The sequence below is a fragment of the Peromyscus eremicus genome, chromosome 23 (genome assembly GCF_949786415.1).
Source record: "Peromyscus eremicus chromosome 23, PerEre_H2_v1, whole genome shotgun sequence".
NCBI lineage: Eukaryota > Metazoa > Chordata > Mammalia > Rodentia > Cricetidae > Peromyscus > Peromyscus eremicus.
Genome location: NC_081438.1, coordinates 42,488,120 through 42,546,865, shown reverse-complemented (window position 1 = coordinate 42,546,865; position 58,746 = coordinate 42,488,120). Strand labels below are relative to the sequence as shown.

Sequence of the window (58,746 nt, the reverse complement as noted above, 5' to 3'; positions counted from 1 at the left end):
TTCACAACATCTGGCGCCCAACGTGGGGCACGAACCCACGACCCTGAGATTAAGAGGTCTCATGCTCTACCGACTGAGCTAGCCGGGCTCGAGGACAAGGAGAATAAAGCTGGGAATGTGGAAGGCTGAGGAGAGACACTGCCAGCCGCCACAATGACAAGCCGCATGTGAAGATCCCAGTAAGCCACGAGCCACATGGCAAGGTATAGATTTATAGAAATGGATTAATTTAAGCTGTAAGAACAGTTAACAAGAAGCCTGCCACGGCCATACAGTTTGGTAACCAATATAAGTCTCTGTGTTTACTTGGTTGGGTCTGAGCGGCTGTGGGACTGGCAGGTGAGAGAGATTTGTCCTGACTGTGGGCCAGGCAGGAAAACTCTAGCTACAGAAACCAGTGCCAAAGAAACACATTTTGTCCCTAGAATCAAAGTCAGTGAAAGAAATATGCCCTGACCTTAGAATTAGAGCCAAAAAGCTAAAAAGCTAAAAAGCTAAAAAAAAAAAAAAAAAAAAAAAAAAAAAAGCCAGAGAAATAAAACACAATTTGGCCTCTGAAATCAGGGCCATCTTTGCCCCTGACCAATGAAACTAACCAATCCCTGAGCAGAAAAAATTAACCAATCCCTGAGCAGAAAAATTAACCAATCCCTGAGCAGTCCTATATAAACCACCCTGATGTTCTTTCCCACCTGGTAGAGGTAGCCAGTCTCCTGGACTCCTCCTTCCCAAATAATCTCTCTTTCAAAAGAGTCTTGGTAAAGATCATCATTTGCCAATACAGAGAAGAAGAACCTTGCTGAGACTTCCCTGGGGGCTGGGCGAAGGTGAAGCAGAACAAAAGAACAGAAGAACCTTGCTGAGATGTCCTTTAGGAGACCTGAGCAAGGCAGAGCAGAAAAAGTAACCACTTATCCCCAGAGCGGGAGGAGATTGCTACATTTCTGCAGGAGTTTCCCCTTTAGCAGAGTGAAGCAAAAGAAGCAACATCTTGGGCCAGAGAAGAAGCAGAGCTCTGCTAGAAGCCCCCTTAAAAGGAGGTGGAGGAAAGCTCAGCTGTTAGCGGCTCTCCAGGAGAGTACAGGATTGTTATATCCTGTGGGGAGATCATCCCCCCACCACATCCCAGCTCCAGGGATAGCCTGACTTCCCAAACCAATCAGGATATCTTTCCCTCCAGAGCTGAGCTGTCCAACTGAAGCTCCAGGTACAGCCTGACTTCCTGAGCAGTCAGGATGCCCTTCCCCCAGAGTTGTACACTGGCTTACATTTTTGGTGCCGAAACCCGGAATAGACTTCCTTGGAGCCTATAGTCCTCCCCTTGTGGTCTGAGCCACACTGGGACCCTGTCCCTTATCTCCACTCCATCTGCAATGGACTCAACTTCTGGCTCACTGATGGCTCAGAATTCCATCCAACAGCAGCAATTAGGTAAGTTCCCCCTTTGGTCGGTGTAAACATTTCCCTGGGTTTGAGGAAGTGACCACTGATTGTCTGGCACCCCTCTAGTACTCTCAGAAGTGGAGGTACCCCCAGCCATGGTCTTTAAGGCTACGGATGGCCCTCTTCACCTGACCACACTCCCCCACCCTTAGAGCTGCAATCAGGCAGTTTCCTTAGGCCCAAATAAGTTAAAGCATCCCTTCCTGTGTTCTCCCCCTGTCTTCCCCACAAAAAGGAGTCACAAAAATCTCCTTTTTCCAGCCCTTTCCTCTGGATGAGACCCTCCCCCTAGAGCTCAGTTTTCTCTTTCCTTCTTTCCTCCATGGAAGCCCTGGCACCAGGTAACTGAGTCTCTCCACTGGCTTAGCCAGGCTAAGCTTGCTACACTTGACCCCTGTTGAGTTGGGTGATGACTCTCTGAACGGCTTGGTCCTTGTTTGGTCCTCCCTGAATCCAGGGGATGCCTGTGACTATAGGCTGCAGTGGCCTTTTACCTCACCTCTCATCCATGGGAACTCTTCACTCCATACCCTCCCATTCCCCCTTGGGATGCCTCTTAGAAAATCTCAAACCTTTACATCTGGCACCCAACTTGAAAGGCCCTAAACTTGTTCACCTTTGCAATAAAGTTTGGCCTCAATATCCCTTAGATAACGAATCTAAATGGCCACATAATGGCACACTATATCCCAATATTATTAGGGACCTTTACAACTACTGTGAATGATTGGGGAAATGGAAAGAGACCTCTATGTTAAAGAGGTCTCTTTTTTTTCTGCTTAACTTCACTCCAAGCCTTCTCTTTGAGCCTCCTATTCCCCCACCCAGCTCCTGCTAGCTATGAAGTCAGAACAGGATGAATCTATTTTTCTTTGATCTAGTTAATGAGCCTTCCCCTTATAGACCAAAGCCCACATCTTCCTCTCTTCTGGCCCCTTCAGTTGCCCCTTTTAGGCTTCTATTGTTCTACACAGCAGCAGCCAGCCTCACATTTCACCATCATCTTCACCATCAATGGCAGCAGATTTGGTGACACAATTGGGGAATTCTTAAAAGAGGGAATTAGTTTTAAGACAGAGAGAGAGAGAGAGAGAGAGAGAGGAGAGGAGGAGAGAGAGAGAGAGAGGGAGACAAGTTCTCCCCACATTAAAAAAATGGGAAACCACTATTATGATTGGGGTAGTTTAGGTCTCTGTATGATTATGCAATGCATGGTTTTAAAATGGAACAATTAAATGAAAGGATAATTCTAACTGGGATTGACATAATGTTAATTATCATTTTGATAAACTTTATTTGTTGGTTGATAATTCTTGGTTTATCTCTAATAAAGTTGGTTGATATGAGTGCCAAGATACAGCCTTAGAAAAACTTATTAAAACAGATCATAGAGATATTCAGATCCAGACAGAGGAAACTTAAAGGAGACCTAACTGCAGCATTACATTATAAAAATAGGGGAAGAACATCCAAGGTTTTCAAACAACCAACTCTAATTTATCTAGTCACCTTACAGGAGCAATTGCCAAATGACAGATATCCCTAAGGCTGTGTAAGAGCTGATTGGATTCCTGTGGAAATGTTAGATTTGAGGAGATTTAAGGAAGCAATAGTCTCATATGAAGCAGATGTAAAATTCATGGTCAACTAGTAACAGAATTGTCCTACAAGACTGGATAGACTTGGTTACAGTAGTATTGGAACCTGGTCCTCAATTACAATGGAATATATGGTGGAAAGATGAGGCTAGGACCATTGAACAACAAAGTAGGGCTAAGGGTATTGAAATCTCCCAAGACCAACTTCTTAGAGAGGGTGATTATGCTGATGTACAAATACAGTCTATATATGATGAGCACACCCTGGCTCTATGGTTATTTGGGACAGAATTGAAGAAGTCAGAAAGAGAACTGAGTTATTTACTAAAGTTATATAGGGCCCAAAAGAAACCTTTACTGATTTTTTTTTTACGAAGATTGACTTCATCTGTAAGTAAAATGATACCAAATTCAGAAGCTAGACAAATAATTGAATCTTTGGTTTTTGAAAATGCTAATTCACAATGCAAAAGGATAATTATGCCTTTAAAGGCAAGATCAGTATCCACAGAGGAATGGATCAGAGATACAATCAATAGTGAATCTCATAACCATGATGATAGTAGAGGTGATTTTCAGAGGCTTGAAGAAAAATCAAACTGTCAAGTGTTTTAATTTTGGCAAACAAGGTCACGTAAGAAGGGATTATAAACAGGGCATTCCTAGAAATCATGTTTTTTTTTTCTAGGAATAATCCATACAGAAGGCCCCTCACTTCTGGAGTATGGAGAAAGTGTGGCAAAGGTCAATGAATGCAGTTCAACAAGGGACGGACAGGGTAACCCTTTGCCATTGAGAAATGCCTTGGGAGGCCTCTCCAGGCCCCCATGTCAAATTTGGTTCAGTAGTTCCCTATCACCATGGGGAAAACTCCTTTCCACAGCAATTAAAAGACCTGATGCCTATTGTAAAAAAAAAAAAAAAACCATATTGCTCTGGATGATAGAACAGCTTTAGAGGATAAAACAAAAATTTCAGGAGAAACCATAAAGCAAATATTATAAAGATTAGATTTGAACAAGAAAGACCTCTTGATTAGAAGAGGTGATAGTTCATTAACTAGCATGACCACTAAATCTAAACTAACCTATAAAAAACAAATGCTTTTTATTTGATCAGATATAACTTCCCAAAAGGGAAAATCCCCAAAGTTAGGGTTGGGGAGAGTTTTGTTTTTGTCTTTCCAGGAAAACAAAAACAACCATCTTGAAGAATGTAAAGACCTTTGGACAAATAAGCATTCAAAGAAAAAAGGAGAAATACCTGGAAAAAAATAGCAAGAAAAGTAATAATCTGACTTAATGCAATCTCTGAAGTCTCTAAAAAGATGATGGAATCCCACAATGATGATTCCACCTAGACTATGGTAACACCACTAAGCTGATAAACACCACCTAAAGATTGGCTTTGGACTAAAAACTGCTCAGGACAATTTCAAGGTGGCTGGCTAAGATGAACTAGCCTCACAGACTACTCTAGCCAGTACTTGAGACAAGCCTTGCACTTTCCCATTACATAGAGACTAGACAACAAATGATACAGCTAGCTCTCCCAAGACTTGACAATTATCTCAATTTTTTAGGGTCCCCTAAAGATGCCATTGTCCTCAGACAGCAGGAAGTAGTTTTAAGAACATGATGCCCACATTTCCAAGAGGTGGGGCGGGTGGATTTTGGTCATTCAGTGGGTTATGGATATCTGTCATTATTTAGGGTGGTCAGTTACAAATTGTTGCTGATAATGGTCAGGAAAAAGCTGAACAAAAGATATTAGATTCAGAGATCTTCTTCTAAAAAGAAAAAGGGGGGATATAGAAATAGGATAAAAGGTAGGTTATTGAATCTGTTTTTAGACCAAAAAAACAACTGCTAGTTTTAAATATTTTACATTGGCTTGGATTTTTGTATATTGATACAAATTTGAGATTATTTTTGTTATGCTGTATATAAGTGATAGAAATGATAGGATAAAAAGGTAGATTATTGAATCTACTTTTAAACCAAAAAAAGCAACTACTAGTTTAAATATTTTAAATTGGCTTGGATTTTTGTATATTGATACAAATTTAAGGTTATTTTGGTTAGAACACACTGTACATTTGTTTCTATTCTTGTTCAAAGTATTGTACCTATACAGCTCATTTAACAATGTAATGTAAATTTCTAGTCTTTGAAAATTATTATTACAAACTATTTAGGATAATAAAGAAATGCAGGTTAGTAGTTAGTCACTTGTAGTAATTTAGGTATGTTTTCAACATACCTAAACAGATTATTTTAAACAGACATGTGGTCTTCAAATACTTCAGAGATCTACAGAACATGGCATTTAAGATGTTTTAATAGCATAATTTTCTTTTTTATGACAATGAGACATATCTGCTCCTGGCAGCACCAATTTACTTCAAAGAAGATGATGTGAATCAAAGAAACTCCATATTGAGTATACTTTCTTCGTGGCAAAAGTTAGCCATTGGGCAAAAAACTGCCATTGTCTTGACTGCTGACAATATGCAGTGGACAGTATGGACAAGCAGGACAGAAAAGAAAGTGACTGCAGAACTTTGCCTTGACAGGGTGTGACAGTTCTTCAAAATTCCTGCCTCACAGAAAAGTCTGTCAGATATTCTAGGTCTATAAGCCAAATATGGATGCCCCAACATTGCAGAGGAACCTTGGGTTACTGTCTAGGCAGCCAACTGTTTCTGTCATTTCTTATTTTTGGAAGTTGTTTGCTCTACACTTCCTGTTTATTCAGGTAATATTATATCTTTCTCAGATCTCTGATGAAGTTGAAGACTAGATAGTTAATAGTTTTCCTTGTTGCCAGACTCAGAAAAGAAACTCACTAAAGAGATGTACAGTGTATAAGGTTGAGAGACATCAAAAGATAGTTTTGGGTTGGTAATGCAAGTTAGGATAGAAAGTGAATTAGGTACAACACTTTGAACTCACCACAATAGAGTAGATAATGGAGTATTTTCTCTGAATTTGTCAAATGCTAATTGACTAAGCATTGTTAATGTAATTATTGCCTGTATATGTTTATATGAAGTTATTGTACTTATTGTTTATAGTTTTTCTATGTTAGTTAAAAATCTTCAGTTTTTGTTTAGACAAAAAGGGAGAAATGTGTGATATTTTGTTTGTGTTCTGACTAATAAAGCTTGCCTGGAGATCAGAGAGTAGAGCTAGCCACTAGTTAACCATAGAGGCCAAGCAGTGGTAGCACACACCTTTAATCCCAGCACTTAGAAGGAGAAATCAGGAAGATCAAGAGTTCAAGGCCACCCTGGGCTACACAAGATTAAACCACTCTAAAAGAGAAACAGAGCCAGGCAGTGGTGGTGCATGCCTTTAATTCCAGCAGTAGGGAGGTGGAGACAAGAATATAAGGTGGATGGAGACAAGATCTGGGCCCCATTCAGTGTAAGGATTCATGGAGGTAAGAAGTTTCTGGTGGCTGCTGCTCTGCTTGTCTGATCTTTCAGCTTTCATCCTAATATCTGACTCCAGGTTTTTATTGTTAAGACTAATTAGGATTGTGCTTCACAAGTAACTAACATCAGAAGAAGTGTGGTGGGGAAGATGTCTCACTTAGTAAAGTGCTTGCTGCATGAGTTTGAGTATCTGAGTCCACACAATCAGCACCCGTATAAAATCTGGGCATGAAAGTGCAATCTAAAATCCAAATGCTAAGACTGAGAGAGATGGGCAGTTCTGGAGCTAGCCAATCCATCTGGATTGTAGAGCACCAGGTTTAGTGGTGAAAAATCCTGTTCCAAAATCATAAGGAAGAAAATTACTGAGCTACATACCCATACTCTGGCCTCCATAGGAACATGCATATACATACACCTGCAGACATGTGTGTATACACACAATAAAGATATATTTCTATATATTAATATATAATAAGTATATTGTATATTTCTATATATTCTAAATATACATTATATAAATATATATGTCTATAGATAGAGTTACATATATATACACATATATGGAGAAAGGCAGGGAGGAAGAGTGAGATGTTGGGGGGTTCAGCAGATCAAAGAGCCTGCAGCTAAGCCTGACAACCTATGTTTGATCTCTGGGATCTCAAAGAAAGAGCCAACTCCTGAAAGCTGTCCTCTGACCTACACATATCTTCTGTGGCACATGTGTGAGCATGCATGCACACACATAGTAAAATACAATTAAAACAAAGTGAAATGAAATGAAGTACAATCAGGTGAAGTGGGTTAAATGCAGAGGGGTTATTTAAGCTTCTCTTTGCTTGGATAAATAGCACCATTGAGAAAGTGAGTTGATTCTCTGTTTTGTGAGACAGGACTCATTATGGGGCAACCATCATAAAAAAGAAAAGAAAGAAACAAAGAAAAGAAAGGAAAAACCCTTGTGTTATATCTTTAAACACATCTGCTTTTCTTTCATGTTATGGAGCATTGCAAGACCCTCACCAGATGTTCTCATTGGACTTCTAGCCTCTGTTGTGGAATACTGTTCTCTGCCCATAACATAGCCTTTGCACCCTTGAAATCAGAGCAGCTGTGATTATCTGCACAAGACTGAGCCCATTAATGTTCCATCATGGAGGGGGAGAGGCTTATGAGGCCTGCTCCATCCTAAGGATTTATATAGACAATGGTTTCTGGGAGAAAAGGCTCATAAGGTCCTGCCCCTATCTGAGGATTGATAGATAGTTGCTAGGGAAGAGGTTTATGAAATCCCACCCTATCTATAGAGGAATTTATAGAGAGTTAATGGTTGTGAAGGAGAAGGGAATCATGGGTCTCCACTCACCCTAAGGTTTATAGGTAGTTAACAATTGCTGGGAGAGAGACATTTTCTGGTATAGACACTTGTAAGTTGTCCATCTTCTGTAAGAAACCTAATTTAACTCATTGGTTTGCTGAGCTACACATGAGTAGAATCATTCCTTTTGGTTTCCTATTTGGGATGAATAGATATTTGTTAATTTCCCCCAGGAAAAATTCACACAATAGTCTCTAAAACCACAAATAACTTTCTAAACAAAATGACTAAATAAACATCTTTCCTTTATACATTACCCAGTTTCAAATGTTTTATTATTGCAGTAGAAAATGGACTATGAAAAGTCTTCAAAAAGTATGGCTCCTGGAGAAGGGGAGGAGAGAGGAAGGAGAAGGAAAGAGGAAGAGAGAAAGAGAGAGAGAAAGCAAAAAAGGTAAATTCAGTGTCCTTCAAAATAAAAGAAAAGCATACATCTGAAGTTTCCTCATCAGTTAAAAGAATCCACTAAAGTAACTCAATATTGCTGTGTTGACAGAAGAGGGTGACACTAAACCAGGTATTTGGTAGAACACCCTATGTAGGTTTTGTTGTTTTTAAGAACACCAACAAAATGACAGTGCTGGGTAGCTCATCAGTAGAGTGCTTGCCTAATATGCAAAAGTTTGTGAGTTCAAATGCCCAGCACTTGATAATAATAACAACAAAAAGATAAATGCATCAGAAGTCATTTTTTAAATTTAGCAAATGAAAATCCATATCAAACAAATAAGGAAAAACATCCCTTCCCATATACTCTACCATAAATGGAATCAATGGTTAAGAAATAGAAACAGCCTAGATGCCCATAAGCTGATGAATGGATAAGGGTACATCTACAATGGAATGTTATTCATCTATTAAGAAAAATGAAATTTGGAGGTAAATGGATGTAGGTAGAAACAATCATTTTGAATAAGGTAACACAGACACAGAAAGACAAATGTTAAATGTTTTCTCTCATTTGTGAATGCTAGCTTTGATTTGGAATATTCATAGAAGCCATAAATTTATTAAGGGGCCATGGAAGGGTTTTCAAAGAAGGGTGGATAAAAAACATTGGTGTGAAGGATTAAAGGGGGATAATGGAATGGGAAGTGTTAAATTGGGTTGGGATGGGAGGGCAGGATAATGGAAGAAATATGAGTAGGAATAAACAAAACTAAAGACCTTTTGAAAGTGTCACTTCGAAACATATTACTGTAGGAGTTTCAAAAAGAATTAAAATGGAGTCATCCTATAATGGGGTGACACCACAAACTAATAAACAAAATCCCTATGTCAGGGATGGATTTTTTCTTTGGGGCTTGTTGGCCAGTGATGTTCTATAGACCCCCAAATGTTATAGGTTACTGCCAATGCTCTTGGTTACCCTCCAGAACTTGATAGTATGACCCTATTGGCAAAGGTGCCAAATACTTGAGATCATGGAGAAACCAAGTTGGCATTCAGCCAGAAGCTTCATCCTTACTGGTTAGGTTTCATAGTGGCAGAGGTACTTTGCATGCTACTACAGGATAAAAGTAATCATAATTCTTATCCAACTGAGAACTGTCTGAACTACAATAATGACTGGCATGGCAAGACATGTCCACTGATACAACAGTGGGACAAATGTTATGGGAGTAACCAACCACTTTCTGATTAGATTTAATGCTCACACCACAAGTTGAAACCCATACCTGGCACTGTTCTCAGGGTCAAGAACTTGTGACTAGACAGGTCATAGCACCTAGAAGAGAGCCTACTATACTATTACTCTGCTAAACGGGCATAGTACTAAACTGACTCCTAATGACTTGCTGCTATATTCATAGATTAGTGCATCTCTCAACCCTCATCAGAGAAGCCTCTTTCATTAGGTGACTAACTCTTTCATTAGGTGACTAACTCTTTCATTATGGTGACTAACACAGACCTACTTACAAGTAGTCAAGGTGCAGAGAATAGGAGATTGTGGGATAAGCTCTAACTGGCACATCTATATCACATTTCTTCTTCCAAGGCTTAGGGATCATTGTAGAAGAGGGACCTGAATGATTATAAGAGCCAGAGGCAGGAGACAGTGTTTTCTTGACATAGCATGGCAGCTAGCTGCACAGATGAACTCAAAGTTGTAGGGTAAAAGAGCAGCCAAAGAAACCCACCCTGATTCTGAACCCAAAGCCAGCCAAAGAAACCCACCCTGACCCTGAACCCAGAGCCAGTGAAAGGAACACACACTGGCCCTGAAAACAGAATCAAAGAAATATACCTTGACCCTGAAATCAGAGCCAAAGAAACACACTTTGTCCCTGAAACCAGAGCCAAATATGCCCCGATCAACAGAACATGAAACCAACCAATCTCTGAGCACAAAATCTAACCAATCTGAACTTGTCCAAGCTCAAGGGGATCAAAATTTGACCAATTCCCTCCCTGAAAATCTTCTCACTGGAAAAACTCCACCCCTAAGAAGCCCTGTATAAGCCCTGTGGCTGTTCAGTTGGTGGCTGTCCTCCTCTACCCTGGCAGAGGCAGCCACTCTCCTGGACTCCTCCTTCCCAAATAAATCTCTTTCTTGAAAGAATTTTGGGTGAAGATCTTCTTTTACCAGCATGGAGCAGAATCCCATGGGAAACTCCCTTGGGAGTAGAGCAGAAGTAACAACTTTTCATCAGAGCTGGAGCAGATTGATACATTTCTGCAGGGGTTTCCTCCTTAGCAGAGTGAAGTAGAAGTAACATCTTGGACCAGAGTTAAGAAGAAATGAATACCTCTCCCAGGAAACTCCCTCAGGAGCCAAGCAGAGCTCAGCTGCAATGGATCTCTCTCAGAAAAGAGCAGGATTGCCACATCCTGTGGGGAGACCATCCCCCACTGGACCCCAGCTTCAGGTATAGCCTGACATCCAGACAAGTCAAAATACCTTTCTCCTCACAGCTGTAGGTATCCAGGATACCTTCCCTTAACAGCTTCAAGTATAGCCTGACTTCTGACAGTCAGGGTACCCTTCCCTCCAGAGCCATAGGTATCCAGAATAGCTTCTCTTCACAGCTTCAGATATAGCTTGACCTCCCAACAAGTCAGGATTCCTTTTCTTCCAGAACTGTAACACTTGCAAAAGTAGCTGTGGCAGCATGCAAAAGACCTTCAAAATCTCAAGCCAGACAAATTTCCAGCATAGAGAGGGAAATTGAACACAAAGTCCTACCCCTAGCTAACAGGTATTGATAATTGATATCTCTGGGAGAGGGAAAGTCAGTTTTCTTTAAGGGTGTAGTCACAGATAGGTCAACTATGCTCCAATGTGATACCACACATCCCAAGAGTACATTTGAAGCACAAATTGTGTTAAAGAGGACACAAAGTTTGGTAGGTAGGGAAGGGAGTTGGATATGGGAGGAGTTGGGGGAGAAATGAATATTATCAAAAAACACTGTGCAAAGTTCTCAATTGTAAGTTCAATTTCATACAGTCAAAATTCCAAAAAGAAAAAAAAATCACATAATAGAGAAATTAATAAGTACCAAAGTCAACAACAACAAAAATATAGAGTAGCTACAGAGATGGCTGAATGAATCAAGTGCCTGCTGTGCAAGCACAAGAATCTGAGTTGAGATCCTCAGCTATTGTGGGATATTTGGTCACACTGTCTGAAGATGTTTCTCTCTCCTTCCTTGCCTGCTGCCTAAGGCACCTTTTGATTGGTTTAATAACAAGCTGAAAGGTTAATAGCTAGGCAGGAGAAGATAGGTGGGACTCCCAGGAAAAGACAGGAAAGAATTCTGGGAGGAATCAGAGGTTCAGAAGATTCACCAGCAAGGCATGGAGGAGAGGTAATATGGAGGAGAGGTAATGAGCCACATGACAGAACATAGATTAATATAATGGGTTCATTTAAGTTTTAAGAGCTAGTTGGGAACAAGCCTAATCTAAGGCCAAGCTTTTATAATTAATAGAAAGTCTCTGTGTTATTATTTGGGACCTGGTGGTCCAAAGAAAGACCTGTAACATTTGGCATCCAACATAGAGACACATATAACCAAGTACAGGGTCTATGCGCAGCTGGTGTGCTACTCTGCAGGAGACTATGTAGAAATGCCTGCTGCAGCTCAGACCAACAACTTCCCAGAGCTGGGGCAGGTATATGTGGCTCCTGGCCAGTGCCCACAGACTTGGCTCTCATGGACTGAGGTGGGCCAGGGCAGCCACCAGCATCATGTGCTAAGTAGAGCCATAGAAGGAGCCTGCAGATGCACAGAAGAGCTTTGCAACATTTTCTCAGAGCCACAGTATGCAGAAAGCCAGATCCAGATTGAGAAAACCTCTGAAGAGGTACAGTATGCTTGCAAATGTGCTTAGGTGCTGAAAAAAATGGGTATAGACAGTCACGATAGATAGATAGATAGATAGATAGATAGATAGATAGATAGATAGATAGATAAATAGTTTGAAAATAATGAAGTCTTTAAAGAGAGAGTAAAGGAATATAAGAAAAATAAATCATGTAAGGATGGGAAATACTATAACACAAGATACCTGGAACCTATATAATGCTTTATTAACTTTAAATTTTTTAAATGCTAATGAACAAAAAATGACAGCTACTGAAAGACATTGGAGTGTGGAAAAAAACTGCTGAATTAAACCATCCTATATATTTTAAGGATGTCTTAATTTCAGAATGGAAGTCAGGAAATGTGTTGCATTGGGGGAGAGGTTATGCTTTTGTTTCACAGGAAATGAAAAGCTATGGATCCCTTCAAAATTACTAAAGATCAGATTTGACCAAGGGAGACCTGAAAATCTTGGCTGTAGACATGAAGGAAGAAACCAAAAAAGCTAGAAGGCAGGTGATGTATATGCTGATCCCTCTACATGGGAACAGTTCTGGGACTGGATGAGACATGATAAATCTTGTTGGTTACAGAGTCCTCATGACCATTTGGTTATGCAGTCCAAATGGGCTTATAAAATTGACATGTCTTTTACCTGCTCATAGATTAGAGAATCATATTTAGCTTACTTGTGCACTCTGCACATTTTATCCTTGTGTTAATGCAGATATGTGTGTTACCTTTAAAAGTTTGTGTGTTGGGAGCTGGAGAGATGGCTCAAGAGGTTAAGAGCCCTGGTTGCTCTTCCAGAGGTCCTGAGTTCAATTCCCAGCAACCACATGGTGGCTCTATAAAGAGATCTGGTGCCCTCTTCTGGTATTCAGGCATATATGCAGACAGAACTCTGTATATATAATGAATAAATAAATAAAATCTTAAAAAAAAAGTTTGTGTGTTTTCAGAAAAAAAAAAGGACCAGACAGCAATGAAGACAAGTAGTCCAGGTGATTCAGCCTCTCAGAATGCCCCTGTTGCAGTTTCCTAAAAACTCTGCTCAGAACAACTTCAAAGCAGCCAGCTAAGATGGCCCAGCCTCACAGACTACTCCAACTAGGACTTCAGATAAGCCCTGAACTTTCCCATCACATAGAGACTGGAAAACAAATGATACAGCTAGCTCTCCAAGGACTTGACCATTATCCCAATTTTCTCAGGGACACCTAAAGATGCCATCAAACCCAGATAGCAGGAAGTAATTTCAAGAATATAATATCCACACTCTCAAGAGTTAGGGTGGGTGGTTTTTGGTCATTTGGTGGGTTATGAATGTTTGTCATTGTTTAAGGGTGTTGGTTTCAAGTTGTTATTGGTTATGAGAGGAAACTAAACAAAGAAGTTTAGATTAAGAGATTTCTTTCTTTCTTTTCTTTCCTCTATCCTTCTTTCTAGCCTATCTAGTGAAAAGGGGGGGTATAGGAATAAAAGTATAAAAGATTAGATTATTGACTCCAATTTTAAACTAAAAAGCAAATACTAGCCTCAAATATTTTACATTGTTATGGATTTTTGTATATTGATACAAATTTAAGGCTATTTTGTTATAAAATACTGTATATATGTTTCTATTCTTATTAAGATATTATACCTATACAGTTCATTTAAAATGTAATGTAAAGTTCTAATTCTTGAGAGCTATTATTAAAAACTGTTTAGGACAATTAAGAAATGCAGGTTAGTAGTTAGTCATCTATAACAATCAAACTTGTAGTCATGTTATGTATGTTTTCAAGGTTAAACAGAGATGTATTTTAGATAGATAGGTGGTCTTCAAACACATCAGAGATCTACAGAATGCAGCATTTAAAATGTTTTAATAACATAAGGTTTTTCATGACAGCGAGATACATCGCTTCTGGCAGCACCAATATACTTCAGAGAAGATAATGGAGCATCAAAGACCTTCCATATGGAGTTTGCTTTTAAAGCTAGCCACTGGGCAAGAAATTGCCCTTGCCTTAATTGCTGATGTCTCAATTGGATAATCAGGACATAAAGGAAGTTGGCTGCTGAATTTCATCAAGACAAGGTAGGCCAGTCCTTCAAAATTCCTACTTCACAGAAAAGTCTGACAGATATTCTAGGCCTGTAGTTGGATGCTCCAACATTTCAGAGGAATCATTGGTGATTGTCCAAGCAGCCAGCTGTTTCTGTCATTTCATAGTTTTGGAAGTTGCTTGCTCTATGCTTCCTGATCACTCAGGTAATATTTTATACTTCTCAGGTCTCTGATGGAGTTGAAGACTAGATAGTTATAGTTTTACAGTTTTCCTTGTTACCAATTTCAGGAAAGAAACTGACAAAAGAGATGTAAAGTTTATAAGGCTGAGAGACATAACAGCATAAGTTGTTTATCTAAGAACATGTTTTAAAGTCTAAAAGGATATTTTTAGGTTGATAATAAAAGTTATGATAGAAAGTGGTTTAGGTATAAAACTTTGAACTCAGCAAGATAGGATAGATAATAGAGTACCTCCAAATTTGCCAAATGGACTGGATATTGTGAATTAATTTTATCTGATAATTGTTCTTATTGTATATAGTTTTACTGTGTTAGAGTTAAATATTTTTATTTAGACAAAATGGGAGAAATATTGTGGGATATTTGATCACACTGTGTGAGGGTGAGTCTCTGTCCTTCCTTGCCTGCCTAAGGCACCTTCTGACTGGTTTAATAAAAGGCTGAATGGACAATAGCCAGGAAGGAGTGGATGGGCAGGACTTCTGGGCAGAGATAGGAACTCTGGAAGGAATTGGAGGTGCAGAAGATTCACCAGCAAGATGCAGAGGAAGTCAGTTGGACAGTATGGAGGAGAGGTAATGAAGCACATGACAGAATGTAGATTAATGTAAATATGTTAATTAAATTTTTAAGAGCTAGCTGGTAACAAGCCTAGTCATTATTTGGGGGCTGACAGTCCAAAGAAAGTCCGACTACACTTAGCACCTATGTAAAAATCCAGGCACAGCTGCATACAATGCAGTGCTTATAATCCCAGTGCTGGGAAAGCAGAGACAGGAGGATCCCAAAGGCTTGCTAGCAAGACAGACTAGCTGAGTCAGGGAACTTCTGGTTCAGTGAGAGACCCTATCTCAAAAATGTGGAGGACTTTGGAGAAAGACACAGGACATAGACCCCTGGCCTCCACACATATGTATACACAGAGACATACACACATGCATGCAAATAGAAAATAACTAGGGAAAAATGAGGAGAAATGAAGAGAACATTGAGTCAGCTCAGCAAAGACATAATTGTGAGTTATGGTTACTTCCCTAGTGTTTTTTGAGAGCTGATATGTTTTGTAGTCTTCACTTTTTACTTGTATTTCTCTATTGGTGAATGATTTAGGCTCCTTTCCATGTGCTTATTGGACATTTGAAGATAGGTAGGTAGGTAACTAGGTAAAAGAGAGAGACAGAGATGGATAGGCAGATGATAATTAATTTGTCATGTTGGTGTATAAACCCCTGGCTGGAGGGGGAGGATTGCTATTGCTTGGGTTTATAACTGAATACCCTAGAGAACTTGAGGACAGAGAACAGAGAGGTATAAGGAGGATTTTGACTAGAGAACTGGAGGATGAGATGGAAGAAGAGGAAAAGCCAGATGGGGAAGTACTAGATGGGTAAGAACGAGATGAGAAGAACCTAGATGAGGCAGAATTAAGATGAGAGAATTAAGATAGAACTTAGAGGGGACAGCAGATAAAGGTAGAGAGAAATCAGGCAAGAAAGGAGGTAGGCACAAAAACAGAACTGAAGCTGTGTAGATAGAATTTTATGCCAGAGGAATAAAGTAGACAGACAAAGAGCTCAGTATACTTCTTTTCCTGAAAATAATTCTTGCCATTTGTAGTTTCTCTTCTGGGCCCCTGGGAAGAATATTATTAAGGCTGGTCCTATATTAATATTCGAGATGGAAGATCATCAAAAGAAGTCAGAAAAGAAATTCAAACAGGGCAGGAACCTGGAGACAGGAGCTGATGCAGAGGCCATGGAAGAACTCTGTCTACTGGTTTGATCCTCATGACTTGCTCAGCCTGCTTTCTTATATCACCCAGGACCACCGGCCGGGGGTTACACCACTCACAATGTGCTGGGCCCTCCCACATCAATCACCAAGCAAGAAAATATACTACTAGCTTGCCCACAGGCAATCTTATGGGAAATTTTCTCAGTTGAAGTTTCTCAAAGGACTCTAGGTTGTATCAAACAGACATAAAACTAGCTAGCAAAGAGTCCCCTCACCAGTGTCTGGCTGAAGATTCTCACCAGCTGAGAATCAAGAGTTCCAGCACAATTAACATTTGCTGTGAAGGTTGTCAACATAGAGACAATGTCTATTTCATATATAGATAGATGTTTTATGTTATAATAGGAATGACTCAGGCCTTGGGTGTGAGCTTGGGTAAGGCCTCCTTCCTTCTCCAGACATTTTCTGAGAATCTCAAGCAAGACTATTAAATTGGCTTGCAATAAAGATCCAGTTTTGTATTATTATTATTATTATTGTTATTATTATTATTATTGAAGAACCAAAGCACCCCCATTTCAAGCAAGCCCCTCACCCCAGCTTGAAACAGGCCTGAGTTTCAAAATTCTCAGAGCTGCTGACATAGGTCCCAGCACAAAGTCAGGATGTTTGAAGAGCCATCTGGAAGCAACTGATTAACCATAGAATGCCCCAATGCTGGAGATAGTCAAAAGTACAAAGTCAGGATGTTTGAAGGACTACATGGTAGCAATTGATTAACCACAGAATGCCCCAATGCCGGAGGTAGTCTATAAAATTTGACAAACAACCAGTGAAAACTACAAAGTAAGATAACACAGAAATTCTGGAAAGCCCCTAAAACTTCAGCCAATCAGAAATGTACCTGTATTAGCACCCCTAAATGATGTAACCTTGGGGTTTTTGCCTTTAAAACCTGAGATTGCAGAGGGCCGGGCACCTCCTCCAGCCTCTACTGTGTTGGATGGCTTAATGAGGTCCCTGCCATGGCTTGAACTGCTTCAATAAACCTGGCTTTTGCATTTTGGTGAGTTTGTGTCTCTGGTTGTAGCAATAGTGCCCACACTACCACCACCCATTTACCATGTCTGAGTGAGGGGCTGTGGATTGAAAAACAGAGACAAAAGACAGCGGGTCATTTGCCTCAGCAGAATGTCAAATACTGTTTATTGAAAGAGGGAGGAAACCTTAAATACAGGCTTACAGCACAATAGGAGAACCCCAGAGGGCAGAAGTTCGATACTGATGTTTACAATCTTGCATTTAAGCTGTTAATGCCCAATACACAAACAAGGAACTTCCCTTAAGCATTCAGAAGGGTAGAAACTGGCAGGGAATTAACATAGGGAGGACATCAAGGTCAAGGTCAGCAAGCAAGGCAGCAGCTACCCAAAATGGGGGGCCAGGGCCCTACAGGTCCCCCCTTTTTACTAAAAAATGAGCTTCTGACTTAGGTTGCATGGGACATCAGCAGGTCACCTTACCTGTCATGGAGACACCTGCCCAGGCAACACAGGTGCTCTGTCTTAGGTTGGTGAGCGCCCCCCAGGCCTTACCCGTCTCTGAATACTCATTATCATATAGGCTCAACCACATGAGCTGTAGAGTTAACTGCTGCCAAAGATCTCAAAGTGGCACTGGGCTTGCAATCTGTGCGTTTGACACAGAAAAGACCAACAGAAGTCCTAACCCACCAGAGCCAGTAGGCTAAAGGCAACTGAGCCATTCCCTTCCTTAATGAGCCTTACTGCAAATTGGAGTCCTCATAAGATGGTATCCCAAAAGCAAGTGGAACTTGAATTTTATAAATTTTACAACTTTCAAAGCCAATTGAAATGTATATAACTACTGGATTAAATTTATCATACCCAATAGAATGAAAGAGTAATTAACTGTGGTAGCTACTTTTGCTGCCAGGGTCTCCATAGTGCTAGCTATAGTAACCAATTATGAAATAGCAATCCCAGAAACAGTAGTACCACTATAACAGCAACAAGGCAGCAGCGATGTTAAGTTCTCTTCTGGAGAGTGTGAGCATCCACTGGCATGGACACAACTCCAGGAACATGAACCACCAAGGCCCATATTTCTTGATCCCAGCATGACTTAAGCTGGCAGCTCTGCAGAAGAACAACTAAGAGCCATAAAGAAAAAAACAGATAGCACACAAGGAACAGAACTAATGGTCTCAATAATGGCTACATTCAGGCTCACAAATTTTAAGGTATGTTCAAAAGGGGTTAGATGAATTTCAGGAGGCCGATAAATATTGCACAGAGCAATTCCTGAAAAGTAGGTACTACACCAGCTTGAAGAGGGTTGTAAAATGTGAAAAGACTTATTGGCATGCTACTGTTAACAAATGGAGATGAGTGACCTTCAGAGTTATCCTTAATCTCCAAGGTGTCTGGGTGACACCTTCTCAAACATACTTGAAAGAGCAGTTACCATACATTACCTTCTGGAGAATCCAACCACATGGCTACAGTTCCTAAGCTTACGCTAATGCTTGCCAAGGCTGGCCATATTGGGCTCTCAATCCCCATTGGCATCAGAAGGGGAGAGTTCTTTATGAAGGCCCAATAGGTCTCTGTCATGTTGGGATTCAGCAGCAGCCACAGGGCACACACAGCACTCAGGAACCCAAAAAGGAACTTCATTGTCCTGCGGAAAGACACAAACAGGTCCCTGGGCGTACACCAACACCGGATCAGGTCTCCTCCAAGTGCCAGTGGAAAGATCCTTCCATTGCACCAGAGGATGATTTGCAACAGGGGCCCTCCAGTGATTATCTGCAGCAGATACTCCAGCAGAATCCACAGATAAAAAATTTAAAATATATTTTAAAATAGGGAAAGAATAGAATGTGGAGAGGAGAGATGAGCCCCTAGCTCCCCCTTTTTACTTTAGCAATATATGCTTTTCAGGTACAATGGCAGCATTTTACTATAGCCTGTCCTTGAGGATTATAAGGAATACCAGTCTTATTAATGATAGAAAAATCTTGGCAGAATTTTGAAAATCCCATACTGCTGTAGGCGGGACCATTATCAGTCTTTATGCATTTTGGCACTCCCATGTAAGCAAAAGCATGAAGACAATGATTCTTTACATCTTTAACCTTTTCCCCTGAATGGGCAGAGGCAAAAATTAGAGAGGAATATGTATCTATAGATATATGGACATATTGTAATTTTCCAAAGGAAGGCACGTATGTGATGTCCATCTGCCACACATGATTAGGTAAAAGTCCTTGGGGATTAACTCCCAAATGAGGAACAGGTAAAAATTCAGCACAAATATGAAATGGTTTAACTATCTGGATAACTTGTTCCCGGGTTATGCCCATAAGATGACTAAGAGATCCAGTATTAAGATGATAACGTTGATGCAACTGAGTAGCCTTTTCAAAGGCAGAACAAACTAATGTGTCAGCCATATGAGTAATGGCATCAGCCCTCTGATTACCTTCGCTTAGCGGTCCAGGCAATTGAGTATGAGCTCTAATATGGCCCACATAAAGTTTATGTGAGCAGGACCATATAAGTCCTTACACTTGTAATAAATATTCATGAATGGGAGAAATGGATGGTATGTAGGCTGCTGTCTCCAAAGGCATAATGGCATGTGCCACATATTGACTATCAGTATAAATATTTACACTCTCATCAGAAAACATCTGTAAAGCAAGCAACAGTGCCTGTACCTCTGCCATCTGGGCAGAACTACCCTGGAGTTTCATTCTCTTCACTATGTTACCAGAAACTACCACAGAAAACCACGTGAAGTGCCATCAGTAAATACCACATGGGCCTGAGGAATAGGAGTCATCTGTACTATCTTGGGAAATATAACAGGATGCAATTTAAAAAATTGACACACATCATTGGAGGGGTAGTGAGTATCCAACTGACCCTGCATGGAGCATGTCAATATGGCCCAATCATTGTCATTAGCTTGCAACCATGCTATTGGAGACTGGGTGTATGGGGTCACCACAATATCTGGCTCCTTACCAAAAGTTTGAACACTGATCTTGATTCCCTTAAATATAATCTGAGCAACAGCCTGTGGATAAGGAGTAATGGTTTTCGCTGGAGAAGCTGGGGAATGTACCCATAGAATAGGACCTGTTTGCCAAAACACTCCAGTAGGTGAATGAGTAAAACAAAATATCAAATACAATAAGGGAGAAGAAAGATCTATTTACTGCACGTGAGCCTATTCCAGGGCCTCTTGCACACATTGTAGGGCTGTGCGCCCTTCAGCTGTTAATTCACAGGGAGATAAAGGTTCAGGGTTGCCCTTTAAGACATCATACAAAGGACAAAGTTGACCTGTTGGAATCTTTAAAGTGGGCCGAAGCCATTGAATATCTCCCAGAAAGGTTTGGAAATCATTAAGCATGCGTAGCTGATCCATACACAGAGTAATCTTTTGTGGAGGTATGCCTGTGCGTAACAATTCATGACCTAAATAATGATAGGGGAAAGATACCTGTACCTTTTCTGGGGCTATTTGTAAATTAGCCAGGCTAAGAACCTCTTGTAATTTAGAAAAGGCATCAAAAACAAGTTTTTTATCTTTAGCAGCTAATAAAATATTATCCATATAAGTCAATCATAATTAAATGCCAATGTTTAGGAATTGCCACAGGGGCAGGCAAACCAGGCTGTGTTGTTCCCATGAGAAGCATGGTTTTATTTACAGCTCTAAGATCTTGTAATAGCCTCCATTTTCCTGACTTCTTGTAGAGGCCAGTTGGGATCTCAGGATTCTTGTGAAATTATAGATATATCCAGCACCAGAATCCAATATCTTTTAATCTCAATCCCATATAATTTTATTTTTAATTTAGGCTGTTTATCATTGATAACTGTCAAAACACCTTTTCTCCTGTACTTTCGAAGCCTCCAGTTCTACATATAGGTGCCATTTTGCATTTAAAATATGAAAGCAATAATAATTGAGCAATTCTATCACCTGCTTCTATTTCTATGGCCCTTTTTTTAACTTAATTTTTTAAGATTTATTTATTATGTATACAGTGTTCTGTCTGCATGTATTCCTGCAGGCCAGAAGAGGGCACCAGATCTCATCTTACAGATGGTGGTGAGCCATCATGTGGTTGCTAGGAACTGAACTCAGGACCTTTGGAAGAGCAAGCAGTGTTCTTAACCTGTGAGCCATCTCTCCAGCCCCCTCTATGGTCCTTTTTATATATGCCAATTATAAAAGCATTAAATACAATCTCTATAGGATTTGAAGAGGTAACTTTAGTTAATACTCTTCTAGAGTATTTTTATAAAATCTTAAAAAGAGGATCCTTTTTTTAATAGGATGAGTGAATTTATACAGACTGAGCAGGTTATATTTAGGACTATATTACATTACTCATGTAAAAAAGCTGGTCATAATGGTGCATAACTATAGCAGAAGGGACAGAGATAGATCTTGGGGCTCACTGGCCTGCCAGTCTAGCCAAAACAGTAAGGTCCAGGTTTTGTGAGAGATCCTGCCTCAAAAAAATAAATAAATAAAAATAAGGCGGAAGTGATTGAAGAATACACCTGACATTGTTCTGCACACTCACATGCACACACTCATACAACATACATGCAGAAAGAGAGAGCTGAGCACCAGTATCCATCTTTCTCTGCTTCATGGGTGCAGAATCGTTGTAACCATTTGCCGCAAGATCCTGCAATCATGAATTCCATGCCATGATGGATTGTGCCTTTGAATTCTGAGCCAAAATAAACCCTTCCTTCCTTATGTTGCTTCTGTAGATGAATAACTACTGTGATGTCAAACAATGTTGCAGAAAATCTAGAGGCCCAGAGAGAAACAATCACAGAGGCAAAACTGTCGCTAAGTTCCCAATAAGACAATGAATAACAGAGTTGCGGGAGCAAAGATTCCACCAAAATCCCATAAATACAGAGCCATCAGCAGTGTGCAGTATGTACTGGGAACTCTGAAGACAGCAGACCCCAGGCATCAAACTTGCAGCATAAATAACCCAGCCCACTTGTTGGGTGGGATTGGCAGGGACTGCATGTGCACAGCTGATTCAGTATGCCTTGGAGTCAGTCCATGGAGTGACAGGTGATGCTGGAGCCTTAACCTTGGCTGTCTGCTCTGTTGACTTGTAGATTTTTCTGGTGTCTATTGTTCTTTCTGTTAGAGTCAACACAAGACTGCTGCTTGAACCAGGAGCATCTGTAGTAGCAGCTGTCAAAGAAATAGCAGGTCTTCTGCTGAGAACATGCCTTTGAATGTCTAAGCTAACAGGTGCTTGGATTTCAGGAGAATTCAGGCTCCATTATCTCTCCTCCAAGGAAGTTACAGAATTCAGGTTGCCAGGCTCTGAGACATCAGAGGACTATCAGTGGCTCCTGTGGCAGCATATCCTTCCCATCCCCACACATAGGATGCATGCACCTCAATTAGACATGCCCCCTCCTCACTTCCCTCACATCTTAGAGTTGCACATTCCAACCCTGTAATTCCCTACCCTGACTTCCTGTCTACCCCCTCCAATGGGAAATCAGAGACAGCTTGACTACTTTGTCCCTTGTGGTGGTTTGAATAGGAATGGCCCCCAACTTCATCCTCTCTTGTTTTTTGGGGTCTTTTTCTAAAATTTTAAAACACACTAACTCCAATTAGTGCTGCCCATGTGCACAAGGATATAAGGTCATCCACAGGATCATGGACAACCTACCAGGGACCACAATTCTGATATAAAAAAAAAAAAACTGACTCTCTTTCCTGGCAGCCATCCACCACCAATAACTCCTCAAGTAGAGACGTGGTCTCAGGGCCCTGCACCTCATGCTGGAATGCTGACTGGCCTAATCTTGTGCAGGCAACCACAGCTGCTGTGAGTTCCTGGATATAACACCCTGTTACGAAGACACTGCCTCACAGCACTCCCCCAACCCCTACCCAAACTTTTGACTCTGAACATCTGTTTGCACACTCTACAACAATGATATAAAGTCCCATTTAGAGATGGATTTAGTGAACAATTTTACTATGAGGTCTCAATTGCCATTGCCACTCTGAGGACAAAAGGCAGATTACAGAAGCCAAGCCTGGAGGCACAAACCTGTAATCTCCGCTGCATGGAGTTTGAGGCAGGAGGATAGCAAGTGCAAAGCCAGCCTGGGTAGCTTGATGAAACTCTGTTTGAAAATAAGAAGTAAAATAGATTGATGGGAGGTGGAGGTCAGTGACAGAGTGCTTGCCTAGTGGTACTCATGAGGCCTGGGGTTCCATCACCAGTACAGGAAGGAAGGAAGGAAGGAAGGAAGGAAGGAAAGGGGAATGAAAAGAGAGGAAAGAAGGAGAAAGAGAGAGAGAGAGAGAGAGAGAGAGAGAGAGAGAGAGAGAGAGAGAGAGAGAGAGAACTCAGTAACAACTCAGATGGAGCTGGGTTTTCCCCAGGCTTATCATTTTGCAATTTTCCTAAATAAGCAGCAGAGAGAGGCAGTGAGTCGTTCTTGCCCTCAAATCCAACTAAGATGACTTATACTAAAGGGCTGTTTCAAGGCCAGAGCTCACAGGCTCCAGCAGCCACTTTGTGTTGAATTCCTGCCAGCACTCAGCAGGCCTGGCCTGGAGAATGTGAGACTCTGAGAGCTTGAAGAGAGGATGCAGTGAGGGCCAGCTGGGTTATCAGCCTTCCCAGGCTGGGCCTAAGGCCCTGAGCATCCAACAGGAGGAAACAGGGACACTTAAGCTACTCCATCAGCCCAGCATAGGGACTACCTACTTTAAGTAGTCTCCTCATACCAGAGACACTGCCAGTACAGCCCAGACACAGAAAATTGCTAAGCAGACACCCGGTTCCACCAAGTGTCTCTGGGACACTAACGTTAGTTTTATGCAGCGCTGTTTACCCTGTGAGAAAAAGTCACAAGGCACAACAAAACTTACTACAAGAGTTTGTTAGGAGAAGGGAGGGACAGGAAAGAATGTGCTTAGGCCTATCTGGAAGACATGTGCAGAAGAAGGGGGAGGGTACGTGGGATCTGCCTTTCATGGACTTCCCCGTGTGTGCATATATGGGCTTACATAGCTACACCATGCATGTTCATAGATTACGTGATCACATGTACACAAATTATGTGACCACACAGCACACAGATTACATAGGACGTATGGCCCTGGAAATGACTAAGCATCTCGCCAGCACATGCGCAGTCATGGGGATGTGGCTAGGAATCCTATCATCCCGGACCCTTTATTCTTGTAAAAAAAAAAAATGGTGGATGAGCAGGGGTGAGGACATCGTGTCTCCTGAAACTGCTTCCAGCTGACTTGGTGAGCATCAGTTAACTCTTGCGGGGGAGTAGCGAAGGGGGCTTCTGAGGTAGCCGCTCAGAAAATAAATTTACCTGGGGGGGGGGGGTCCCAGGGTGAGGGAGGGTGTCCCAAGACCAGGAAAGTTTGGGTTATACTTACCTGAAGTGGATCCGACCTGTCCAGGTAGATTCAAGCTGGTTCTGGAGCTCAGAAGAATTTTTAAATGTATTAAGAAGCAGCCACAGGGAATTTAAAATCTTGAGCTGATGATTATATAACATGATATTATAATGTTTAGTACTCTGCTATCAAAATTTCATTGGTTAATGTTAGTGAGAGCGAGAGGATGAGATTTGGAACATGCTTTTAATTTTTATCTGACATAAGCCTGATCTCAGACAAAACTCAAGGCACCTGTTTTCTTTATTAGTTTAGCATCCAGAAGACACAGGTGATCAATTGCTGAGGGCATTTAACAGTAATGGATTGTTATATTAAAGTCTGTTTTTTTGCAGAGTCCAAACCCTTTTGGATTTGGGGGTGTGAATACCTCTGGACTGTTACTTACGATCTGGGTATATTTGATGGTCCTTGGCCTCTGGCTCTATGGAGGTTCTGTAACAATTAACTGAGTAGTTAATTAGGAGAGGGAGCAAGAAAGTAAGAGCTTGTGGGGTGAGACCTCATTCTTCTGGAATTGGTGACAAGGTAGTGGATTCTGGTGTCCTCTGGAACTTGAGAGAGCAGAGCCCTGTCTGTGTCACTGTGTATGAAGAGAAATTTTTCTATGGGACTCACTCTGGCATTCTTTTCTCTCCTTTGCCTCAAGCCCTAGCGAGGGCAATTATGATGGTTAATTCTGTCAACCTGACACAATCTAGAATCCCCAGAGTCTCACTAAGGAGTTGTCTAAGTCAGGTTGGCACGTGGGCCACTCTCCGTGAGGCTGTTTTAGTTATGATAATTGAAGTGGGGAGCCCCACCCACCTGGGCACCCTGTTTCCCGGGGTGTGCATCTTAGACTGTGCAGGTGGAGAGGGAGTGAGCATAAGAGACACATAGTCTCTGCTTTTCTCTCTGCTCTGGACTGCGACTGTGACCAGCTACTTCAAGTTCCTGCCCTGCCCTCGTCACAATGGACTGTGACCTGGGGTTGTTGAGCCAAGAAAACATTTCTCCCTTAAGTTGCTTTGGCCACTGTGCTTTAGCACAGCAGGAAAAATGAAGCTAGGACCAAAGCACTTGATATGAGGAGCTTTGTTTTTATTTTATTTTACTTTGCAGATATAAAATTCGATGTATCTGGGCTTCGCCAGATTTCCCGTCTTCTGCTGTGTACTGCTGCACAGCCGAGCCAGCCATCTCTCCCTGAAGTCACGCAGCTGACCAATCTGTCACCTTCTCTCCCCAGAGTTTATCTTCTTTATAAGTGTGCATGTGTGTATCTAGAGGGATAAGGTGTGGGGGTGTGCATGTGTGTAGTATGTGAGTGTGTGCACGCATATGTGTGCAAGCTCTGGAGTGCTGTGGGATGGTCTGTATGTCAAGTGTGTTGCTGATTGGTCAGTAAATAAATCATTGATTGGCCATTGGCTAGGCAGGAAGTATAGGTGGGACAAGGAGAAGAATTCTGGGAAATGGAAGGCTGAGATAGAGACATTGCCAGCCACCACCATGACAAGCCGCATGGGAAGATCCCGGTAAGCCACGAGCCATATGGCAAGGTATAGATTAATGGAAATGGATTAATTTAAGATATAAGAACAGTTAGCAAGAAGCCTGCCACGGCCATACAGTTTGTAAGCAATATAAGCCTCTGTGTTTATTTGGTTGGGTCTGAATGGCTGTGGGACTGGCGGGTGAGAGAGATTTGTCCTGACTGTGGGCCAGGCAGGAAAACTCTAGCTACACTGGAGTGTGCATGTGTTCTCAGTGGCCCCTTAGTATATTTTCTCTATATCTGAGTGTTTCCATTGCTTCAGAACATTCATGCGTGATAGGAGATCACTGTGTTGGTAAAGACCTAAGTTGATTCCATAAACCATGTAAGAAAGCTGGGTATGGTGGCATGTGGTGAACCCTAGCCACTGAGAGGCCCTTTCTCAAAAACTAGCACTCACATATACCACTCACTATACACACACAATAACACACACACACACACACACACACACACACACACACACACACACGTGTGCACGCTAATAATAATAGTGATAATGATGATGATAATGATGATCATTGTAAGCAAGATGGAAGCACCCGAGGAATGGCAGCTCAGGTTGACTCCTTCATCCACACACATTTGTTCATCCCCACCAGCCCCTCACACCCAAAAAAAAAAATTTCTTTTTATTGTGGCATAGTCTTTCCTCTGACAAAAAGCTGCCCTTATTTATTCATCCAGTGCTGAGCACTTGAGCTTTTCCAGGTTGGGACAATTGTGCACCAAGCTGCTAAGAATCATTTTGTTTCCTCCTTAAGCCTCTGTGACTATTTTTGGACCACAGTGTGACCCGTAGAAGACACTGTGTAGGGCCCATTTCCAGCTCTGCTAATTAACAGTTGTGTAAACTTGGGCCAGGTACGTGACTGTTCTGTGCTTCAAACAGACCTTATTGTAAAATACAGTCACAGAAAATGCCCTGACAAAAAGCAGCTTGGAAAAATCATTGATTTATTTTAGCTCACATTTCCAGGTTTCAGCCCATCATTGTGGGGAGTTACAATAGCAAGAGCTTAATACAGCGGGTCACATCCGCAGTCAAGAGCACAGAGAAATGAGTTTGTGCTTCCTTGCACTCAGCTGCATTTTCCACACTTACACAGTGCTTGACGCCCTGTCTAGGGAATGGTGTCTCATAATGGGCTGGGTCTTCCCACATCAGTTAACTTAACCCAGTGTAGACAACCCCTCATGGAGACTCTCTTTCTAGGGGGGGTCTATGTTGTGTTAAGTTCACAGTTAAAGCTAACCAACACAAAAACCCTCTCCCAAGTCATCAGAAATGGACCAGAAGTGATGACATCTTCAAATCAAGACAACAAATCACTAGATCAGAGAGGACCGTGTTTCTGGGAACAGCAGAGCGGCTGCATGCCCTTCCATTCCAGGAATGGTAGCTTCATGGAATGGTGTGTCAGAGGCTCTGTCACCTCCCTCCACCATCTTGCTGTCTCACAGTTCCTTGTTTCACTTCCTGACTCAGAATAGATTCAAGGAGCGAACAACAGTAGACGGTAAATAGCTGCCATTGTCCCCACCAGCCTCCAGCACAGTAGGACAGCAGTGCAACATGAATGACTCCGAGGAAGGGAGAGGACAGCAGCTGGGCCCCCTGGGTAAGACTGGATCTGGATTCTGGTGACTTGGAGAGGGGTTTCGGTAGGGCCACCTTGAGTCTCCGTTTGCCAAGGCTGTGACTCTCTGTCCACTCAGATGAGGAACACCTGATAACCAGCGGCACCAGATACTCCATCAAAGGCTTCAGATTCCAACCACCCTATGTCCTCAAGAGAGCTGCAGGTAAAGGAGTCGGGGAAAGACAGGTTTCCTCAGCTCTCTGTGCCCTGCGGAGTGGGAGAGTGAGCGTCTGGATCTCAAAGACTGAGGGAGGAGGAGGATGGAAACTGGACCTCTGGGTACTGTGGAGGTAGAGGCTAAGGACTGGGCTCCTGGGTTCTGTAGGGTGGAGGCTGAGGACTGAACTCAAGTCTTAGGGAGGGGAACGCTGTGGGTGCTGTGGAGTTGGAGGCTGAAAACTGGACTTCTCAGTCTAATGGAGGTGGAAGCTGACAGCTGGATCCTGGATCCTGAGGATGTGGAGCCTGAGGGCTGGACTCCTGGGTCCTGTAGAAGTACAGACTAGAACTAGACTCCTCAGTTCCACTAAGCAGAGATTGTGTGTTTAGATTCTTGGTATTCTGCAAGTGGGAGCTGAGTTTTTAGAGTCCTGGGTCCTTGGGTGGCCGTCTGGGAGACTGAATTCCTGGGTCCAAGGAGGGGCTCTGAAATGTTCAAGGCTGGAAACCTGGGCTCGTAAATCCTGGGGTGGTTGAGTCTGGAGGGATTGAACGATATTCTGAAGAAATTTGTCCTCCTGGGTTCTAGAAAGATAGAAGATGAGGCTCTGGACCCCCAGCTCCTGGGAGTGACGATGGCTGAAAACCTAGAGTGGTTGAGTCTGGGGCCTGAACTCCTGGTCCTGAGGAAGGACATGCTGGGCATTCCTTTGGGATTCTAGAGAGAAAAAAGAAAAATGAGGATTGAACTATTCAATTATGGGATGCTTGAGTTAGAAAATGGTCTTGTACCCTAGGGAAGTGAAAGTTGGAACACAGACACAGTGGACCCCAGGGGAATGGAAGCTATGGATCCGGGAAGAGGATGCTGGTGTCTATGGGTCATAGTGTGTCAGGGACACTTGTCGTCATGAAACTTCTACCTTCTCTCCTGCAGGGCATCTGTGCCATGGTCATGGCCCCTTCGTGCTGCAACTGTTCTGCCTCACACTTTTTGCTGTTGTCCTTCTGGCTGTCCTTATCAAAGGTCAGGCAGATCTGAGGGCTGGGGGCTACCTGTTAAGATCTTTCAGTTGGGCTGAAGGCCCATGAGGGAGGTAGGCTAAAGGCTAGGAACTTCCAGGAATTTCTCAGAGGCCTTCTCATCTCTGTCATAGAGGAGGGTCCTGGCTCCACTAACTTGGCCATTCAGTCTTCTCTGAATATCAGATTTCTTCATCCTCAAGAGGTATTAAACCAGCAGTTAGATAGATGGCTTACTGGGTAAAACTCTTGTCAAAGAAACATGAGGACCTGAGTTTGGATCCCAGAACACATGTGAAGCAGGACATGGCAGGCATGTTTCTGTAACCCTAGCTAGGGTGAGATGTGTGGCAGAGACAGGAGAATCCTGGAAGCTTGCAGGCCAGCTAACTTGGTGTACACAGTGGTGGACAAGAGACTCTGTATCAAACAAGGTAGAAGGTCAGGACTGACACCCAGAGTTGTCTATCCTCAGACTCCTCAGGTATGTGACAGCATGTCCACAGTCACAAACATTCACACACATGCACACCCACCTTCAATTTTTAAAAAGAGATTTTAAACAAGGTACTTTTTAAAAAAAAAAAATGTCCCTAGGGGACCAGTGCAGGCCATGATTTATAATAAGTGTTTAATAATTGCAGATTTCTTTTCTTGTCATAGTCTCCAGTATTGCCAACTCCAAGGGACAAGAACAGGCAGAGAAGGAGAAGGTAAACCAGGAGATGACCCAACTGAAGCCTCAAATAAGTAAGTGACTGGAAGGCAGGAGGCCCCGGGAACTCAGAGGGTCTCCATGTTCCATGTAGCTGGAGAATTTTTCTCCAGCTCCCACCACCAAGTCCCGCCAGTCCCGAAGCCCACTTATAAAATAAACACACAGACTCTTACATTATTTAAACTGCTTGGCCATTAGCTCAGGCCTATCATTGTCTAGCTCTCACTCTTATATTCAGCCCATTTCTATTAATCTTTACTTTGCCACGTGGCAAATCTGAGGGCTGGGGGCTACCTGTGGCTTACCAGTACTTTACATCTTCCTTGTCTTGGCAGTGGCTCCAGCCGGTCTCTCTTTCCTTCCTCCTTCCTCAATTCTCCTCTCTCCTTGTCCCGCCTATACTTCCTGCCTGGTCACTGGCCAATCAGTGCTTTATTTATATAGAGCGATATCCATAGCAGTTCCATGCTTGGCTTCAGCTACTACCCATCTCTGAACCTCCACCTTCTCTCATGTGATTTGATAACTTTGTGTAAAGAGGAGACAATGAAGGGCTTGGCAGTGTGGCTCTGCAGTTAAAACCACTTGCCATCAAGCCTAATGACCAAAGTTTCATTCCCAGGACTCCCAAGGTGGAAGGAGAGAACCCATCCCCTCAAGTTGTCATCTAACTTCCACATGCGTGCCATGGCATGGGCATAACTATACACATACACACATAAATTAGTTAGTTGATTGGCTGGTTGGTTGATATTAGGACCAATGGAAGCTAGTATTCAAAGAGAACTGTGTACATGGTTGAAACTCAGCCAGTCTCCAAAGGTCGGTTCTGAGCTCCAAGTTCATACATCTCCCAGTCTTGAGGAGATACCAGGACTTCCAAGATCTCTCAGTGAGTAGAGAGGAATGGCTTCCCAGGATGCTGTGTATCAGGAGCTCCTGCAGGTTGGGGGGGGGGGCTGTACAGGAACATGAGCAACCGAGTGCATGTCCATCCCAAACAACCTCCCCCAACAGACCGCCTGTGCCGCCCCTGCCCCTGGGACTGGACTCTCTTCCAAAGAAACTGTTACTTCTTCTCCAAGTTCCAACAGAACTGGCACGACTCTGTCACCGCCTGCAGAGAAGTGGGGGCCCAACTAGTGGTCATCAAAAGTGATGATGAGCAGGTACATCTGGTGGGATCCAAACTATTCTGGTACATGCATCTGACCACAGGCATCTGAGGAGACACAGTTTGCTAGTTTGGATTATGGATGAGTGCTGCTTGCTCCACTTGGGAAAGGAAGAATGGGAACAAAAGGTCCCAAGCACCATGTTTCACACACACACACACACACACACACACCACCACCACCACCACCACCACCACCACCAACACCAACACCAACACCACTATCATACAATATCTGGATATATGAGTGGGTGCTTTAGGTAACACAAAAAGTAAGTGGTTTCTGTCAGTATACTGGGAAGCACTGAATGACTTCCTTTATTGGACTTTAAAAGAAAGTCCTATGTCTACCATTTGCCAGTTCCCCTGTGGTAAATGTTGCCATCCTGACTGAATTCAAGTTATTGGTGGGACATCCCTCAATGCAGAGCTCCAAAGAGGTCATGTGCATGATCAGAAATGAAGAACTGGTATAATCTGGTATTAGCACTTATACCCAGTAGTGAGTTAATCCATCTGAGCATGCTCAGAACTCCTCATAAGGCAAGCAGACAATCCATCTGAGCATACTCAGAACTACTCATAAAGCAGGCAATATTAGCATGTTCAATGAGAGGCAACTCAGAACAAGCAGGATACAGATGTGGAAGCCATGAGACCTTGTGGGACCCGGGAAAGATGAATATCAGGACTTTCTGCTAAGAGGTGGGGCAGGAGAACTATAGGTGGACCACAAGGTAGGCTGCCTCTCCTGACTGCTTCTGTGCCCCCCCAGAGCTTCCTGCAGCAGACTTCTAAAGAGAAAGGCTATGCCTGGATGGGTCTGTCAGACCTGAAGCATGAAGGCGTGTGGCACTGGGTGGATGGTTCACATCTGCTGTTCAGGTATATCATTGGGTGGTGTGTTACTTACTTCTGTTGCTTTGGTAAAGATATCTGGCTTAATATCAGAATTTTCCCAGGGGCCTGCCCTGAGAAAATCCTTCCCAGAGTCCTGGGGAAGATGCTATACCCGGCATAGGGTTATCTGAGGGAAAAGAATCTATGTACACTAGTTTCTTACGTTCGTTTACTTTATTTCTCTATAAAAAAAACTTCTGTCTACATAGCTCCAGTTCCATGCTGACATTCAGTTCCTCTCTGTCCCTTCTTCTCTGTCCTCTCACAGCCTTCGTAAGCTCCCATGCTTTTGATCTCATCTTCATCTTCAGTTTCTTCATCCATGCTCATTTCTTCTCTTCCTACTCTCTTGACCCGACCCAATCCTTATTCTCTACAAAAGATCTGCCTTGTTCCTTTCTCTCTGGTCATGCGACTCCTTGGCCCTACCATCTACAGAAATTCTGTCTTGTTCTCTTCGCTCCAGCCATGCAGCTGGAGCAGAGCAGGAATCCTGCTTCAGTCTTTACTGCACCTGGTTATGCAAAAAGCCCTATTGTCCTGAGTCAATAACTCTGTAATGCTACTAGGCCTGAAGGAAAGGGATGATCTGAGCTTCATTTGCACAAGAAACAAAGCTATGCATCTACAGTCCACATGTCTCCTAAGCACTGTAGGGGTGTTACCTAGTAGATCAGCAGTAGATCTGAGCTTATACTTTTTGCCTTAAGGCCTAGTAGTATATGAATGCATAAGAAATTCATAGCAAGAAACAGCTGGATATTAAAAGCTGAATAACACCAAATATTCCTTGATAAATGGCTTCCCTCTTGATGGATTCCTTGACCTTTCTAGGTATAACTTTATTATACACAGCTGAATCTCTATAATACATTCTTGTGGCTTGCAGCAGCTTAAGAGAGAAAGGATTTACCTGGTTCACAGATCCAGGGGACATGTTGCATCATGGTGGGGACGGCATGGCAGTAGGAGCCTGAGGTGGCTGGTCACATGGCCATAGCCATCAGGAAGCTGAGAGTAAACAAGTGGGCCAGGCTATAAGAGCTTGAGGCCTACCCCACTGATCTGCTTCCCCCAGGGGCTCGAGGTTCCGCAGCCTTCTCAAACAGCACCAGCTGGGGACCAGGCGCTCAAACACTGAGCCTGCAGGAGACATTTCACACTCAAACCACAGTGGCATCAGCAAGTGCGGCATAGAGTACTCCTGTGGGTATTGCTCCATACCCTAGCCCTCTAGACATAAAAAACATTTACTCATGAAGGAAGGAATTCTTCATAGTCATGTGCTGATAAGGTGCCTGGAAGTCCACCAGCAGATATGGAGGAGGGGTCTGTAGCCCTTGTGAGTCATTTAAATGAAGTATATTAGTGGAAAGTCTATGGGATGATGCATTCTTGTTGCTGTAACTGAATACCTGACAAAATCTATGTAAAAAGTGATTGATTTGGCTCACGGTTTGAGGGTACAGTCCACCACAATAGCAAAGGCATGCTGGCAGGAGCTTGAGGAAACTGGTTGAAACTGGTTCCATGCCACCCATAGTCAGGAAGCAGAGGAAGAGATATGAATGCTTGTTAAGAACAAACAGGCACAGGGCAGCAGTGCTGCACACCTTTCTTTAATCCCAGCTCTCAGGAGACAGAGCCAGGGAGATCCCTGTGAGTTCGAGGCCAGCCTAGTCTACAGAGCGAGTTCCAGGACAGACACCAAAACTACACAGAGAAACCCTGTCTCCAAAAAACAAAACAAAACAAAAACAAACAAACAAACAAAAAGGCAAAGCAAAACCAACCCCAGACTACTTTCTCCATTATGTGTGCACATGTGTGGGACGGGTGCATGTGCACATGTGTGGGAGCATGTGCATGTATATGGGGAAGGGTTGAAAGTGAAAACTCTTATTCTGGTGCCTGTGGGAATGAATAATTAAAGCTGTATACTGGGCTTAGGACTGGCTAGTATGGAGTGTCATGGTTTCTGGGATGTAGATGCTATTCCTAGTTCTAAGGTCTTTGGCTCTAGATAAGTACATATGGGCCAAAATTATAAAATCTTGGGAATAGAGATGGTTAAGTCTGTGGAATATGAGTTGGTTGGTTATATTTGAAGAAGAAACTTCAGTAAAATGACCCCCTTCAATCATGGAAGATCACAAGGATCATGGGCCAAGGTCAAAGGACTTGGGTACTTCATTGACCCCAGAACAGGTCACATCTGCTGTAATGTATGAAGGGCAGATGTGAAAGCGTCCCGTTTCAATAATAGAAACATGGTTGAGGGGCCGGGCGATGGATGAGTTAATAAATTGCTTGTTGTGTATTCTAGCTTCATTTCTGTTGCTATGATAAAATACACTGACTAAAAGCAAGTTAGAGAAGAAAATGGCTTAGTTCATCATTTATAATTTCAGGTTCTAATCTGTCATTGTGGGGAAGTTGAGGCAGCTAGTAACATCACATCCACAGTCAAGAGGAGAAAGAAACGAAAGCGTACATGCTCACTTGCATGCTGGATTTCTCCACTCTTACACAGTTCAGGACCTCCTGCCTAGGTGGGGAGCATTGCTCACAGTGGGCTGGGTCTTAATTAAGAAAATCCTCCACAGACAGTCCCACAGGCCAACCCAATACAGACAGTCCCTGAGACTGTCTTTGCAGGTGACTCTAAGTTGTGTCAAGTTGACAATGAAAACTAACCATCACATGGAGCAAGCGTGAGGACCTGAGTTCCATCCCCTGAATCCACCTGAGAAAGCCAAGTGTTTTTCATCTCAGCACTGGAAAGGCAGAAACAGTGGATCCCTTACGCTCACTAAACAGTCAGCCTCGCTGAATTAGTGAATTCTCAAAAATCAAAGTGGAGAGTTACTAAAGATATCTGGGGTTGACCTATGGCCTCTGTATGTACAACCATAAGTGTGTATATATGTCTGCACATAAACACACACACACACACACACACACACACACACAGAGGGAAGTGGGGAGAAACAGGGTTGATAAAAGGGAGGTGGAACTAATTCTCATACTTTGATGAGTGTTAGCCAAGGAAATTTATGAAAAAAAAAGGAACATTTAATTGGGGCTTGTGGTTCCAGGGGGTTAGAGTCCATGACCATCTTATAAGGAAGCATGGCAGCAAGAAAGCAGACATGGTACTGGAGAAGCACAAGACAGAGAGGGCTAACTAGGAATGTTGTGGGCTTCTAAAACTGCAGAGTCCACCCTCAGTGACGCTCCTCTTCCAACAAGGCCATACCAATCCTTCCCAAACAGTTCCACCTACGGGGCCCAAGCATCCAAATGTACGAGCCTGTGGGAGCCATTCTCATCCAAACCACTACGATTGGTTTTGCAGTTTCATGAAATATTGGAACAAAGGAGAGCCCAACAACGAAGGGGAAGAAGACTGTGTGGAATTCAGAGATGATGGCTGGAATGATGTCCCATGTACAGTTGAGAAATACTGGATCTGCAAGAAGTCTGCCATGTCCTGCACCAAAAAATGATGTCTCATCTGTCTGTAGCACCTGTTGCCAAAATGACCCTGCAGGGTGACTGAACTTAACCCACAATGTATGCCAGTTCCTTCCTCTGTGAACATTAAGGTCTTAACTGGTTCCTTATTTGCCCTCCCCCTGCCCAGTGTGTGTGTGTGTGTGTGTGTGTGTGTGTGTGTGTGTGTGTGTGTGTGCCCGCCCATGCATATGTGCACGTGCACCAAAGGTCAGTCTTAGGTGTCTTTCCTGGCCTCCATCTTGTTTTTTTTTGAGACAGGATCTCTTGTTTTTGCCTTATTGGTACTGGCCAGTTTGGTATTGGCCAGCACACCCTAGGAATCCTCCTGTCTCTGCCTTTTCAGAGCTTGCATTGGAAGCATATGCCAGCATTCTATTTTTAAATATTTTTTTTTAAATGGTGGTGGGGGTTGATTCACAGATGGAGCTTAAGAGACAGTGATGGTGGGTGCTGTGTAGCTGGAAGGATCCCTGGAAATAGGGTACCATTGAACTGTTAGGTAGGGGGTATCTTTTAAAGGACTTATGACGGAAACTGAGCGGGGCATAAGGAGGGGGTGAGCCGGGCAGTCCAGGTGGCCCACCCACTAGGAACCAGGTGGCTCTCAGTCTTAGTCACATCCTCATAGCTTCCAGACAAGGGTGAGAGACAAGAACAAACCAGGTCCCAGAATTCCCTTCTGCCATTCCTGGCCTCCATCAAGGACATCCTGGGAACTGCTGCATTGATGGTCCCTGCCCCAGCTGTCCAATTTCTGTCTCCTCATCAGAACAAAATTAAAACTGTACCCATTAAGCAATAGTAAGCAGAGCCACTTGGAAATCTCTGTTCCCTTTCCTGTCTCTGTAAAAGTCGCCACTTTGGGGTCCTCCTGCAATTCTGCAACACCTTTCTTTCTACAGCTAGTTTGGTTTACTTGGCATGGTATCCCTAAGGCCCACAGTATGGAGTCTATCATAACTTTTTCCTATTCACTCCCAAATAGTATTCCATTGTGTGTGTGATGGTTAAGCTTGGTTGTCAACTAACAATCTCTAGTCAACTAAGAGACAGGCCTATGAGCACAACCATGAGGGTATTTTTTTGGAAGTAAGGGCATTCTGATTGGTATGGCACTGGAGAGGTGCAGACGTGCTCTCTGTTCTGGTCAAGTTCCAGCAATAAGTCTGTAACATGGAATTGTAAGCTAAATAAACCCTTTCTCCCCAAAAACGTTTTTGAGTAGTTTATCACAGCAACAGGAAACTTATTAAGACCCAGCATCTCTCAGTGAACCTGGAGCTTGTTCCATAGGCTGCGTACGCTGCATAAGGCTGGCCAGAGTGCTGCAGCCACCCTCTTGTCTCTGCCTTTCCAGGTCTGGGGTCACAAGCATGAACTACCATGCCTGGCTTTTTACATGGGCTCTGAGGGTTGAACTTGACTCCTCATGCTCACATGGCAAACACTTTACCAGCTAAGCAGTATCCCCAGCCTGAAGATATGAGTCTTTACAGAATTCATGATATGTAAGCATTTTCTCCCATCTGTGAGTTTCTCTTTTATTCCTCTTCCTGAATTCAAGGAGAATTCTGGTAACTTTTTTGCAGTACGAATGAAGCTCACTATGGTTTCTGTGAGTGTGTGTGTGTGTGTGTGTGTGTGTGTGTGTGTGTGTGTGTGTTGGGGGGGGATACATGTATGTGTACCTGTGTGTGTTCAAATGCCCATGCCCATGCACGTGCATGTGGAGACCAGAAACTTTCTCTACCACTGCCTGCTTTATGCCTTTGAAACAAGGTCTCCTCTGACTAATTGTAGAACACCTCCTTTTCAGCTAGGCTGGCAGCCAGGGATGTACACAATCCTCCTGTCTCCACTCCTACCCCAGTGCTGATATTAGATGGTCACACCCAGTTTCTGAGTTAATGTCAGCTGTCAATGGGTTATAAAAAGAGGAGATAAAATTGAGAGGGGAATGAGAGAGTCCAGGAAGAGTTGGTGGGAGGGATAGGAGTGTGGATAAGATCTAAATACATTGTATATGTGTGAGGAATCACTGAAAATCAAATTAAAGGCTGGCTGTTTGTTCGGGATATACATATGTGGGGAAACACAGCATCTAACCTCAGGCAGTACCTCCTTGGTGATAAGTCACTCAGGGGCTTGGACTCCCAATAGGACAGCAGGATGAGAATGGCAGTGGGGGAGGGGTAAAGCCCTTGCTTTGGAAGCCTGAGGACCTGAATTTGATTCTCAGAACTCACATAAAGATGGAAAGTGAGAACCAACTCCACAGAACTGTCTTCTGACCTTTGAGTGCATGCTGTGGCACCCCTGACACACTAGCAACAGTAGTAGTTGTAGTAATAGTAATAGTAGTAATAGTAGTCGTCGTCGTCGTAGTAGTAGTTGTAGTAATAGTAGTAATAGTAGTAGTAGTAGTCGTCATCGTCGTAGTAGTAATAGTAATAGTAGTAATAGTAGTAATAGTAGTAGTCGTCGTCGTAGTAGTAGTAATAGTAATAGTAGTAATAGTAGTAGTCATCGTCGTCGTCGTAGTAGTAATAGTAATAGTAGTAATAGTAGTAATAGTAGTAATAGTAGTAATAGTAGTAATAGTAGTAGTCATCGTCGTCGTCGTAGTAGTAATAGTAATAGTAGTAATAGTAGTAGTCGTCGTCGTTGTAGTAGTAGTAGTCGTCGTCGTCATAGTAATAGTAATAGTAGTAATAGTAGTAGTAGTGTCGTCGTCGTAGTAATAGTAATAGTAATAGTAGTAATAGTAGTAATAGTAGAGTAGTCGTCGTCGTAGTAGTAATAGTAATAGTAGTAATAGTAGTAATAGTAGTAGTCGTCGTCGTCGTAGTAATAGTAATAGTAGTAATAGTAATAATAGTAGTAATAGTAGTAGTCATCTTCTTCGTCGTCGTCGTCGTCGTAGTAGTTGTAGTAATAGTAGTAATAGTAGTAGTAGTAGTCGTCGTCGTCGTCGTCGTCGTCGTAGTAGTGACGATGAAGAATGGTAGTCAACCTGGGGGTCTGTTTTCTGACTTTTATTCACCCCAGGTAAGGCAACAGTGATGGATCAAAGAAACAATTCCACTCAAATCCAGCTCAGTGAACCATGAGTTTATTGGGATTACTTATAAGAGTATGAGAGGCTCAAAGGCATCTTGACATTTTTTGTTTTCATTTAAATTAGCATGCTAGGCATTAGAAATTTCCTAACAGACTATGTTTTACTAGATTTTCCTTTCCAGGGGAGCTGACACTCTCTTCTGACCTCCATGCTCTCCCTTAGCTAAATTCTACATTGTGTGATTTAATGTCTCCTAGGCAAATCTGTTGGTAAATTCTTTATAACATCTATCACTTCGCATTTCTTCTACATCATTCCCACCTGTTAAAGCTGTTAGAAATCTTTTATAAAGCTGCAGTTTAAAATTCTGTGCCATGGGGAACTAAACGCTCAGGGTCCTCCTGTTTCACCAGCAAACTGACTCCGAGGTCAGAACTACTTGTAGCTTCTCAGCCTCTATCCAAGCAATGATAAGCTTGGTCGAACAGCTCAGAATGCATGGTCTGAACAACTGTCCTAACACAGTCAGAAGGAAGGGTTCTGTTAGAGACATTAGCCAAGCCTTTTAAATGCAGCAGCCATTCCAAGAACACCAGGAGCCTCTAGGACTTCCCTTTCCGTTAGCTGTTCTACCATGTTCCTAACCATTTCTGACCTGTTAGCATAGTAACAGCATTCTTCCTTCAAACGGGCACGTGACCCCTTTTACAGCTGTAAGAAATATATATCATCTACAAGGACCTGCTAATTGGATCCATAGCCAGCCATAGCTTGTTAAAGAAATCAGATAGTATCTTTTTTTAAAAACTATTATTTCCAGATATATCAGAGCTAGTAAACTTCTTCATGTCAGAATCCAATCCTGGGGGGCCATTGTGGCTAGCCCTATGGGAAGCATTATGACCAATATCACCATGAGTCCAAAGAGAAGAAAGGCCATCATGATCCCTGTCTCCAAATGTCCCCTGCCGAACTCTGGAAACTTCTGTAGTGATTAGACCTATTGGCATCCAAGTTTACAGCTTGAGGCTGGTCCCATGTCTCTGGAAGGTGACTCACATAAACTGGGCTAGGTGGATTTTCACAGTCCAGGTCTCTCTATAGGTGGCGGGGAGCATTTCTTGGTCTCATCTACACAGCAGAAGATGGAGCAGCAGATTCTAGCAGTCTTATTTCCCATGCATCCTTGCCCTGTATGCATACAAATTTGCTCTGATGGGGTCTGTGTCCCTTCCAATGGAAAAGGGAGCCCTTGAGCCTAGGGATGCCTGCCTTGTAAGTGTATTGTAAACTTAACCCACTTTATTGAACATTTAATTCTCCATAACTAGTTTTTTATACACCTGACTTTGAATATTATATTATTTACTTTTAAACTTGTTTGAGTTACCTGTTTTAGGCTTAACTTTGACATAACCAGAATGACTGAATAGTGGGAGATATAAATTGGTCTCTCTCCAATCTGTCTCTGCAAATAAGTTACATTTCACTTGACATGGCTACAATTCTGGGAGATTATGCCTTAATTACCTTTGTTTTAACAGTTTAGTATAAATTAGCAACTCTCACAAGATTAGAATTTATAAACTAAGAAAATACGTCCCTGTTAAGATTTTGTCTTAAAAAACCTAATTTTAAAATGAAGATTTTTTTAGTACCAAAATATGTTTTAAACCACAAATATAGTTCATGGAGTTATGTAAGCAGAAAGTAAGTCAGGGTGTATGCTTGTTCCTGATTGGATGAAGGTGGGAAATGCATAGCTTTGTGAGTTTGCCTTTATAAGCATCTGGCCAGTGTAACTTGTGGCCATTCTCTGGGAATCCTGGATATGGACCTGGCCAGTGTCTATCTTCCTGTCCAGTATTTACTAAAGCTCGATTCAAATTTGGCTCACAAGTTGTGTTAGTGGTCTTATTCTCACCCAGATTAACATTTCATGGAGATAGGATAATAAAGACAGGGACAAAATCATAAAAAATTTGAAGCCAAGCCAGTGAAGGTCTGAGTATGTCATATGCAAAGATAATGTACTTAATGCTGAAAATTTTAAAATGTTCCTATGAATATAAACTGACTTAAAGATCCATGTCTAGTCACGTATATCTTTGCTAACCTTCTTAAGCTTTAGCTATTTGGAGAAACTTAGTTACGTAAGATCTGCGGTAAAAATTAATTGTGCATCTTTTGTTCTTATAGATGTCCCTGTATGAGAACCAATCATACTCTTCTCTCCTGTAATTATATCCTTTGTGCTAAAATGAGCCACCTTGTAAAAAAATATGTTAAGTTGGTTTAGATTTTGCAAAAGTATACTATAAAAGGACCAGAAAAGTGAGGGGCCTAGATTCTCCATCCCAGCCCTCAACTCCAACAGTCATGTCCACTTTGGCAACACATTTGGAATTTCCATGACCCTGATCATGGTCCAGATGCAATAACCAAAATAATTAATGTTTATATGGGCTAAAATAACTGAAAAGGTTATTTTCAAATATAGATCAAAATTATTTTCATGCTGTGTCTGAAATAAGTACTATTTTCTGTCAAAATAAATGTTGCAAAGTTACTCTGACTCTCATGTAACACTAATGCAGCTGTAAGTTTTGCCTCTAAAAGCATTGTATCCTTGAGCTCTGACACCAGGAGATTCTGAGATGTGAATCTCTAGTCAAAATGAAAGGACTCATGGACTCTTCCGTTGTTGTTGTTGTTGTTGTTTGGTGGTTTTTGGTTGGTTGGTTGGTTTTGTTTTTTGGTTTTGTGTTTGTTTGTTTTTTGTGTTTTTTTGTTTGTTTGTTTGTTTTGTTTTGTTTTGTTTTGTTTTTGAGATGCGGTCTTTCTACATAGCCCAGGCTGGCCTGGAACTCATTATGTAGATTAAGCTGACCTCAAATTCACAGAGACCTACCTACCTTTGTCTCACGATTGCTGGAATTAAAGGTGTGAGCCCACTGTGCCCTTTGGGACTCATATAGTCTTACTTAGCTTAATCTGTGTTGTTTGTATCTTTCTCACATGGATTATTTCAAGATGAAAAACCATTTTTTAGATTTAAAGCATCCAGCCATCTTAATCTTTACATATAAATCCCCTTGATCAAACAATTTAACATTTTTAAGTACCATAAGATACAATAACAATAAATTTGCCATTCATTGAGAAAGGTTTTCCCTAAAGGAGATGAGGTGTTAGGCAATGTCTTTTTCGTTAGGACCTTTACCCAATAAGTACAACAGCTTTCCCACTGTTGCATAGGTGGATTCTTTTCCTTTTAGACCAGGATTCCTTCCTCCTTATGGAGGGGCTCCCGGGTCTTAATTGAACCTTCTGTGTCAGAGAGAGAGAGAAAGAAAGAGAGAGAGAGAGAGAGAGAGAGAGAGAGAGAGAGAGAGAGAGAGATCTATGGGCCAGAAGCTCAGCCCTCAAGGGCAGATGGAGCAGGCTTCAGGGATGCAAGTGAGTTTGCAATCTAGGTTATCTGGATCAATCCAGATCAATCAAACCAAAACAAGTAACCGATCTTCTCACAGAAAATTCATTCTTCCTAAACAGCCTGCACAGAGGCGTCTCCACCACATACAGCGTTCCCTGACAAACAAGCCTCCATTCACTCTCACGTTCAATTGAAGCTTACAGCACACTCCCTCCTAGTGTCTTCCTAACGGGAAATCTGACTGTCAGCCTTCTCCAGCCTGTTGGCTGTACTAGGAACCCTTAGGGCTTAATCAGAGCCCTCTTCCACCCCATAGGATGGGACTGGTTGAGACCTGGAGGTCTCTGCAGCTTACCTTATCTTGCAGGTTCCCTGTTCAGTTTTTTCTTTTCTCTCTGAATCTGTACTAGTGATCAGCAGTCAGGAGAGTCCAGAGTAGCCTGCAGGGAAAATCCTGTCTTCCCAGACTCCTACTCCCCAACCAGCTGAGCAGCCTTCTCAGTTAGGAATTACTCTGCACACTTAGAGTTAATGAAGGAAAGGCTCTTTAACAGCCTTTGTCCAGCTCTGGCTAATGCTCTTATTAACTTACACACACCTAAGACACATGCATTCCACACACACACACCATCATCCTTAAATATCTTTCAGGTCCCAGCCCCAGCTTACACTTTGAACATTTTAAACAGAGACAGTGTGAGAGCCAAAGCCACAAGGCTGATGGACATCTTTGCTAAGGCTGGAGAAGGTGAAAGTCATGTGACTTCACCATCTTTGGGCATGGAGAAGACAGATGTCATGTGATTTCACCACCATCTTGACTAAAGGCGACCATGTGGACTGGGCCTACCAAGGAGGCAACAACAGATCTATAAGATATTTTGGATTAGTGTTATGAATTATGCATGCATGGGAAATCCCCAGCTGGCCAGGACAGGGTATCCCACGAGTGCAGGGGACCATGCTGGGCAGATGCAGCAGCCAGCTGGGCAGATGCATGCCATTTGGGCATGGCTTTGGCTGAGGCGGTGGCCAGTAATTCACAACCCAGATGCTGCATCCATGTGGAGAGTTTATTATAATAGAGAGATGAAGAGAAGGGTAGGAAAGAGGGGGGGTGCACCTCGTGGGAGGAAAAGCAGAAGAGAGAGAGGAAGGGGAGGAGTTTTTCCTTAGAATGAGGCTTTTACATCAGGACGCAGGGAGGTGCCAAGGGGGTGGGATTTCAAGGGGTGGGTCAGAATACTAACAATTAGAATGGATTTTTGTGTGATAATTCCTGTCCTGTCCTGAAAACAAGGTTTATGAAGGACAGGATTTAAAATCTGTGCGTGTTTAGTAAGGTGTTGAAGCTGCACTTCCATGCTTTTATATGAGAATGTACCCTGCTCTAGCAGCTAAACTTTATCATTTAAGAGTCACCCAGGTAATGGTTTTAAAGACATGAAGTGATCATGGGGAACATCTGAGGTTTGCAAATGTGTGGCAGGGCTAGAGTTCCTAAAGAGAGCCCAGTTGGCAGTTTTGGAAATGCCGGTGCCACGTGATAGTCACCAGAAACTCCAGCCACAGTGAAGCGGAGCGGGCTGGGATCTAAAAGGCAGGCTATGTATATGCCGCCAAGGTGGGGCCTAAGAGGTGATCCCAGCCCTCAAGAAAACCAAAAGGATTGTGAATGAATCCCAGATACTGAGCTTTGGATGGTTTGCTCTATTGAAGCTTGGTTTTGCCTTATGCAGATTGTGGCTGTGTCCTGTTTTCTCCCTCTTGAAGTAAAAAAAAAAAAAAATTCTGTAAAACTTTAAAATTTCCCCTTAAAAAAGTGTTTAAAATCTCTCAACTGTGTGTTCCTGAAATATCAAAAATAAAGTTTTACAGAAATTTTTAAAAACTGGATACTTTTTAAAGAGCAGCTTTTAAAATATTTAAATTTACAAGGCTATGGGACATGAAATGATGAAGTCCTTTTCCCAAGGTCAGTCATTTAGATAAAGCTCCCATTCCCTCATGGGCTTGAAGAAAATGCCCGCTTGCTAAAAAGGGAGTCATTCGCCCCATGGTGGTGGCACTACCTTTAATCCCAGCACTCTGGAGGCAGAGCCAGTCAGATCTCTGTGAGTTCGAGGCCAGCCTGGTCTACAGAGCGAGATTCAGGACAGGCACCAAAACTACACAGAGAAACCCTGTATCAAAACACCAAAAAACAGGGGGGTCATTCTCCTTATCTCTGCCGAAAGGAACTTATGGCCCTTCCATTAACATATAGCTATGGTGCCTATTAACTTGTCAAGGGCAATACTATCCTCTAGGCATCCTCAGCTCCTGCTCACAAGCCCTACCCACAAGTCCTAGTCTTATGAAAGCTAATAAGTTATTGTAAACTGTTAAAGATAATTAAGAAAAAATTGACTGAAGTCTTTAAAGAAAGAACAAAGTAATATAAAAAAAATAAACCATGTAAGGATGGGAAATACACAGTGATGCATGATCCTAATTAGTCTTAATAATAAAAACCTGGAGTCGGATATTGAAGGTGAAAGCTGAAAGATCAGAGAAGCAGAGCAGCCACAGCCACTTCTTACCTCTACAGAAGCTCAGAGTAAACGGGCAGAGTCCTGTCTCTAGAGATCCTCAGACTGAATGGGGCCAAGATTCTGTCTCCATCTCCCTAGTGCTGGGATCAAAGGCTTGAGCTTTCCATGTGCTGGGATCAAAGGCATGCACCCACCACCCAGCCCTATTTCTCTTTTAGACTGGCTCAATCTCATGTAGCCCACGGTGACCTTGAACTCGTGATCTTCCTGCTTCCTCCTCCCAAGTGCTGGGATTAAAGGTGTGTGCCATCACTGCCTGACCTCTATGGCTACCTAGTGGCTATGTCTGCTCTCTGATCTCCAGGCAAGCTTTATTTGTCAGAACACAAACAAAACATCATACAACAACACGGGGCACCTGGGTCTTATATGTTGCTTTGTTAACTTGGAAATTTTTTAAATGCTGATAAGCAAATGGCAGCTGCTGAGAGACATTGGATTATGATAGGAACTGCTAAACTAAACCAGCCTGTATACTTTAGGGATGTCTTGGCTTCAAAATGGAAGCCAGGAAATGTAGTGCATTGGAGAAGAGGTTATGCCTTTGTTTACACAGGAAATAAAAGGCTGTGGATTCCTTCAAGGTTAATAGAGATCAGGTTTGATTAGGGGAGACCTCCTGAAAATATTGGCTGAAGACAAAGAAGTAAACCAAGAAAAACTACATGGCAGGTGACGTATGTACGGGTCCCTCTGCATGGGAACAGTTCTGAGACTGGACAACAAATGTTACAAATAGTTTTCCCAGGACTTGACCACTGTCTCAGTTTTCTCAGGGTCCCCTCGAGATGCCATCACCCCAGACAACAGGAAGCAGTCTAGAGAACACGATGCCACATTCCCAAGAGATAGGGTGGATGGTTTCTGGTCATTCAGTGGATGTTTGTCATTGTTTAGGGGGGTTGGTTGCAAGTTGTTATTGGTTATGGTCAGGGAGGAAACCAAACAAAGGAGGTTAGATTCAGGGATCTTTTTTCATAAAAGGGAGGTAATAAGAAAAGGTAGATTATTGAATCTACTTTTTAAATAAATAAAAAGGTAGATTATTAAATCTACTTTTAAAAAAACTGCTAGTCTCAAATATTTCACATTGGTATGGATTTTTCTATATTGATACAAATTTAAAGTTATTTTTATTATACTATATGTATGTTTCTACTCTTGTTTAAGGTATTGTACCTATGCAGTTCATTTAAAATGTAATATATAATTAAAAAATACAGGTTAATAGTCATTTATAATGATCAAACTTTTAGTCATGTTAGAAATGCTTTCACGATTAAGCCTTGGTTTGTTTAGCTCAAATATATTTAATAGCTAATGGTCTTCAAACTTGTCAGAGATCTGATTAATAAGGCATTTAAAATATTGAATGGAAAAAGCTTACTATGACAGAGAGAGACTCCTGGCTTTTAGCAGTGATCCCAAAGTCTCCAAAGAAAATAACAGGGTACCACAATGACTCCACCTGAATTGTGGTAATGCTAACTACTGGACAAGAATGCCCTGATATAGCACCTGCCACCAGGATCCAGCCCCAATTGTAGACAAGCAGGACACTGGAGAATTGATTGCCCATTTTTCCTAGACAAAGTGAGATTAGTCTCATCCATGTTACTCCTCTATAGGAAAAACTCTTACCTTCTGGACCTGGTAGCCAAAGACTGATGCTGTCCTGGTACCTCTGCCCCCAATGCCATAGAGACCACAAGAGCATGGGTTGGCTATCTAGGTAATGGACTAATTTCTGTCATTTTAATTGATACACAGGCCATTTGGATTATACTTCATGCTATAATTCATCCTTCTCAAATGTCTGATGATATATATGACTAGGCTAACCATAACTTTGTCAACTTAGCAGCAGCAGGCAACCAGATTCTTCCCCAAGGCTACAGCTACCTTGTTAGCTTACTTCATACGTAAAAATCAAGCCTTGCTTCTTCTAGAACTACTAGGTCTCCTTTAGAGAAAAGGTAGGCAGGTTTGTCTTGCTAACAGGCTGGAATACTAGATCAAAAGGAAACTCCCTGTCACAGGGGACAAAATAGCTACCTATAGTGCCTATTGGCATACCAAGAAACGTACCTGTTAGAACCAAACAGACCCAGATCTATCAACAGGAAGATTCATTAGCTGAAATATTTCTGTAATATTATAGGGTACTCAACCTGCTGTATGTAAAACAGAGAGGTTATTGTTCAACTTTAAGAGAAAATTGTTGATTCTATATAAACCACTCAGGAATTATTAGAAATAATCTGGCAGTGCTACAGAAAAAAAAATTATTACAAAAAAGGGACCTAAGATGAAGTAAATAACTGGTCCCCATTCTCATTTCCAGTTTCCTTCTAGATAGTAACTCTGTCAGCCATCACAAGGCCTTTGGCCCTTCTGTTTCTTCTAATTGCACTTGGCTCTTGCATCAACGATGCCTTAACTGACTGATAATTCCTGTCTGGGTACCGTTAAGTTGATGGTTATTAGATCCCAATATGAACAGGTACCCATCACAGAGTCAAGGATTTGACTCAGGATACAATTCAAGGGGGCAATGTAAGAGCCAAAGTTACATTTTAAATTTTAATTACTATGCATAAGAGATCCATGAAACAAAAAAATGTCTCTGATCTGCAAGCCTCTTGCCCAAGGATAGATAGTTCCTGAAATGCTGGAGGCTATTATTTATGGGAGATAACAAGCCACAGGTTTTTTACTCCCCTAAACAAGTGTGTTTGACCCATTTGCACCAGATGTGCTTGACCACATGTGGGCAGGGGGTACGTAGGCAGGAAATAGTCAGGATGTATGCTTGCCCCTGATTGGATGTAGGCTGGAGAATGTCAGGATGCATGATTGCTTCTGATTGGACCTGATGGGAAATGCAATGAATCATGGGTTTTCCTTCTTAAGCCCTTGCCCTACTTAATTCTGGGCCATTTCCCAGGAACCTGGGTATGGACCTGGCCAGAACCCATCCACCTGGCCAGTATTTAATTAAAACTTACTTTAAACTTCACTTTAAACTGTGGCCATGCTCTTATTCTTGGTTGGTGGGAGTGACAACAGGGTGCTGCAGGCCAATGGGAGTTTCCCCCAGCTGAGATACTGCCAGAATTATCTCTGTAACTCTGCATCAGTGCTATTCTTTTCAAACAGCTGTTGCCTGGGATCATCTTGCCCACCTGGCAGAATTATGCTTTTCTCAAAGAGAGGGCAAGGGGTTCTAAGGCAGGTCAGGAGTTAACACTGGCTGTCACTTTGTGCCGCCTCCTTGAGCAACCATAGAGGCCAGCGTTGGTATAGGGATGGTTCTAATGGTTGTTGTAGGTCAGGATTGTCTCCTTTGTTCCAAGAATGGAGTCTGATGGCTGATGATCCTGGTGAACAAATATTTCTATATCCTAGAATTCAGCTTTTCTCTAACAGGCCTAGTTAGCACGTTATTCATCTCTGAGGTATTTTGGAGGTGGCCTCCCTTAGCCAAATTCTACTTTATATGATTTAATATCTCCTGAGTAAATCTATTAGTAAAGCCTTACTAATCAGTCCTATTACTATGAGTTTCTTCCACATCACCCTCATCTCTCCAACTCCCAAGATAATCCTTATTCTCCATGCTAACCTCTCAGTCTCTTTTCTTCTTTTATGTTCCATGTGTCTTTTAGCTATGGTTATAGTGTGTGTGTGTGTGTGTGTGTGTGTGTGTGTGTGTGTGTGTGTGTGTGTGTGTTGCATATACATGTTGGTACAAGTGTGTGCATAAGGCTTATATCAGCATCATCCTCCACCTCTCACCCACCTTATGTTTTGAGACAGGATCTCTCAGTGAACCTGGAACTCATCAATTTGACTAGGTTTGTGGAACAATGAGCTCCATGACCACCCTGTCTCCAGTCCCCACCATGCTGGAGTTACAGGTGTGTGTGGCCACTTCCAGCTTTTTACTTGAGTGCTGAGATCTGACCTCACATCTTTATGCCTGTGCAGCAAGCACTTTACCCAGGGAACCACCTCACCAGCTTGGTTTTTCAAAATTCTATGATTCTGACGCATCTAGGGAACTTTTTAATCCCTCCTTGGAACTATTTGATTCTCCTAGGTTCACAACATAGAGGTGGACTGTCCCTGTTCAAATCCCAGCTTCACTATGAACCAGCTGTGTGACTAACTATTATTAGAAGTTACCTAATCTGGTTGTGAAGTTCCTCAGCTATCACAGTGTGGAAAGGTTTGAGGAATGAGTCCACCCAGCTGTCAGATGTCCTGACAGCAGCAGGCACTCAATTGACAGGAATGTGAGAACAACAAAATCAGCAGAAATGTCCATGAATCAGGAACCAGCAAGGCAAGACAGCCTGGAGTCAGGGGGGACAGAGGAACTTCAAAGATGGGGTGTTGCTCTCCTACACTCAGCATAGGTGGAAAGGGCATAACAAAATGGATTTATTGTGTAAGTTATTGGCTTTGAAAGGGCACCCATAATTTCATCACACCATGAACACATCAGATTTTTCTGCTATGGAACCCCAAATTATGGGTGCCTCCACCCCCACAAAAAAAAAAATCTCAACCTTTAGTTATCTGGCACAAGACAGACCATGTGAAAGGTGCGGTCCCTCCCTCAGACTCTTCCGCAATTCATGGGCTTCCTTTTTTCCCCTTCCTGACCGAAAGGACATTTAGAGAACACTAGCAGATAAAAGCTGAGGTCTCCAGCAGTCCCAGGCACCAGGGGACAGCGGTGACCATGCGTGGCTCCACGGAAACCAGGATGCAGCAGCTGGGTTCTGTGGGTGAGGCTGGGCCGGGGTGTGGGAGCATGGTGAGGGAAACCAGTTGGGGCAGCTCAGAGTTGAGCCTGCCCAGGCTCTGACTAGAACTGTGTTCCCTCAGAGGATGAAGAGTGGATGGTCAGTGGCACCAGGTGTTCTAGCAAAAGCTCCAGACTACAATCAAATTCTGGAATCAAGAATTTGGCAGGTATGGCAGAGTGAGGGGCTGAGGCAAAGTGGAAAGCCTTTCCCAGAGTGGGTCTTAAAGAGTTGAAAGCTAGAACTCTAAACTTCTCTTTCCCTGGGAGATAGAGACTGGAGCAGGGAATCGTGGGCCACTGGGAAGGCTGGGGCAAGGAATCATGGGCCACCAGGAAGGCTGGAGCAAGGAATCGTGGGCCACCGGGAATGCTGGGGGAGGTGGCTAGGGGAGAGATCACAACTATGGGAAGAGACGGCCAGGGAAGGGAATCGTGGGCCATGGGGAGGTGGAAGTTGGGACAGGAAATTGAGGGTCCTGGGAAGATAGATGGTAGACCAAGAAATTAAGGGTCTTGGGGAAGTGGAAACTAGGGTAGGGAATTGAGGGTGTGGGGAGGTATAATATGGAGCAGGAAATCACAGACCATGAGGAGACTGAAGCCAGCGAATGAAATCACGGACCATGTGGGGGTAGAATCTCAGAGTCTGGATTCACAGCCGGTGGGAGGAGGATGCTGATTACCTGTTCTGGAATCAGCATAAGGCAGGGACATCATCATACTTAAAAGTCCACTTTTTCTCGGGCAGGCTGCCTGGGACACAGCCCCTTGGTCCTGCAGCTGCTCTCCTTCCTGTTCTTGGCTGGGCTCCTGCTGATCATTCTCGTCCAAGGTCAGGCATAATGGAGGCCTCAGCTCTCTGACCCAGTTCTCCAGCTAGGGCCTTCTCTAGGTCTAGAAGGGAAGTGGGGTGGGCAAGTGGATGGCATGTCCTCTGAGGATTCCCCCATGTCTTCTGTGAGAATGAGAAAAGAGGCATGGGTAGATCCTAGATCCTGGATCTATTTCTCCTTATGATTTAGTTTTTTCTGAGTGGTAGGTTTTCTAGTCTTTGAACAAGATTAAGGAAAACATTGGTGAGAAACTTTCCTAGACTGTGGGGTGCTGACATGTGCCTACAGTCCCAGCTGCAGGGGAAACTGAGGCATGATGATCATTTGTGCCAAAGAATATGAGAGAAGCCTTGGCAACAGAATGAGACTCATCTCAAAAATAAATAAATAAATAAATAAATAAATAAATAAATAAATAAATAAATAAATAAAAATGTGACACAATGTCTCAGAGAACCCAGTGCAGGACTTGGTACACAGGAGATACTTAATAATGAAACTTTCTTTTTTTCCCTCCTCACAGTTTCCAAGACCCCAAACACCCAGGGGCAGGAGGAATCCAAGCTTGAAGAGATCTACCAGGAACTGACCCAGCTGACAGATAAACTCTGTGAGTGACCAAAACCCAGAAGTTTCTATGCCTGGGGAGGGCTCCATGGGGAAGGACTCCATTTTCTTAAATTGTCAGATCTCCTTGAGTCTCAGTTTTCTCCTCTGTGAGCTGAGACCACAGGATAACAATAAAAAATGGTACTTGGTATTTACAGGGGTTGGGCACACAATAGGAACTCAGTGTCCATGGGGGCTGTGTACACAGTAAGCAATCGACGTTCACAAGGGTCATGTACACAGTAGGCACTCAGTGTTCCCAGAGAACACGCCCATACTTGGCATGTTCTCTGGGGCCATCTCCACAGTTGATGTTCACAGGGGCCATACACACAGTAGATACTCAGTTAAACTGTTCTCTTGGTCTCTGTTCTGATTGCTAAGCCTCAGTTTCTCCCAGTCTGGAGGATAATACTTGGGACTCCTGGGGTTGGGGTTAGGGAGGAGGTGTAAAGAGGGGAATGGTTCCCTAGGATGCTCTGTCACTCTGAAGGGCCTGAAGTTTGAGCAGACAAAGAACAAGGGCATCCAAGTGTGAGTTCATCCTGACCCGTCCCCTCTCTGAGACTAGGCACTCTTCAAGGTGCTCAGTTTCTGTCTTCAAAGGAGATTAAACAAGACACCCATCAGAAACTGTCCTAGGTGCTGGACTAGCAGCACCTACCTTCAGTCTGAGCTACTGGGAAGATGAGGGAGGGATGGCCATTGATCCACAGGAGTTTGAGAAGTGCTGACACCAAGTGAGACTTATCTACAAAATAAAATGCCACTTGACTGGTGCAGAAGCTTAGCAGATAAAAGTACTTGCTTCCAAGACTGGTGACCTAAATTCAACCCCTCAAACATACAGAAGGAGAGAACTGACTCCTACAAGCTGTCCTCTGACCTCCATACACAAACGTACACACACACACACACACACACACACACACACACACACACACACACACACACACATTTTTAAAATGACACAATGTCCCTAAAGACCCTGTGCAGATCATGGCACACAGTAGGTATTTAATAATAGCAGTTTTTTTCTTGGCACAGTGCCCAAGATCCCGATCTCCCAGGGGCAGAATGAGTCCATGCAGCAGAAGATCTCTGAGCAACTGGCACAGCTGAAGACTGAACTCCATGGTGAGAAACTAGAGATCCAAGGCCTTGGGTCTCTGTAGGGTCAATTTTCTTGAGCCATCAGACCTCTCTGAGCCTCAGTGTCCTCATCTGTGAATTGGAACCACAGAGTAACAAACAACAAGGATGATATTTGCTGTTTACAGGGACTGTGCACACAGTAGGCACTTGAGTTTATAGGAGTTGTATACAGGGTAGCCACTCAGTGCTCACAAGCACCTTGCATACATTAGGCGCTTAATGTTCAGAGGTTCTTAATATTAATATAAACAATGTGAACTCAATGTTCAAAGTGCTGTACACACAGTAGGTACTCAATTAAGCCAATCTCTTGGTGTCTGTTCTGAGCTTTAAGTTGAAGGAGATGGATGGGAACTCCTGGGCTTTCCTGGGGTTGGGGAGGGATTTAGGAAGCAGAGAAGGGAATAGTCCCCCAGGGTGCTGTGTCAAGGGAAGATCTTCACTCCAGACAGCCTGAAGGTTGAGCCAAAAAGGCACATAGGCATCCAAGTGTGGGTTCATTCTGACTAACCCCATCCCTGGGACTAGACACTCTTCTAGGTGTTTAGTTTCTCAGTCTTCAAAGGAGATTAAACAAGACATCAATGAGAAGCCATCGCAGAAGCTGGGGCAGTGGCCTGTGCCTGCAGTCCTAGCCACTTGGGAAGTAGAAAGGGAGTGCTCATTTGTGCCAGGCAATTTGTAACAATCTGTGACACAGTCTGGTCCATAAAACACCATGTAAGACCCCCAGGGACCCAGTGCAGTTCATGGCAAACAGGAGGTATTTAATAAAAGCAGTTCTTTCTTTTTCTTGGCACAGTCTCCAGGATTCCCAGCTCCCAGGGATGTAATGAGTCCATGCAGCAGAAGATCTCTGAGCAACTGACGCAGCTGAAGACTGAGCTCCGTGAGTGAGAAACTAGAGGTCCTGCAGAGCTCTTTGTGCCTCAGTTTCCTCACCTGTGAATTGAGGCCACAGGTGACAAGGATGGCACTTGATGTTTACCACCCAGTAGGCATTCCATGTTGACAGGGACCATACATACACTAGGTACTCAGGGTTCATAAGGACTAAGCATACACTAGGCACTCAATGTTCACAGGAGCACACAGGAGGTACTCAGTGTTTTAGGGACCATGCATACACTAGGTATTCTATGTTCACAGAAACTTTATGCACACACTAGGCAGTCAGTGTTTTTAGGGAGCACACACGCAATAAGTACTCACTGTTTACAGGGGCCAGGCACACAGTAGGCACTTAGTGTTCATAGGGACCATATACACAGTAGGCACTCAATATTTACAAAGCCTGCACTGGTCAGCTTCTCTGGAAGAACAGACTCCAAGAATGAATATTTATCAAAAGGCCGAGAACCCATTAGTCACCCATTCCACACATCTGGATGCCTCAGAGTCCCAGTCTGAGGGCCTGGAGGATTCCTGGAGAGCCACAGACCTTCAGGTCAAATGAAAGGCTGAAGGAGCTGGATCAATATCAGCAAAACACCAGCAACAATAACAGGGTAGATGGGAAGATGGACAGACAGCTGCAGCCCTGCTTTTCCCTTGGTTTGGCATGTCTGGGCCAGCACTGCGAGGTGCTGCCCACTAGGTGCGGGTCTTCCCTGTCCTGTTACTCTTTCCTGGAAATACCCTCACCTCCCTGTCCCAAGAAGTGTCTCTTGGTTCATTCCAGATCCAATCACATTAACATCAGCTGTGCCATGAACACAGTAGGGACTCTATCTTCACTGAATTTGTGCACACAGTAGGCATTCAATGATCACAGGGACTGTGAAGAGTCATCACACAATGTTCATGGAGTTATGCACAGAGTAGGCACTCAGTTAAGCCTCTGTTCTGAGCTCTAAGCCCTTACTTCTCACCATCTAGAAGAGGAAATGGGGCCAAGTCTCCTGGGTGTTAGGTGTCCTAATCTTCAAAGGGGAGGAAGTCCCCGACGTTGGGCTGTGGCACATGCCTGAAGTCCAAGCTTCTTAGGAAACTGAGCGATGATTCGTCCTTATGCCCAGGAGTTTGAGAGCCTTTGGCAACAGAGTGAGATCTGTCTCAAAAGAGAAATGGCATTATGTCCCTGGGGACCCATCTCAAGTCAATGCACACTGTAGTTGTTTAATAATGGCAGTTCCCCCTCTTTTTTCTTGGCCCAGTTTCCAGGATCCCTAGCTTCCAGGTGCAGAATGATTCTAAGCAGGAGAAGATCTACCAGCAGTTGGTGCAGATGAAGACTGAACTCCGTGAGTGAACAGAGACCAGAGGCCTCAGGGCCTCAGGCAGTCTTTACTGTGGGTCCTCAGACATCGCTGGACCTCAGTTCCCTCCTCTGAATTAGCATTTGGTATTTACAGGGGTCATGAAAACAGCAAGCACTAAATGTTCACAGGAACCTGGGCACTCGATGTTAACAGGGGCTGTGCACACAGTAGGCACTCAGTGTTTACAAAGCCGTCTCCTGGCCTCTGTTCTGAGCTCTAAGGTTCTACTTCTTCCAGTCTGGAGGAAGTGGGGACTCCCGGGTTCCCCTAGAGTTGCAGAGGGGCACAGAAATGGAAAGGAAGTGGTTTGGCAACATGGCTGTGTCATGGGAGGGCCCTGACTCTGGAGAGCTTGAAGGCTAAGCAGGCACAGGAACACATCCAGGTGTGAGTACATCCTAACCCACTTCCCCAACAGTCCGCCTGTGCCGCCCCTGCCCCTGGGACTGGACGTTCCTCCTAGGAAACTGTTACTTCTTCTCCAAGTCCCAGCGGAACTGGAACAATGCCGTCAAGGCTTGCCAGGAAGTGGAGGCTCAGCTGGTCATCATCGAAAGTGATGAAGAGCAGGTACATCTGGTGGGATGCCGCCCTGGTCTGTCTGTACACCTGGCTCCTGATCACCCGGGATTAAGATAGTTTGCCAGAGTTACGTGAGGGAAAGAAGTAACGAGTAGAAATGGGGGGATCCCAAGCCCTCGGCATAGAATCATGTACTAAACATTTGTGAGTGTTTGGGAGACACCTGAAATGCAGTAGATATCATCTCTGTGCTGGTCAGTATTTAGCCACCTGCTCTCTGAGAGACAAAAGTCTTGGTATGCAGGCTGATTGGATAGCTCAGGAGACAAAGGTGCTTGCCACTGAGCCCCACAGCCTGAGTTCAATTCCTAGGCCCCACATGGTAAAAGGAGACAACTGACTCTTTTAAGTTGTCCTCTGACAGACATACCTGCACTGTGGCATATGCATAACCCATCCAAACAGACATACAAGTAGACACAATTCAAATTAAAAAAAAAAAAAGACCTGGTGTGGGGCTGCATCACAAGCTTGAGGTTCAAATCCAAAGAAAAGGGAGGAATGGGGTGAGATGGCTCAGCAGGTGAAGGTGCTTGCTGTCAAGCCTGGCTACCTGAGTTTGGTCCCCCATGGTGGAAAGAAAGAACTAACCCCAAGTTGTCCCCTAACCTCTACGTATGTGCTGTGGCATGCATACCCATATATACATATGAGGTAAACACACATACATACATATATAGACACACAACTCTCACACACAACGTGCTTGCCAATTCCCCAGGTGTAAATATTCTCACCGTGGGTAATATCAAATTTATAATGAAGTGTCACTGAAGAACTGAAAAGAAGGGCCATACATCTTTTTTTAAGGAGAAATATTACTTTATTTTTTCATATATTATATAAAATTATTCAACTGTACTACTTTTTTTTATAATTTATTTATTTTGCAATACAATTAAGTTCTACATATAGGCACAGATTCCCTTGTTCTCCTCCCTCCCGCCCCCCTCACCATACATCTTAAGCGAACATGAATTAGTATGATCTGCTTCCAGCACATTAAGGGCAGTCATGAGGAAATTCTATTGACTTACTCAAAATTCTTAAGAGAGACCCTGCAACATTAGCAGATGTGGGTGGAGAGGTCAGCTGTGTATTTCCTTTTTTAAATATAATGTTATTGTGTTTTAGACAGGGTCTCACTCAGTAGCCATGGCTGATCTGGAACTCACAGAGATCCTGTGGAGTTCTGAGATTAAAGGCGTGTGCCTCCACATCCAGCCAGCTGGGTACCACCCTGTGCCAGAGTGCATGTGCCCATAGTCTCCAGACATAAAAATAGCTAATATCGTCTAAGCATACATGAGTGCCCATGGCCTGAAAAAGAGGAAGGGGAAAGGTGGGATTGCAAATAGAACTTCCTGAGAGAGTTTGGGGAGGCACAAGCTGAAAGTGGGGAGAAGAGATTTCCCTGACTCTCCTCCTCTTCCCCTCCAGACCTTCCTGCAGCAGACTTCTAAGGCTAAAGGACCAACCTGGATGGGGCTGTCAGACCTGAAGAAGGAAGCCACATGGCTGTGGGTGGATGGCTCACCTCTGTCATCCAGGTAGATCCAGGAGAAGGGAACAACCGTTAGAGTGGAGTGGAGACAGGTCTTTGATGCTCTGACTTGAACTGTCTTTGGGGCTCACTCCCCTCTCCCTGGCTCCTTAGGAATAAGTGCTGCCCACATTTGCTGATGGAAGGAGATCTCCCTACCCATGCACAGACAGAAAAGCAGCAAATCCCCCCAGGAAAGCAGCAAGAGAAGCTCCCCCGAGGGGTGTGGGTTTTAATGCAGGATAGTAATATAAAATACAAAATAAAGCAAGGCCACGGGTGAGGGGACTTTAACCAAGGGAAGATGGCGTGCTGGGTTGGACACGTAAGTGTGTTTATACGTAGCATGATGGAGCCATAGGTTCAATCCCCAGCACTTTGTAATCTGGTATGTGGTCCATGCCTGTAACCCCAGCACTTGGGAGTTACCAGGAGAAGAATCAGAAGTTCAATGTTATCTTCAGCTACATATTGAACTCTGAGCCAGCCTGGGATACGTGAGACCCTGTCTCAAAAAGTTTTTGGAAAGGAAAAGTAAAAAGGAAGTAAATGGGGAGGAAGGAAGGGGAAAGGGGGTAGGGGAGGAAATGGAAGGGAGGACAAAGATAGCTTAAAGGTAGTTTATAAAGATGCTCCCAGATCCTGCAGCATGACAAGAGATCATGGGAAAGAACCACAATAAGCCAGAATATACAGGAAGGACACACAATGGAAAGAGCCTTTACTTTGGTGTCCATGCAGAGGAACAGGAGAGACAGGCCTAGTATCTATCAGTTTGCCATTTCAGGGTCCTGACCTTTAGCTGTCTGGTGCTTGGCATGGGGCAGGTGCATTGTGGTCCAGAGTGCAAGAACCCAGTAATGGAGTCCGGATTGGTTGGTTTACATTTGAAAACCATGCTCTCTCAATATAAAATATAACTAGAGTCAGAATTCAAAGCCACCCTACTCTGGTGTGTCCCTGGATTCAGAACAAGGCCCATCCACCATATGCATTCTGGGGGATGTGAGACATTGAGTTCCAGGAAGCTAAGAACGTGGTTGGCAGCATGCCACTGCAGCAGACTAACGTGTTGTTGACCGACTATCCAGATTCCAGAAGTATTGGAATAGAGGAGAGCCCAACAACATTGGGGAAGAAGACTGTGTGGAATTCGCTGGGGATGGCTGGAATGACTCCAAATGTGAACTTCAAAAGTTCTGGATCTGCAAGAAGTCTGCAGTCCCGTGCACTGCCAGCTGAGAACCAGCCCACCTCAGCTTCTGCTCCCATACTCTTCTGACAGGTGGACGGACCTGTCTCAGGCTCGCGCCAGCTCCTCTTCCTGCCTGTTGGCCTTAGTGTGTTGACAAAGCTCTGAGATTCCTCGTCTTCCATGTGTCTCCTAGTTTCATTTCTGTTGCTGTGATAAAATGCTCTGACAAAAAGCACCTCAAGGGAGAAAAGGGCGTATTTTGCCTCACATTCCAGCTGACGGTCCATCACCGCAGGACAGTCAGGATGGTGGAAGCTTGAGACAATTGGTCACATCACATCAACAGTCAGGAACAGACAAAAATGTGTGCCTGCATGCTCACTCCCTCGCTTGCTGGTGCTCAGCTCAGTTTCCCCACTCACACGGTTTAGGACCCCTGCCCAGGGAGGGGTGCCATCCACAGTGGGCTGGATATTCCCACATCTGTCAATTAAGACAATCCCCCACACACAAGCTCACAAAACAACCCAATGTAAGAAGTCCCTCATTCACACTCTTTTCCCAGGTGACTCTGGATTATGTCAGGGTAACAATTAAAGCTAACTGTCACAATGGGACTGACTCTCTGGCTTTCAGGTTTCACTGGGTTTAGAGCCCATGGTTGTCCCTCACTTTAACACTTCAATATAGTTAACAGATATGGGATGCATTCAGAACCTGAGTGTTTTCCATTAATTTTCTCTGTCTTCCTTGCTGAGATCAGAGGAGTGTGTATGTGTGTGTGTGAGAGAGAGAGAGAGAGAGAGAGAGAGAGAGAGAGAGAGAGAGATGTACACATGTGTGTTGACGCATACACTTGGAGGCCAGAGGAAGACAACATTGGTGTCCTCCTCTATAGCTCTCCCCTTTATTCCTTTGAAACAGAACTTGGAGTTCAGTGTTTTTCAGCAGGACTGTCAACCTGAAAATTCCGACATCCTCCTGTCTCCACCACCTCCTAAAGTGGCCATGCCTGGCCTTTTCCAGGGGCTGGGGTTGCGAGCTCAGGCCCTCTTGCTTGCACAGCCGCACTCCTATCCAGAGTTTCTCCCCCGCCCTCGGTCCCTTGTCAGGTGTTCTTGCTTCCTGTTGCTCAATAAGGCATCCTGAAAAAATGCAAGTTGAGGGAGAAAGGGATTATTTGGCTCACAGTTCTGGGTTATAGCTCATTACTACAGGGAAATCAAGGCAGAACTTGAGGCAGCTA

General features: G+C 43.3%; 2 protein-coding genes across 2 annotated transcripts; both read left to right on the top strand.

Annotated features, from left to right (window-relative positions):
* Window positions 1-27,809: 27,809 nt before the first annotated feature.
* On the top strand, window positions 27,810-36,583 carry LOC131898300 (CD209 antigen-like protein C). Its single transcript, XM_059249428.1, has 7 exons — window positions 27,810-27,901; window positions 27,999-28,085; window positions 29,019-29,108; window positions 29,768-29,854; window positions 30,840-30,991; window positions 31,772-31,881; window positions 35,255-36,583. The coding sequence occupies exons 1-7, from the start codon at window positions 27,856-27,858 to the stop codon at window positions 35,403-35,405; spliced, it is 723 nt and encodes a 240-aa protein (XP_059105411.1). The 5' UTR covers window positions 27,810-27,855; the 3' UTR covers window positions 35,406-36,583.
* A 12,824-nt stretch (window positions 36,584-49,407) lies between these two features.
* Window positions 49,408-58,059, top strand: LOC131897842 (CD209 antigen-like protein B). The gene is made up of 9 exons (XM_059248797.1): window positions 49,408-49,489; window positions 50,071-50,154; window positions 50,679-50,765; window positions 51,812-51,901; window positions 52,722-52,808; window positions 54,076-54,162; window positions 54,599-54,750; window positions 56,203-56,312; window positions 57,397-58,059. Exons 1-9 carry the CDS (start codon window positions 49,417-49,419, stop codon window positions 57,545-57,547), a joined length of 921 nt encoding a protein of 306 aa, XP_059104780.1. The 5' UTR covers window positions 49,408-49,416; the 3' UTR covers window positions 57,548-58,059.
* Window positions 58,060-58,746: the final 687 nt, after the last annotated feature.

Excerpts from the sequence above, each read along its gene's own strand:
- LOC131898300 (XM_059249428.1), top strand. The coding sequence starts at position 27,856 with ATGAATGACTCCGAGGAAGGGAGAGGACAGCAGCTGGGCCCCCTGG. Across the intron at positions 28,086-29,018 it reads TGTCCTCAAGAGAGCTGCAG|GGCATCTGTGCCATGGTCAT; the intron begins GTAAAGGAGTCG and ends TCTCTCCTGCAG. Across the intron at positions 29,855-30,839 it reads CCAACTGAAGCCTCAAATAA|ACCGCCTGTGCCGCCCCTGC; the intron begins GTAAGTGACTGG and ends CTCCCCCAACAG.
- LOC131897842 (XM_059248797.1), top strand. The coding sequence starts at position 49,417 with ATGGTCAGTGGCACCAGGTGTTCTAGCAAAAGCTCCAGACTACAATCA. Across the intron at positions 49,490-50,070 it reads TGGAATCAAGAATTTGGCAG|GCTGCCTGGGACACAGCCCC; the intron begins GTATGGCAGAGT and ends TTTCTCGGGCAG. Across the intron at positions 54,163-54,598 it reads GCAGATGAAGACTGAACTCC|TCCGCCTGTGCCGCCCCTGC; the intron begins GTGAGTGAACAG and ends CTTCCCCAACAG.